At 26.2% G+C, this 70628-nt stretch overlaps 1 protein-coding gene across 1 annotated transcript; it reads right to left on the bottom strand.

Moving 5' to 3' along the window:
* Nucleotides 1-5665: 5665 nt before the first annotated feature.
* Nucleotides 5666-40745, bottom strand: LOC145837746 (E3 ubiquitin-protein ligase pellino homolog 1-like). Its single transcript, XM_082945183.1, has 11 exons — nt 40596-40745; nt 38583-38730; nt 34839-34937; nt 24399-24511; nt 18723-18816; nt 14634-14795; nt 12706-12804; nt 11467-11599; nt 10860-10990; nt 6936-7051; nt 5666-6322 (listed from the first exon to the last, which is right to left on the bottom strand). Exons 1-11 carry the CDS (start codon nt 40673-40675, stop codon nt 6196-6198), a joined length of 1302 nt encoding a protein of 433 aa, XP_082801309.1. The 5' UTR covers nt 40676-40745; the 3' UTR covers nt 5666-6195.
* Nucleotides 40746-70628: the final 29883 nt, after the last annotated feature.

The raw sequence follows: 70628 nt of genomic DNA on the forward strand, positions 1-70628 counted from the left end.
GATAACAATGTAGACTAAAAAATTAAATGGGAAATACTAAACAGGACAAAATTAAAATTCAATACTAAATTCGGCTGCAAACTTTGCAACTTACAAAAAATAGAATCTGTTAAACCAGACAAGAACATAACACTAAACAAGAAAAGCAAAAGACAAAACATATGCATTCATTACCAAAGATCTTTTTTCACAAAATTATAACTAACTAAATATTAAATCAAGGTAAAATTAAGCCGCGAACAGTTTTAAAACAGTTTGAAATATTTTTGATTATATTAATAAAACTAGTGCATGTATTAAAACGTATCCCGGTCGCGGTGAACAACCGCCTTTAAAAGTTTCCTAGCAATCAAAGCATGTTTAAGGAAACAACCTTATACTACCAGGAAGCTATAAGAGCGAGTGGATATGATCACGAGTTAGCCTGTAGCCAAAAAAACGAGAAAAGTAAGAACAAGAAAAGAAGGATAAGAGTTGTACTTTACTTTAATGTTCCATTCTGCAAAAGTGTAGCATTACGGGTAGAGAAACGCTTCCTAGAGATTGAGGATAAAAATTTTACTGACGACCATACATTTAGTAAAGTTTTTAACAAGAAGACACTAAAAGTTACACCCAAAACATGAGACATAATGGCATGAGAATAATGGCACACAATTGAAAGATATTAGACACGCAAGAGAAAGAGAAGCGAATCTGTGACTCTAGAAAGCAAGAACGTCCGGTTAATGGTAAATGTTAAACGCAAAATCTGATTTAAAACCGACCGTAAAAACTGAAAATTAAACCAAATTTTATATTGGCTAACGTTCAAAGATTGCTACACAAAACACAGGTACAGCTTACATGAAAAACATGGAAATGCGACAACTTTATCACAGTATATTTGGAAACTCAAAAATAACAGAGTTAATTTTAAAATTTACTGGGAAGTACTAACAAAAACCAAAACAAGTACACTTTAAAAGATGGATGTACATTATACAGCGCTAAAAAATAGAAATTTTAAACATTAAGAAATCAGAGTTTCTAAACAAAAGAAATGAGTTTCAAACTGGTTGTTTACATTACCGAAAAATATTTAGATAAATACTGTTTCATTAATGTTGTTCAAAGTGTACTAGTCATTTATGCTACTATTACGTGGCTACTACCTACATAACTTTGTTACTGTACTTAAAAGTTTGCCTTTAATTAAATAAGATACTTGGCTGAGGACGCGTGTTGAACGCAAAAACAGTTTTTCCAAGAAAAGCTTATTTTTGTGCAACTTTATTCATATATATATATAACTTACTAGGAAAATGCGACTTTAAAAACTCCAGAATAAAGACAACAAACAAAAAAGATTGCTGTACAATTTTCAACAAATACGTCATAATGTTTTTTTTTTGTATAACTTTTGCATCTTTGTTTACCACAGTGCTTTTTATTTTAAATTGAACCAGCTGAAGATTAGAGACAGCTTTTTTTTGTTGTCTTTATGAAATATATGTTCTGGAATTTATAAAATTGAATTTTACAAATAAATTGTTTAAAAGCCCTTTAAGTGGGCTATGTAGAAAGTTATTAAGTTTAAATAACTACCTTATTTTAAATATATATATGTATATATATATACGTATCTAAATGTTTAGACACTTTTTTAGCCTATATAACAAGTTTAGTTAATTTGGTATCCGACATTAAAAAAGTACTGCAATTAGTATACGAAAATGTTATAGATATGCTTATGTTAACTCATATGTTATTTTTTTCAAAACATTTATATGCCACTTCGTTTTGGTTCAACTTTAGTGTCTTTAGCTTTAAATCAAATTTAGACAAAACAATTAAAAAAAAAAATTCTAAATGCTAATACGTCTTTTTAGTGTAATGAAATTTAAAAACTTCAAACGCAAAAGAAACTAGAAATGTTCAAACTTTAGTCTGTAAAGACTAATTTATTTTGAAAAACTGTAATCTATATCTAAAATTAATTTCAGTAAGGCAACACTAGAGCGATAAAAAATTTCTAGTATTTTTCAATGCTATGCGTACTTGAAAAGCCAATTCAAGCAGTTGAAAGAAATGTAAAAGTTAGTTTCTTAGATGCATATTAGAAAATCATATTTACCAATTTTCATGGAATGCGTGTACAATTCTTTCCCAATTAAATCCAAAAACCGCTTACCGACCAAGGGTATGGGTTAGGGCCTTAGGGGTAACAGTATTCGTAAAAAAAGAAATAAGTAAAAATAAGGAATTAAAAAAAGTTTTGGATTGGAAGTGTACGCAGGTGGTATTTGTGAGATTCAAAAATAATATAACTTAAAAACATTATCAATAATAAAAAAAACATTTTTGTGATTGAAGTACAACGCTATGTTGTAGCATGTAGTTTCAAAAGAAATATAATGTAGTAAAGTAAAATATCAAGAGTACATTTAAGATTCTTTGTAAGGCTTTTAAGTTTTATAAAAGCTTAACTTTTTTATTATAAATAATTTCGAAGTGAAGAAAGATTTTTATTAACGTTGAAAATTGTAAAACAGTCAATAATAATAGTTTTCATACCTTTTGTAAAATAATTCTTTTCTACCCGCAGGTTATAAGCTTTTATTTTGTTTAAGTTTGGAAAGTTAACATATACTTTGTTTTTTCTACCCATTTTAATGCTTAGAAAATTGAAAAAAGAACAGTTACTGTTTTTAATATTTCTTAACTATAGTTGAATATAGTTATTTATAGCTCCTTTATAATAATGTAGCATTATAATGTATATAAATCTGTAAGTGATATGTATGTGTATAAACACTAATTATTTAAAATTAGATATAAACTATATTGTATTTTAAATGAGACATTCTAATTTACTAATCTAAAAACATATATTCTCTTTTATAGCTGACTAGTTTAACCTATCACAGTTTTGTTTGTTTATTAATAAAGTGTAGACATAAGATGTTTAATTATATTTTGATCATTTTTTCAGTACCCAACTAAGTTACAATTTTGTTTTTGTTAAACGTCTAACTAGAATTAAAGTACCGATGTAACAAGTATTTCAACTATGAAGTTTAATAGCTTTTATCAAAATAATATGAAATAGTTTACTAACAGATTGTTGATATAAAAATACAACCAAAAAATTATAAACAGTATTATTTTAAATCATCCTACACTTACAAAACAAAATTATTAGAAAAGTTTTAATTATATTCTAAGGGTATTTTTTTTTAATACTTTTTTCTTACTAATTGTGTGATAACGTTATAGTTACGTTGTGTTAAAATACAATATCATTTTAGTAAAATACTTATAATATAGTTGCAGCTTAATTTTATATAGAATAACTCAAAAGTGATTGAACAAAGTTTTAACAGTACAAACTATCAAATTACTTACATAGGATAAGTAGCAGTTTATATTTTGAATAATAAAATTACTACTAATAATATAACAAATAAACCTTAAAACTTAAAATAAAATTGGAAAAATTCTAAAATAGTGTGTCTACATATTGTATAACATTTATATTTGTGCAGTAAGTAGCAAGGGGGACTTGAATGTTTAGACTAAATAAAGTTAACTAAAACTTGAAAATTTTAAGTATGTATATAGATTTTCTTGTGATTTTTTACTAAATTTTAAAATAATCAATATTGAACTAGATTCTAGAAGTTGTCACCATCAGAAATCATTAGTTTTATGTTCTACTTGTGCCCTAGCAATCCAACTATTTTCATTTATAAATTAAGAATTCATTGTGACATCATATTAAGTTTATAATTTTTGTGTACCTAGTTATAATAGGAAACCTTTACTAATATGCATAACGTTTCAATAGAAAATGCCTGGCATAAGTAAATAAATCAATACGTGCACTGCTTTTCAACTAAAAACTACTTCAATTTAAACTACTAAGGTTCAACTATACTTAGGTACTTGTGAAGTATGAAGATGATAAATTTATGTGAAGTACACTTTTTTTTTAAATAGTTATTAAAAAAAAAGTTTTGTTAAAGCAAATTCCCACAAGTTTTAAAAGTTTTGAATCTTATATTTTATTTTGTTGTTTTATAAATAATCCTGGACAGATAAAATTAAGCACTGAGCGATAATAATTACTTTTTATTAGTATTTTTACAAATTGTAATTACGTAGTTTTAAAGTAAAATTAAAATCGTTTTTAGTGGTTATAGAAGTGACAAAAGTAATGATTTAATATCTGAATATTTATGCATTACTTTCTCTTTATTAGCATGTATTTTACTTCAGATTTGAATCAGAAATTTTGTAGTGTAGTAGTTTAACTTTTTATTTTGAAATTATTAAAGTATTAAAATTAAACAAAAAAACAAAAGTTAAAAAGTTTTTTAATTTTAAACTTATTATTTTTCTGTTTAAACAGTAAATTTATTTTTAGTGCTTAAAAACATTTAAACTAAACAATAAAGATTATTTAAATTACAGCGTTAATTTAAGTTTAATAAAGGAAGTTAGTTTTATTTTAGACATTAAAGCACATATAACAAATAGATTGCAAGAGTTTTTAAATAAATTATATGAAAGAACACTTATAAATTATTAAGCTTTACAATTTAATTGAAAAGTAGCTTCTTGTTATTCGTTAAGAGTTTTACACAAGAAAAAAAATAATATAAAACAGTAATCAGTACTTTTAAAACTGTTGAAAATGTTTTATATTGTAAACTTTAACAAATATTAACAGATTATTGTATTTTACAGGAATTAATTAGAGATATAAACACTTAAAGTTCTTAAATTTATATTGAAAGACTAAAAATAAATCATTTGAGGTTCGAATCTTAGATCTGGTATTTAAGGTCAGTAATAAGTTTAACTTATGAAATATGATTTTATTGTTATTTATCTACATTTAATTCTTGTAATTTCAGCCCGATGATTGAAACTTTACTTACTTCGGCCAAAAAGTTATTGTTTCTTGGCCTGGATAAGTTTACGTTTTTCAGATTTAATCTATAGTTGAAACATTAAAATATTTATAATGTTAATTTATTGCTGTCACTAAACTATTACAAAATATTTAGCTCTGATGTTTGTCTAAGTTAGAGCAAAAAAAATGTTTTGTTTCATATATTAATCGTTAAATTTTTCGGAATTATAGTTGATATTGCTTTCAAGATAATTTACTTAAGTTCGTTTCTACTCTTAAAATTTTTTTTTTTATGTTTGTAGCTAGACTTTATACATAGTTTTACTTTAAAGCTATATAAAACAAGAGTAGTTATTTTAAAAATATATAGAAAACATTTCTGTAAAAAAATATTAGTCTTTTAAATTTACTAAATTACCTAGTTTAATGTGCGAAAAGAACTTTGTGTATTTAATCAGTTAATTATTCAAAAGTCCGGCCGTATCCTAAATAAAAAATATCTTGGTCCTAATTTGTAAACTTAGTAGACTAGTTTTTTGTATTAAAGGTGTTATCTAAAAATATTTAGTTTTCTTATTGTTGTAATATTGTACAACAAAATTGATTTGCTAAAAACAAATAATTTACATGCACTTTCCAGAAGTAATAAATTCAAAAAAATTGCTGAGTTTAACTTCCTTCACAACATTAAAAAACTATCACTTTAATTAGAACTATATTAACTATTAGAATAAAAAAAACAAAAACAAAACTTTTGTTTTTTATACACTCTGTTCAAAAACACTATGATATATTCAAAGTTCGCAATAGAACTTCAACTCCGAGAAATGTGTATATGACATAGTTAGATATATTTGGGTCTTGTTAGAACTGAAAGAGGTAAATTGAAAAACAATAGGCAAAAAATATCAACAAAGTAAAAACAAAGCATGAAAAAACAACTCGAGCAAATAAAAATGCTTCTTTCGAATAGAAATAAAAATTAAAACATAACAATTTGAATATTATTATAAATTGTATTAAGCTTTCTTGTGATTTAACACGTATACTGTAGAAGTCTCCTTAAAGTCTTTAGCATGATTTCTGGTGTAAAAAATAAAAATTAGCAAATATATCATTGAAAATTTTCATTTAGGTAGATACATTAAAGGTACCATAAAAGTTTGATGACAAATCAACTCTGTTTAAAGATAAAACAAATTTAATAAAAAAAACGATATCCGAACACCGAGACGCCTCTCCTCTACCTCTATTGACTTGCTGATGTACTTCTCACAACAGGGAATTTCCCCGAATCAGTCCTTGAGTATCTGCCATATGAGTTTGATGTAGGGGAGCTTGCTGTCGAGCTTGGTGGCGCAGAAGGGACACATGCAGTTGTACGCCTGCGTGCCGTGCGGGAGGTAGGTGGATGACCAGTACCTGGAAAAAAAAAATAAATAATAAAATAAATATAATAACTATAAATAATTAGTACTGCGCGCAATAAGCATGTTGATGACCAGTACCTAAGAAAAAATAAATAAACAAGATTAAAATAAATAAACAAGATTAAAATAAATAAACAAGATTAAAATAAATAATTAATAAATAATTATTAATAATTAATTGAAACAAATGCGGGCGGTAAGCATGTTGAGTATCAAAAAAATGATATTTGAAATTAAATTATAATAAAATAAATTCGAATAGTACTTAATACTGCGTGCAGCAAATATGTTGGTAACCAATTTATTTTAATTTATGTTTGTTTACATTTGACTATGATTATATTAACTTAACTTTTGCTACCTCATAAACATAAGATAGTATTTATTTATCAGTAGCTTGGCAGCTTTTTTTTTTCCTTTTTTTTCTAATTCTTTATTTTCTATTTAATACAAACGGTTTACAACTTAGCAGTGGCTACAGATCAAACAATGTTATTTATCAAAGTTATTTTCAAACATATACTAACTTAGCGGTGGCCTCACTACATACATGTCCACAAGGGTTGAAACAGTTTTATTAATTTATTTATTATTTTCAAACTAACTTGGCAGTGGCCTCACTACATACATGTCCACAAGGATTGAAACAGTGTGTGGGCGGCTGGCAGTCTTTGAAGAATCCGGCTTCCTCTCCCATCCACAAAGGAACGTATTTTCCCACCTGTTAACAACAAAAATTTGTATCAAGTTGAAATTAACTGAGTCAACTTTCGCTGAACCTGAAGGGCTTCAATGATTTATTGAAAAATGTAGCAATAAACAGAACAGTTGTTTCAAGTAGACTGTTGCTACCATTATCCCGATACAGAGATGTTATTAAGGGGTAATAGTAAAGTATAGCACAGGGGTCGGCAGGCAGTTGGTGGTCGCGGGCCAAATTTTAAGTTTTCAAAGTCTTCGCGGGCCGCAGTTTTAGTTTTAGTGACATTTGAATAATCTCTTGGTTTTAGTTTTAGTCACACTAGAGAAAAGCCTTACATTTATTCACCTTATCATTTTAAATAACTTTTAGCTATACATAGAATGACTATTTAAATTAAATTAAATAAAATTATAATAAAATTTACATTGACTAATATAATTAAGTGTTAATAAACTATGTACTTTCATAAGCACCTACTAAGTTAAATTTAATACTTTTGTAATTTTACACACAATTTAACTCTCTATAAAAACCAAACTTGAAAGACAATTTATTAGTTACTTTTATATATTTGTTATATTATCAACCCCTTTTTTCATATTTCTAAGAATATTAACTTCAAAAAAACGTTTTTGCGTGTTAAATGGTTTACATTCATTAAAAAATTTAGTAATTAGTTAATTTAATAAAATTAATACCTATTTGTATTATAGAAAGCTAGAACAAATTCTTTAACATAATTTGTTCTCGAATACTTAAATAAAATATCTTATTACTAACTAGTCTTTTACATGGTTGTCACTTAAAAAGCAAAAATGTCTGACTTGTATCAAACTAGCCTAAGTTCATTAAAAGTTTAAAAAGCTAGTAAATCGTTGTAAATCAAGCTTAAGTACCTAGTAAAAATATCATCATCATTAAAAAGAACACAAAGTGTAAAAAAACAAGACAAAACTACAATTAGTAAACTACACTACAGTCATAACAACTATTCTGGGAATTCTAAGATTTATTTAAAATGTTTGAAATAAAAGTTTCAAACACATCTGAGTTTTTAAGCTTTTAAAATAGCCTGTTTGTGTAGCAACCCAGTTAAAACAAAGTTCACAACATAAAGAAATAACAAAACTTATTAACAGTAAACAAATTACATACCAAAAAAATATATTCAGCTGGAATGGACAATTAACTTTCTTAAACATTTTTAACAATGTATAAAACTTAATTGAGTCATTAGCGAATAGAAAAACCTCTTTTTTATTAAGCATTACAGCAATTCTTAATCTGCAATAAGAATTTAAAAATATTAGTTGTAAAATATAGGAAGAGCAACAAAAAAAAACGTTAGTTAGGAGTTATTGCGAGAAACGATAAAAAAACAAATCACCAAAGTCAGTTCCAACAAAGCACATGATTATCTTCAGTAACTACAGAATTATCAGAAAAAAAGTTGTTAAGGCAAGTTATAAAGTAGCAAAACTTATATTAATAATGAGATACCGTTTATAATTGAACACTTTTAAAAAAAATTTTTGTTGGCAGTAATGGAAAACTTTTGTTTATTTCTTCAATGACAACAAAAAGTCCAATTTAGGAAATGCATTAAGGTTATAAAGTCGCATAAATCAAATTATGACTTTAATCAATATGTTAAGATGAGAGCACTGATAGAAAAACTATTGCTCATCTGAGAATTTTTATTAGAGATGTTTTTTAACTTTGACACTTTAGTATAATTTCTTGGTTTAGTTCAAACACGAAGCATAACAATCGGTGAAATTTTACAAGTAAAGAAGCAATGCTTCAAAAGTTTTTGGAAGTACAATTCCTTCTTTTATTTTTAGTATAAAGTTTAATTAAAGTTTAAAAAGTGTCTTATAAAGTATATCAATATTAAAAAATACTGTTAAGCTACTTTAGTATATTTTTTAATAAAGAAATGTTTATTTGCTAAACTTTTTGTTTCAAATCGAAATTTCACTACTTTACATGTAAAAGTTGTTTGAAACTCCAGGCTTTTTCAAAAATTCTCAAATTCAAGTTTTTTTCGAAATTTTTAAGCATAAATTTTCAAGTTCAAAGCTTGAATTTGATATATTATAACATATATTATAACTGAAACTAACGATTTGGGTTGAGCAAAAATTACATCATAAGTTTAATTTGCCACTCTTTTAAGCAAAGAAGCCAGCCTAAATTAACAAAAACATTTCTGATATTTTTGTATACAAAAAACAATTCTAGCCAAAAACTTATAAAATGACTTAGTTGGCCTGAGATTTGAAGTCTTCAAATAGTGATAGTCTGAGTGTGTGTCAATGTTTATAAACTATCCCTAAGTCTAGTTTATATTAAATAGGTAGCTCCAAAAAACAGCAAATGTGTGTATTGATATGCAAAGCATAAAAGTTAACTTAGTTTGACAAAATCAATGTTTGAAAAATGAAAATGTATACCTAACAAAAACTATATTAGTTTATGTCATATATATGGTTTTAATTGTGTCTGTACAAATTTAGATTTTCCATGTAGAAAAAACAAACTTAGAAAATTATGCATAAACTACACTTAAACTAACTAAAGTATTTTATAAAAAGTGGTTTAAAATATGAGCATTTTTTTAAGTTGGTATGCATATAAATTAGTTCAAACGCAAAGAAAACTTCTAAAAAATTAAAATGTGTCAAAACAAAACTTAAATAAACCTGTTTTTTTTATTACTATGTTATTTTAACATTTACAAATAAAAAATATATAAAAGAAACTTAGGTATAAAAAATATTGGAAAGAATATCTAAACTATAAAGAAATGACACTTTAGTTAATTACTGTGCATTACTTTTGTACAAAATGGAAAACATTTGCATTTAGTTTATTTGATAAAAAGGTATAATATAACTATTTTATTAAATTCAAGTACTCTTTTTTCAGATAATTACTTGCTGTTGTAAAATAGAAGTTATTATGAAACTCAGAAAAATATCCTGTTAGAATGCTAATCTGTGTTTTTCACATTTTTAAATTAAAGTAGTAACTTCTTCTAATTTTTTTAAAATGTTATACAGAGACTTAAAACCAAACTAAACAAATTAAATCGAATTACCGAAAAAATTTTACTTGAATTATATTTTTGCTCAGCGGGCCACTTTTACATGCTCGCGGGCCACAAAATTTTCTTTCGCGGGCCGCATTCCATTCAAAAAAATAACGTGCTCGCGGGCCGCAGATTTACCCTTGGCGGGCCGCAGTTTGCCGACCCCTGGTATAGCAGGTTAATACAACAATTGAAACAAAAACTAATGTTTGTGTTTTCAACACTGGAAGCACGAAAACCGCGTAAAACAGTTTACAACATAAATTTATCGCGTGAATACCACCTTCCGTTGTTAAGACTCGAAATAGCATACACGTATGTACTTGTTTTGTAAACTCTTGTGGATAAAAGAGAGGCTCTCCAATTTACGTATAGGTGCCAACGATAAATTAAGTTACACAAGAATGAATTTTTGCCCGGAACAACCGTTGAAGCGTTCTAAACAAATTGAATAAAACTGTTGGCTGAGGAAATGTTTAGCAACAATTGTTTCGGGTAAAAGTTTACTTTTGTGTTACTAAAATTACACATATACATTTAACTTAAACAGTGTTTTTAAATGTCTTATTACTAACTCCTACACAGTTGACACATGTTTTTATTAGTATTTTATATTTTGTCATTTTAATACTTTATACTTACACTTCTACTATCTGAACAGTATTTTTTCATTCTAATTTTATTTTTATCAGACTTTCATTTTATTTTTCAAAACAAATACTTATTACTAACACTCCTGCAAAGTGGGCACATATTTTTATCGGTATTTTTTTCGTTGGAATTGTTGTTCATTCTTCCCCACTCTATCCTACCGTGAACATGGCCGCATTTCAAATAAACCCAAGGTTGACGTTTCTCCTCGCCTGAAAATAATAAATTTAACGTTTATTTAATTTGTCAACGAGCTTTTTTATTTATCACAGTTAAGCCTAGTTAGTGCCGGAAAGAAAAAATTATTATTTATTTTAGTTATCAACAAGCATTTTGTAGTAGCTAGCAGTTAAGTTAACAAACAATAAATACTTCTTGGATTTTTTTTTCCTTATGACTCAATATGTTAAAAATAACAAGTGTTTGCAGAATATACAATGATAAAAACTTTGTTTAATAACTAGAAAAAAATTGTAACAAGTATAAGTGCAAAACAAAAAAAACTATTGGAAGGTTAAAAAAAATACGAATTTTCTACTTATTTTTTATATATTTTTAAGTATTACTTGTTTGCACAATATTGAAAACGTCGCTTACATTTTGCTAACAAAAATGTGTGAACCAAAAATCTTTATAAGTTGTTGTTTTAATAACAGTTTAACTTTTTTTCTATCATTTTTAAACTTACTGTGCTCTAGGGACATCAAGTGGTTGTTGTGGTGTCGCCTTGACAACGGAAACGCCAAAGTTGACAATCCGACCGGACACTGGGGGTCGGTGTTGTTCAGGTTCATTATTAATTTGTCAATATCAACCAAGTTCTGTTAATATTTATTAATTATTTTAGATTCATAATAAGGTTATCAACTTTCACTAAAATAGAAGTTGATGCTTGTTTTTGTTTATTTAATCTTATTTTTCAGACTCATTTGTCATTTAGTTAATTTGTTGATGTCAATTAAACTGTTTTTGTATACATTTAATTTATATAAATTTTCTATTGTTGTTTTTTAGGTAATAACCACTAGATTCTTAATCGATTTAGAGTTCTTAAGTATTTACACGTTTGTCATTTTTGAAGATAAAAAGCTACTTCAGCTTCATTTTTTGCCATTTAAAAATTGACAATCTTAATTTATAATTACTTGTGGTAGTTGTTGGAATATTTGAAATAGTTTTATACGAGCAAAAAAAGTGAGTTAAAATACATACTATTTTCTAATCAGATTGAGTTAAACATTTTTTAATGGTAACCTGTATTTTACTTTTTTATTTGTTGCCTTTTTTGTTCGTTGTTCAAAAAAAAGTATGCTCACGGAGTACTCTTAGCCTTTTGAAAACAATTCAAAACATTTCAACAGAAAAAAATTATAACAAACACTTTAAAACTTGCGTCTAATCAAGTTTGACCAATAAACAAAAAAGAATGTTTTTTTAAACTTATTAATTTAAAATTTTTCGAACAACGCATACACACTCAACAAATATCCGCATGTGGGAGCCAAACATCACAAACTTGTTTTTCAGTTCACAGTATGCAAATGAGCGCTTGAAATATAACAAAAGAAAACAATATGTTCCACATTTAGGTTAAAGTTGCTCCTTTTTTGTATGTGGGTCATTTGTGCTTAAACAAACTTTAAGGCATCGATTTAACGAATTTTGTCTGTTTGCGCAACACAAACACATAAGTGACTTTAAGAGAACTTTATTGATTCATCAGTAAAAAAATTCTCTGAACATGAACTTTAATATGTAGAAAACACGTTATGATAGCAAACTTTATACTACTTGTGACTGGGCTTTTTTAACTTTTTTGAAAATTGTGTAAATTATTTTTAATTTGTTTTTTTTTTGTAATTACAGTCTGAGTACAGAAACAATAAAGAAATAAATTAGTTTAATTATTTTTATAGATAACACTTACAGGCATATCCTTAATATTTTGACCGCTCCTCCAAAGCAAAGTTGTTCCACACAAATCAATCAATGTTCCATCAGTTAATATATTATCAGAGTACTCCAGCTAAAAAAATTATATTAAATTTTTATAACTAATACTCATTAAATAAATTAGTGTTTCATCAGTTAATATATTATCTGAAAATTTAAGCTAAATGATATTTATTTTACTAGATTTATTACAACTAATATGTGTTACATTAATTAGTGTTTCATCAGTTACTATATTATCAGAATATTATACCTAATTGTTCAAGTTAAACATGTATTCTTCATTATTTTCATTTAGAGCTTAATTTAAACTACTATATACAAAAATAATAATTGAGTGCTCCATATTTTAAAATATGTGTTTGTATTCATGTGTAAAACTGTTTGTATTTAAACTAAATAAAAAATGGTGTAATTTAATTTTATTCTAATATTTACAATGACTTGCTTGCATTGAAATACTTTTTATTGTTTTACAAGATTTTTTATTTGTATTGTTGAAGCAGCTTTCAGCTTCTTTTTTTATATCTCTACTATATATATATGTACATAAATATATGTTATTGTTAATGACGTAACAGTTCTCATATTTTTACTCCTTACATTTATTGTTTATTCTTTCATAACATTGATGAGAAACTTTAAATCAAAAGTTTCTCAACAGTGTTTTCAAAACAAAAAATGCCATTAATCTATTTTCAAATTAATTCGTTTTCAAACAATTTTAACCGGATTGTAGCAACTGCTTACAAAGTTTTATCGGTTACAAACATTTACAAACAAGTGTCAGAATGAAATCAATTTCATTTTTAGATGCTAACGCTGTTGCTGTTTAACCGCTCGTCTGGAATTAAAGTAAAATAAAACTTATATGTTAAGCAGTTTGTTTATTTAAAACTTGTGAAATATATAGCAAAATGGCTTTTAAAGCTACGAAAAGGCACAGCACTTGTTTTTGTAAAACTTTCATTTTCTTTAAAACTGTCTTGCAGAACTAGAAAACAATTCAACATGAAGTTTACTTAAAATATAATAATCCTATATTTTCTCAAAATTTATATTGTAAAAAAGTTTTCGCTCAAAGATCTCGTGACTGAAAATAAATCTGAAAAAAAAGAATTCATGTATAAGACATTTACTTTTGGCTAAAACTTGGAACTGGATCCAATTGGAACAACAACTGAAAATCTAAAGTGTTGTTCTTTTTTTTAAGTTAAAAAAATAGAAACAGTATTGGTAGATATTTACTATTGGTTAAATTTTTAATACAAACCAAAATTGTATAAAGATTTGGAAGGTGTTAACTATTAGTCAAAACTTGAACACTCAACAAAATATATGTTTGAAGCAATAACTAAAAAACTTGTAGTTTTTAATTTTTATGTGTATGACTTTTATGGCATAAAACCGTTCTTGTCTAATAAGTTGTTTCGTTTTAGTTTAAAATTTTAGCGAAAATTAAACGTTTTCTAAGGCTGTCTTCTACATGACTTAATCGATTTTTATATTCATTTGTACTGAAAAGATCTTAAAGCGAAAACTTGATTATATAATAAATGTTTGAAAAAAAACAATCTGTACATATTTGCCTCTCCAAAGTTACAAACTCTAGTTGTTCAATTATCAAAAAGAACCATAATCTTATTCACAACTTATAAAGGAAAAAGTAAAACGCTAACTGTTCAAGTATAAACGAGCAGTTCTTCAAAAAAAAGAAAAAAAATTAATTTATTTTTTGATTTTTCCAAACTAATCAAGAAGTTTCAGACAAAAACTTTTAAAATAACCTGGATAAACAACAAAACGTAAACATGAATCAATATTTAACTTTTAATAAAAGTTACAAAATAACATAAATATGAACTGAACAGAAAATAATATAAAATAAAATAAACAACAAACCCTCTTTCCGGGCGATTGCGACGAGCGGGAATCCCTCAAATCGAAAATCCTCCCCCCAACGCTCACCTCCTTCCAGCAGTCGTCGTCATGGTTACGTATGAGCACCCCGTTCGTCGTCAGCCCGTCCGGCTTGAAATCCTCGCTCCATTTGGGGGCTTTCTCCTGAAAATTAAAAATAAATATATATTTTCTTTTGAACTAAAAAACTTATATTTATTAACAAATGTGTATATTTATTATTTTTTATTTTCTATTTTTTCAGATATGATTTTTTTTGCTCTGGGGGCTTTTAACTTCTTTTAACTTTGAAACTTTTATGAAAGTTAATATTTTTAATTTATTTAATTAATTTAAGTGTACTTTTAATTGATATAATGTTTGTATTTAAACACATACAATTTTTTTTTTGCAAGTCTAACTTTATTTAAGAGCTGTAATAAAAATAAAAACCCTTTTTAAAATGCTCATTTTTTTTCATTACAATAAAAGGTTTTCAGCTAAAAATACTTTTTAAAACTACTTAGTAAACTATTAAAGATCCATATAAAGTGTTTTTACTATTTTTTTTTTCAAATTAAACTATTAAGAACTTCAGTAGGCTGAAGAAGAATACCAAACTATTTCAGTATAATTTAAGACAAACTACCCAGAAAATGTTTTAAATTTTATCTAAAGGTTTAGATAACTGTTATTTATGTAAAAATAAGTTATTCAACCAAAAAATTTTGAGTAACCAACTTTATTTTAGAAATTAAAACATTACACTATTTTTTTTCATGTTTTATGCTTTCAAAAGTTTGCTTGCATAAACAGTCAAACAGAAAATTCAAAAAAGCATTTTTCAAACACAAAAAAAAGAGGCATATGATATTATTAAAGCTAACACAAGTTCATTTAATATTGATCGTAAAAAAAAACAAACAAAGAAATTATATGCAAATTTTGATGATCAGACAAAAACACCTATTAAAAATTCAACGAACTTAATTAAATAAACTTGTGTTATAAAAATCTTGTGTTACAAAGACTTGTATTACATAAACCTACTCCATATAAATATTAGATTACAGCAAAACTGTTTACATACAAAATATGTGAATTATACGCAAATTTGTTGTATGTAAAATATTGTTTTTCACTATAAATAACTTGTAAACTTTATACAGATTTTCGTAAATCAATTTACAATTTTTTTATAAGAGGAGCAAAAATTTTAAATTAGGCTTAATTATTTATACTTCTTGAAATACTAAATGTCTTGTAATAAAATATTTTTCAATAAACCTAAAATTTCGAAATATGGTTTAATTATTTATACTTATTTAAAAACTAAACGATCTGTTGAAATATACGCAAATTTATTGTTAAATTTTGTTTTTCACTGAAAATAAGTTGTGAACTTTACACGGCTTTTTGTACATCAAGTTACAATTCACACCTTTTTTATAAGAAATGTAAAAATTATAGAATATGATTTATTGTTCATACTTCTTGAAATACTAAATGTGTTATAATAAAACAAAATTATTAGAAATGTAAAAAATATAGAATAAGTTTAATTATTTATACTTCTTGAAATACTAAATTTGTTAAAATAAAACAAATTTCATAAAAAAAGTAAAATTTATCGAATAAGTTTAATTGTTCATACTTCTTGAAATACTAAATGTCTTATAATAAAACAAAATTTATAAGAATTGTGAAAACTATAGAATAAGTTTAATTTTTTATATTTCTTGAAATACTAAATGTCTTATAATAAAACAAAATATATAAGAATTATGAAAATATAGAACAAGTTTAATTGTTCATACTTCTTGAAATACTAATTGTGTTATAGTAAAACAAAATTTATAAGAATTATGATAATTATAAAATAAGTTTAATTGTTCATATTTCTTAAAATACTAAATTTGATATAATAAAACAAATATTAGACGAGACTATTACCACGTGAGCTTATAAAAAATTCAGTGGAACAAAAACCTTTTGTCTTAATAAAAAACAAAAGAATTATAAAGAAGTTTATAAATTTTCGCATTTATCAATCAAAATGTGTTGGTTTTACACACGATTGTTATGATAAAAAACAAGGAGCATTTCTGTGAAAACGTTTATACTAAAGAACTAAAGCTTGTATAACTTTTATTTCAAACATCTTGATGATTTGTGCATGTTAATTAAATAGTTTTAAAACTTTTAATTACCATTTATTCTTTTTAACAACTTAGATAGTTTATATAAGTATACTTACAATTTTCGTTATATTATTAGGAAGCAGAACTATGTTTCAAATAGCTAGTTCTTTAAAAACCAAACAAAAACTAAAACAAATTTTTGCTTTTCAACGAACAAACAAAATTAACCGATTACACTTTCAAAGGTTGTTTATTTAGTTGGGTTTTTGGTATTGACATGTAGAATGTATTGAAAGGAAGTATTATTAATCTTCAATAGGTTCTTTGAACACCGTTTGAAGTGTTTGTTTAGTTTTAATATAATGAATTTTTTAGATTTCCTAGAAACTAAAAACTGAACAAATAGCAAACATAATCTTAGCGTTCATAACGTATTTTCTCAAAATTTTTTCTCGGAAAAAAGTGAATATATGGGCTGATGTGTTGAAAACACATAAATTTTATCCTTTAAATTAAAAAGCGAACTAAAAAGCAAAGTTTAAACAGCAAAACCTTTATACTAAAATACCAACTAATGTAAGTCGGATAAAGTGTTGAAAGAAAATAGGTTAAAGAGAACACTGATGTAGTTACAAAAATTTGTATACAAGTAACCAAAACAAAAATTAAGGTTATTAGATTTTTTAAAGCTGTTTCTCGGAAAAAGTTTAGTTTGTATTTGAACAGTATTTTTATTCAAAAAATAAATAGATAAATGTTTTTTTTTTGTTAAAAAGCGAACTTTACCCCAGTTCAACTAGATCGGTTAAAGTTTAAACTTTTGTAGGTGGATACGAAACAGTTTAAAGAGAAAACTGATGTGAGTAGAAGAGTTTGTGTACAGATATTATGTTTCATCAAAATTCAAACCTCACAAAACTAAGAAAAAATAGTGACATCAAGTTTAGTATTATCTTATTTTTTGTTTAAACGCCAACTTTATACCACCTAACGAGACCATCTAAAACGTTGCAACGAAAATAGTTTGAACATGAAAATTATGTAAGTGGAAATTATGTAATCGATGATGATTTATCGTTAAAAGCACGAAACCAAACTTTCCACCACTGGCATGCGACCGCAAAGTGTATTATTTGTAATTTTTCATGAAAGGTGTCGTGCTTTTTGTTCGTGTTGTTGTCAGCAAAGGTCGCTTTGTAACAAGTTTTAAAATGTGAACTTTAAAATGTATTTAGAATCAGTAAAAGAAAAAACTACTTGAGAGAAAATTTAATACTTGACTATACTTGATAAGTTGCACAAACATTTTTTTTTGACTTAAATATTCTAATCACCAGTTTATAACAAATTAAGTTCTGTACTCAACACAATGTCAAATTAGACGCACGACTGAGTTAAAATTAAAGGATTTAACTAATGACATTTTGCTCGCTAGTCAAAACAAGAAATGTGTGGAAAAGTACAATGTGCTAATTTGCAATAAATAAATACTTCACAAGTAAAAACAAAATGTATTGAAAGCGGGCAAAACTCAAGTTGGTATTGAAAATTTTATTTTTCAAGAATTAAAACTCCAAATGATTGATTATAACACTGTACAAACTAACACATATAAATCCACAATTGTGGTTCAAAGCACTCGATGCTAGCAAAGCAGAACAAAGCGTAATTTTACACTCGAGTGTGAAACGTGCGGACAAAACTGCAGTTGGCAGTAAAATTTTATCTTTTTCACTGAAAACAACTAAACTTTCAAACACTAAATATAACTCGAATGTGTTTATAGTTTTTGTATTGAACAATACCGTTTTTGTTTTGTGCTTTTATGCTACTAGATTTTTATAGCAGCTAAATATGTTAAATATGAACAAACGCAATTTTTTTTTTAATTTGTTTGCAATTATTTCAGCTCATGAATTCTCGATAATTAAGTAATAAAAACAAAACTCACCCCGAGAGAAATGTTCATTCTGCTGTCGAAACCGGCGGCGTATATTCTACAGTGGTGCGGCGGGTTTCTGTCGCACAATATCCTGCACGCGAACCTGAAATAAATATATTCTACAATGGTGAATTTAAAAATATTCCTGTTTGAATTGAAACTGATAGCTACATAAGCTTTTAATTACTACAGCACTTAATATTCTGCATATGGTGGATAATAGTTACTAAAACAAAACTAGAAATTTTTTAGGTGTGTCAAATGTTTAATTTTGTACAAAAATCCTGTCGGACGAGTTTTTGCGGTTAGTTACGATTCAGCGACGGAAAGTTTGTAAGAAATTCTGATCGTAACAATGTTCATAAAAACTCGTTAAATATGTTGACTGTGCCACAGAAAGTTAGAACTGTCTCGGTTATTTTTTTCTTATACAATTCATTTGCAAAACTTACAACCTTTGCAGACCTGATGGAATGTAGCAAAGCCGAGAAAATCTTGAAACAAACAACACTCAAAGTTTAACATCAAATTTTAAATTTCTACACATAGAGTGTGGAGAAACTAAAAGCTGTTTGAATGTTTGGCACTTAAAAGAATTCTAACGTGATACAATGAAATTTTTTTTTGTTGTACAAAAGTCAGCTATATGAAGGTTTGCCACGTATCATTCAAGCTTTCTTTGTTGAACTTTGTACGCGCTTTCTATTTTTCTCTGTATGTTTTTTTCAACAACCATTAGTCATTTCCCAACAGTTCCAACTAAAACAATTCCAACTTGATGTTTTTGTTTTCAAGGAACTGCTTCTTGGAAATGCGCTCTTTTTCCGGTAAATATTTGAGTTTATAAAAGATCATCTGTTGCTTAGAGCAATTTCAATTCAGTGAAAATTTAAACTGGACTGTTTGTATTCTAATAAGTAAAACTAGAATATAAATAACTCTCAATACAGATTTATTACCATATGTGTAATTCATTACCAAATAAACTAAAGCCTTTTAGCCATACTTCTGTATCCAAATTATAACAACGAGAAAAATTGAGTACAGGTAATTGATTTATGGAATAAAAAAAATATATAATCAAATAATAGTATGGGTTTTAGAGAAAAATTGTTCATGTGTTGTATTTTTCTTATAAAAATTTCTTTTAGCTAAGTGGTTTAATTTAATTAACTGTGAACCTTACTAGTGTTTTTCGTGAAGCTATCTTTTAATTAATGATTTTTAAAACTATGTGAGAATATCCAAACCTACCATTTGCCTTAATCTTTGATAAAAATAAACTTTTTAGTTTTCATCTAAGAAAAAAGTCCTAAAGAAGTTAATTTTCAAGCTTTCAAAACATCCTGAAAGTTTGCAAGAGCTCCACTAAATTGTGCAATTCAGCCACAAACAAAATTAGCATTTAGAATATAATTTAATATATATTTGCTGCATGCAAAAAACTATTTTGGTTCGAACTTGCGTCATACAAAGCGTTTTTGACAAAGAAATCAAATTGTCAAGCGCCTATCAACTGCTTATTAAGTCTATTTGTGGAAGTGTTATTTATTGATGCGATGTTATATTCTAAATTATATTAACCTAGCATGGCACTTACATTAAAAAAAAAAGTAACTCTTACACCAAACAACTGCATTTCTTAATTAAGTTACTCACACTCCAATCTAGAAAAAGTCTTGAAATAATTTTTACATATTCAATATAGTTTGGCAAACTGCATGAGAAACTTATTATCCAAATAAGTTATAAAAACTAACAAACTAGATTAACCACTAAAAAACAATTACGTATAGGAAGTAAAATTTTAAGTCAGTAATTATTATTGATTATAGTCTGCTAGAACACGAAATACAAAATTATTTTGAAATATATATATTGTAACAGCCTTAACTGTTTTTATTTAAAAATTAAACATTAATCAACTTTCAGCTTTTTTTCAAGTTTTATCAATTTAACTTATGATTAACCGAAGCGTATGTAATTTAAAGTATTTTCTGTTATAAACCATAATTTTACTACTGTTTTACCATTCAGAAAAGTATAAGTTCCACCTTTGCACAAAGCAAATTTAAAATCATAATAGTTCTACAAAAATATTACAAATTTGCATTCTATTTTTCAATCTATTACAACAACTTAATACGTTGAACACCAAACAGCAAAAGCGTGTTGGAGCACAAAACGCACAATAATGAAACTATTTTAAGAACTGGTGACTGTCGTGTTCCAAGAAGCAGCAATTAACAGGTGGAATTGATGTCAAACGCGTAAAAGTATTACCGACTACATTATTGTTTGTTGTTTTTCGACACTGATGTGTAAAAGAAAAACCAGCAGTTTTTTACAGACCGTACGTAAAGTGGACTAAAATAAAATAATTGTGATGCGAATTCATTTTTACTAAAAACGAGGAAGATTTATTCTAATAGTTGTTGTTGTGCGTGTGTGCAGAGTATAAAAAATAAATAAAAGAAAAATTATTCATTAAAAAAAAAACGAAAAACATTTAATGAAAATTAAATTTACAGGCCTCTCTGCAATACGAGCTTTGTCAACAAAACATCTCTGATGTGTTTTGAATCCAACTGTTAGTACTAAAAACTGGTAAATATAAACATGACTGTTGTTTTCGTGCGTAGGTGAAATATAAAAAATAAACAAAACATATGTACTTTATTGGTAGAAAATATAGTAAGTGTAACTGAAATAAAATATGGTAAGCATTTAATAGCAACCTGCAGCCTTTGATATATTGCAAATTTTATTAGCAGTGTAAGTACTTATAAATTGTAACTTAGTTATTGTTTTTGTGCGTAGATAAAATAAATAAAATTAACAAAAAATATGTACTTTATTGGTAGAAAATACAGTGAGAAGTGGAACTTAAATAAAAATACCAAAAATACCAAAATAATTTCGCAAATCATGTGAAATATTTGTGAAGAATAAATTAATTATATTTTGCAACAAAATTTTGTAAACAAAAAACATCTGTACGTTATCTTTAATACTAATGTGTATTAAATTCGATCAAACAACTTGAGAAAACCCTACAAAATTAAATAAACTAACTGTAATTACATCAGCAGAAACTGCCTGAACATTAAGTGACAAATTTAACGTTTTTGTCGTCTTTCAACATATTGTTATTTAATTAGCTTGAAGAACATTTTATAAACTATTATTATTAACCATTGTTAAAAAAAAGTTTAAAACTTTCCCACACATTAAAGTTAAACAAATTACAAAAAACAAAAACAGCACATGTGGCAAGCTTTAATTATTTTTGCAAACAAAAATAAATTGTTCAAAATACTTATGGTGCCCCGGATGTTAATTTGATTGAGAATCAATATTAAAAATTTACATGCAATATGCAAATTGCACATTGAGAGTGAAAATGTACATGGTTAATAAAAAATTATAATACAGGTGAGTTTAACATATAACCAAAGTTTAAAAACATTTAACGTACACGTAAATAGATTTTTTCAAAGACTTCCTATTTCTTAAAAGTAAAGCAAAATCTAAAATTTCAATTTTATTTGTTTCAAAGTATACAGTGAATTTATGCTAATGAGAAAATGAAACTGCCTTTCCAAACTTTGTCACTTAATTGAAATGTTGTTGAAGTATTGCTTATTAGAGTGAGGAGAGTTCAAAATACTGTCTAAGTTTGTATAAAAGAATCTAAACTGCAATTATATTTAAACTTGAGGTTAAAATACAATTTCTCTTCGAAGTTTAATTACGATGTGTATGTAAATCAGTATTGTACAAAAAAGTACCTTTCAAATCATATACTTTTTCAAAATGTTTAGTTTGAAAATGAATGAAATTTAAAAGTGAAACTGATAAAAAGCATTTAAATGCAAACCAACGAAGCGAAAGTCCTTCCAAGTTGACGCAAAACCAGTTTTTTATTTATTTCATCTACGCACAATAACAATAATTAGGTTTAGATTTACCAGTTTTTAGTACAGGGTTGCCACAAGGTCAGGAAATCAGGAAAAGTCAGGAAAAAACTAAAAGATTGACAAAAGTCAGGAAAAAATGGGCGTTTTTGAAAATAGGTCAGGAAAAGTCAGGAAGTTTAACAAAATTAAAAAAAAAGATAGATATTGGCAGTTCAAATTTACAAAATTCTTTACTTTCCAAAGCATTCAAATGGTAAAAATTAATATAAAATTCTTGTGTCAGACTAAAATTGCAAAAAAATTCCTAGAAGTTTACAAAACTACTTAATTTCCAATGCCTTCATCTGGTAAAGATTAATAAAATATCCTATAAAAAACTGCGAAATGAAATTTTGAAAACACGTTCAAAATTCAAACACAAGGTACGGTACAGTTTGATAGAAATCCCTTTTAAACTTACACAACTTATTTTGTTGAAATAAATAAATAAATCAGTAGAGTCCTGTAACCCAACACAGTTTTAAACTTAATTTTCGTAATACTAACTCAAAATTGAGTAACTTGTTTTGTGTATTTGGGTAACTTTGAAACATTAAAGTTATGTCAAAGTGTTTAAACCAGTTCATAATTACTCAACTGCTTTAGAAAGAACAAAAGTCTTAAACTTCTAATTAAAAAAAATTAAATTTTTACTCAACAAGTGAGTTTTTTGACAAAATTTGATAAAGTACATTGTAGCCGCATCGTAATAAAAAAAATAAATTTAGACAAATAAGATATGTTTTAAAACTGATCGCTTAAACAATATGTCAAAACGTAAACAACTGACAGATTCTAAACCTCTATACAGAGTTCATTTTCAAGGTAGAACTTTACAAAGAAAATTAAAACCGACTTAACGTAGTTTTGATTTTAAATTTCTACTGACCAAAAGACTAAACACTTCTTATACATTACCAAATTGCTGAGGTACAATAAAACTGGTTGTGTATTTTATAACTTTTTATCATTTTATGTTACAAAAACTTGATGCAGTAAATCATAGAAAACATCAGCGAAAGTCTACAGAAGCCTAGACTAATTTATTCCGCAAGAACAGCTCAAGTCAACATAAAGGTTTGATCATACTGCTTCGATTATCAGACCACAAGCTTTCGGTAGCTGGTTTTTCATCGTAAAAGATGATAAATCCGATTGTAGATAGACGACTGCAAGTTTTTGGTTGCGACTTACTGACGAGTTTTAATAAGAACGAAACCCGGGTCTCAGTCTACCGAAAGCTTGTGGTCTGATGATCAAAGTAAAATGATGAAACCTTTATGTTGACTCAGTAGACTTGAAAGTAAAAATATTGTAAATACTCAATTCCTTCATAACAAACCTGGCTTAGACTGTTGGGATACAACAAAACTATTTGTACTTTTCTTCTTTTTTTTAGAAAAAAATCTTACTTAGATATAGTAGGTTGATGAGGAACAATATTGTTTATATTTATATTTGTATTATACTGTTAACAAATCTGGACATATTTGATTCTTAAGGTACAGTATTCTTTAAATACTTTTTTATTTAACATTAAAACCTGGATATAGTAGATTTTGAGGTACGATATTTTATATATATTTGTATTTTATTTACTTTAACTAAAATCGTAGATTGCTGAGGAACATTATTTCTTTATGTTTCCATTTTATTTTTAACAAACCAAGACGTAGTAGTTTAACAGTTTATAATGTTATTTTATTGTTTGCATTTTATATCTAACCTTGATATAGTGGACTGCTGGGGAACAATGTTGTTTATATTTGTCGGTATTGACGACCCGGGCGTTATATCGACGACCACGAAATCTATCTGTTGTTCCGAAGACCTTCCTAGCTGTTGGTATGATAAAAATTAGGTGAAAAATATAATTGAGTAGATATTTCAAAATTATGGAAATCTGATTATATTTGCTTTAACTATAAAAAAATTGTTTAGTCAAAACATTATGTGAGTGTAAAGAAAATAACTTTTATAAGCTGTTCATGTTTATATAAATAAAGTTTTGCATGGTTAGTATTAAGAGATTTTCCAAAAACAAATGTATCAATGACTGTAAATGCCAAAACAAACAAAAAGTATTTTTTAGTCTCATAATTATGTCACTTTGCTTGACACATTTTGAATAACATATCAATATAATTCTAGTTTAACATATTCTAATTACATTGTGATTGGTCTTTTTAATTTATAACTTTAAATGCTGAACTAATTCTAAATTTTAACCGTTTATAAAAATTAAAAACAATTAATTTAATTTATAAATGTACAATTAAAAACTTGACTTATCCGCTTTAAACAAAACTTAAATTAACTTAATTGAAAATAACCAATTTTTTTTAAATCATAAGACAATCGATTGAGTACTTGTAAAAAATAAAAAAAATTCAACTGCACTTTAACTAAATAAACTTTAGCACAAAAAATGCATGGTTTTATTATATTCTTGAAATTAAAAAAAAACCATTTTTATGTGTGAGAATTTAATTCAAGCTACGTTTGCCCAGGCGAGTGAGAGAACACTCTCGACATATTGTAAAACTAGTTGCAACATTACACTTTATTGCCACATTTATATTTACTTTTAAAACTGTTAATGTAATTATTCACATTGTTTTTTTTAATGGTTGTAGTTGTGCCTACTAATCCATAATAAGTAAATATTCAATGTTTACCATCTTCTACAATTTAAAAAAAATTAGCTACAAAACTTTTTTCAGAACAAGTTTTATTTGTACAAGTATTGAACTAGCTATATATTTAAACTATAGTTGTATATAAACTACTATTTAATTATCTTTACTTTTATAAGTTGTTTATTTCATCAACAGACTTTTAATCGTTTTCAATTTTAATAAGCTATAATCCAAAGAAAAACATAATACTTGTTTTGTTTTTACAAGTCTAATTTCAGCAGTAAAACAAGTAACACAGTTAGCCTAATTGTTAATATGGTATTCAACTTTTTTTTTGAGTTAATTGTTGATGATGTTACTAGTTTTTATTTTCTACTAACTTTTGAAGAAAAAGTTTCTAACTGAAATGCTGCTTCCTTTAGGCAAGAAGCATTTCAGTCAAAAATTTCTGAAAAATTTTTTTTACAATAGATAAAAATTGAACACCAACCGTCAAAATCATTCGAAAAAACTGCCAAGAAAGCTAAGAAACCCTTATCTTGCCCGAGCAAAACAGCATTTCAGATGAAGACTTCTACCTTCAAAGTATCTTGCTCAGCTGATAGAAAAATATGTCACATAGTGTCTGGATGAGGGTTTGATTGGTTCGTGCAGTTTGAAAAGTGTGTTTGAACATTCAGTAAAAAGATAATACAAAAGATATCGGGCTATGAGACGGCTAGACGCTGTTTGACCGTAGAATACGTGCAAAACTTGAAAAAGAAAATAGTTCGAAAGAAACAGAAACGCCATCTTCAACTTCATATCAACAATAAGCTAAGCATATAAAAATGCAATAAAAAAAAATTACACTGCTTTCATAACAAAAGCGCAAAAGCAAAGCAGGGTTTAACATCAAGTGTTTGAAGAAATTGAAAAACAAACAGAAATCAATAAACAACAGTTGTCTTCGAGCAAACGTGAGTTCGACCTGAACGATCTCACAGCACGGACTGGGTGCACAAGGCAAGTTAAACTGATAAGACTGGTGCGTGTTTACACTTTGACACAAATCAGATAAGATGGCACGTTTGGCAATCAGTATGCAAACGAGGTGAAGACTGCAGTTCCCACTTGTGCGGTTTGAAGTGCAGCTTGCACAGTGCAAAGGAAATAAAAAATCACGACTTTTTCAATTATTAATTTTTTTCAACGAAATGTTTTATGTTTTTGTTTGTTGAAAGCTTGCGAGAGGCCAGCAGCTGAATTTATTGTTAACTTCAACAACTGATTTCGCGGTTTTAAATTCTTTTCAAACAATAAATTCTTATCCTGTTTAAAAAAAAATTTAAAAAGGAAGTTAGAAACGTCTGAATGTTTTTGTTTTGTTGAAAGGCTCACGTGCTTACTGGCATGTGATTCACTGTGAAAAATATTCACAAAAATATTCAATTCATTTAAGGTTGAAAGATGACAAAATGTGAACAAAAAGAGTTATAGTGAGTTTGAAGCTGCTTGCAAAACAGTCGGAATTTGAAAATCAACATTTCAAGTTTTGAGAATATTGATTAAAGCTGGACATAGAGTTTGAACTCGCAGCAAAATTTTTAATTTTTTTGTTGAGCGTTAGGTGTGAGCTGTTGACAAGTGTTTGTATTTCAACGGGCACACTTCTTTTTCCAGGTTTAAAAGTTGGAAAAACATATTTTTCAAAAGGATCGTAACAGCAATGAAAAATTGTTCCAAGCTAAATTTCAATAAATTTCAAAGCTCGACAATTTTTTGAAAACAGTTGGATTTGTAAAAATTTCAGTAAAAATTTGTAAAAACTCAAATTTTTATTGGCTAATTATATAAAACACATTTTCTAGATGTGATGAACAAAAAATGCTGCTCGTTCACTTTATGTTTACAGATACTCTATATAGTATGTACTATACTTATTTTTTATTTATATTTTTTATTATTCAACTTGCTTGCTGACGATAGTTTTGAATGTACACACAAGCAATATAATGAGTGAAAAGTAACAATTTAGTCAACTTTTTTGGACTATAGTAGTTATTATATACAGTATTAAGATAAAGACAAAATTTACAAAGAACAAATTACATGCCTAAGGACGTTTGAAAATTTTAAATTTTACAATATTGTTACTGTTCACAGATTTGAAAATGATACGCTTACGAGTATGTTGTGTAAATTTGCACATGAAAGAAAATGTCGATTGAAAGCTGATGAGCTCAAACAGCTGCAAGTTTGAATCATGCTGAGTGTTCGAAACAAGCAGTAGAATTATTCAACTTCTATTGTGAATCAAGTAGAATCGTTTCTTTAAAAATTCACAAAAAATATACATTTTCACTTTACAAGCAGTTTGCAGATGTTCATGTCAGCGACTATATTTTTTACAAATTGGATTTATCAAGTTTATCAATCGCTTTTTTTACACGCTTAACTTGTTTTTTAAAACAAATAGAATTCGTTTTAAAAAGATAAAAAAGTCGAAGTTTGACAAATTCATGCCATTTAAACTGAACTACTAAGATGACAAGTTAATTGTTACAATTGATACAAAAACTTGTTTATCGTATATAAATCTTATCAACTTTACCCAACGTCTATCACAATAAATTATATTTATTGAAAACGGAACTAATTTCAGTTGATGACAACTGGTAATAAACATTTAAAAGCAATTAATCAAATAAAGCTTGACAGAATTGCTTTCAGATTTTTACAACTGAGCAAATGAAAATTTACTCCAGATAGTTTTAATGAAGTTATAATTTAGGGAACAGTCAGTTTTTCTATAACATTTCAAATTTCTTTATATTACGTAGAAAAACATAAAAAGTTAAACTGAACGTCTATTTTTATAAATTCACTTTCATCAAAGCTCACTCGCAAACACTCGACATTTTAACAGCTTGTACAAGACAATGGCTCTTTGAAAAACGTGAAATTTACATTAACACGCAAAGTTAACTGTTGATAATTATTTTTTTGTAAAATGTTTTTTATTTAAACGTTTCTATTTATAAACTGTATAATGCGTCTTCGCCATTCAAATGTGTAATTAAATACGGCACGCCTTTAACTGCTATTGAATTTGAGTTTTTATCGTGAACTTTGAAAGAACTACACATAAAAAATTATCTCAGTTGCAAAATTCATACCCATTTACTAAATTATGTTGATTGAATAAAAAACAGTTTTTTTTTTGGTTTTTGTCAAATTATGCAAACTTATAACTTCATACTTATAGTTGATTTTGTTGTTAAACTTAAAATAGGTTCAAGTTATAAACTTTGGTCATTATTAAACGAACAGCTATTAATTTTTTTATTAATATCAAGTTAAGTATTTGAATTAAGTATTTTAGAAAACTGTTTCAATTTAACAACCAATCTCACATGCTTTAGTTTATTCTAGCTACTTTTAAAATTAATTAAAAAAAATTAATAGTTTTGATTTTTTAAAACACAGCCATCATACAACGATACAATTTTAAACTGAAAAAAAAATTGAAAGCTGACTTTAATTAATAAGTAGCGCTGTAAGTTGTCAATTATTAGTTAATAATTAATAATAATAATTCACTTTAATACAAATGGTTTTTATTTTGTTGACTAGTTGAAAATTTCAACCACGAAGAAAAATTATCAAAAAGACAAAAGACCGTTTCAAAAACACTTTTTGGCGAAACTAAAAAGCAAGTGGGTTGCGAAGCCGCTCATACTTGCCAGCACATCGAAAAATCCCTGATTGAATTTACAATTCTCTTATCTGTGCGCAGTTTGAAACTCTAATCCTCATCCAAACACTAAATCGATAGCAAGTTCGGTTTCGACAAGCATTTGGTAAACGTTAAGCATTTTTCGGGAATATATTATCAAAAGCGACGCGTGTACACATTCTGATGAAGTTTGTTTACTGAATACTCGACTGCCGATGAATGGTTTTCCATCGGTCTTTTGAGAAACTTCTTCTCGGAAAGCTTCCAAGTTTTTTCCATTGCTGACAGCTTGGAAATTGCTTTGAGAAATCAAAAGCTTTCAAATTTCAATTTTACCGAGAAAAACCAAAAGGAAGGTTTTCCGCGGCTTATGTCGCAGACAACTTGGATACTTTGGTTTGAATATAAAAAGTAAAAGCTTTTAAAACTATATATTCACCAAAATAAGGAAAAATTTGCCAAAATACTTGTTGCAAACAACTAGGAAGTTGTGAGCATAAGTCAAAAAAAAAACTTTAACTTTAAAACAAGGAGAAAATTTTTCACAGTTTTCATTGCAAACAATTCGGTTACTTTTCACACAGTGAAGCTTTGTGACGTAACAAAAGTGTGACGCAAGACAATGGAGCTGACTGTGTGGCAAAAGTCAATTGATGGAAACTCGCTTCTCTAGTTTGCACAAAATGTTTGCAGTTTGTAAATTTTTCAATTTCAAACAAAACTTTCCACACAGTGTGCAAAAAAGGTGCATTCTACAGAGGGGGCTGCTTTTCATTTGAGCGCTTGTTTCAAACTAAATTTGATCGACAACTAATAAAGCTTCGTATACCGCGTACTTTAAAAAGATTTTCATTAAAATTATAAACATATATATACATAACTACTTAACTTTGATAAATTTATACAATCTCCACACCATACTCCGCACCTGTACTCAAGGTAATCTGTTTGCGATCGGAACAACTTGACACTAAAACAGGAAATCGTTATAATTTATATTTTATAAAAAAATAGATTTAAGCACACGTAAAAACTTGCAGCTTTTCGGCAGCTGCATGCGGAAGGTGAAAGCAGGTCGGAAGCAAAGTCTTGGGCAGTGCGAGCAACGGACTTCTACTTTAACAACGTGGCTTGCCAGCACGGAGGGACAAGAGCCTGGTTTTTATTAAACATTAAATAATGCTTAATGGATGCGTGTTCTTTTAAATTTTTTATTAAATATTAAATAATGCTTAATGGGTGCGTGTTCTTTTAAAATATTTTATAAAATATTAAATAATGCATAACGGATTAGTGTTTTGATAAAACGCAAATTGAAAGTAGTGTTTTCAGAAAGACAGACTGAGTGATTGCAACACTCACCTGCACTCATTCGAAAGTTCGGTTTTGATTATTAAGAATTTCAAATTGATAAAACAGAACGCACGTCTACCGAGTCCGGATTTGAAGCTGCTTGAATTTTCCAAGTTTTTCCGTCGAAACTCAATTTAAAGTGGTAGATTGATGATGTAATTTTGATCACACGTGTAATCAATTTTAATTGGAAGCCAAGGTCAAGCGCTCGGTCAACACTCGCTGAAGAGTTTGCTTTCCGCGGTTTCATAAAGAAACTGTGTTTTTAACGCAAAATAAACAAATTCGGCTGCTCGGTTGCTAGTTGTAGATAATTTTAATTCTTTTTTTTTTCACTTATCACCGAATCTGCAGTCTCGCCCGTCGAAAATCTCGAGGTGAAGAGTTTTTCTATTTGAAATCGATTTAAATTTCTGAAACGTATCTATCAGTAAAGGAAGCAGTCCGCAAGAAGCTTTTAATAAAATTTGCACGAAAGTTCAGTTTTCCCGATTAATTTGGTAAAGATTATATTTTTAAAGACGTTTGAGACAAGAAAAAGTCCGAAGCAAATTATTTGTTCCAAAAAGCAAGCTTTTACGTGTCAGCCAAGTTTTATTGAAACGGCGCTGAATTTTAAGATGTAAAAACATATTGATCTAAAGTTAATCCAAAGCAAGGCGAGAACTTATATACTGACGTTGAGGTTACACAAAGTCAAATGATTGCTTGCTGGAGAAAAATTTCATAAACAAGCTTTCAAATTCTGAGCAGGGTTGATGAGCTCGACTTTATGTGGATAGGAATTAACATTTCAAAGTGGAAAAATACAGCGAGCGAAAAAAATTGATCATAAAAATTAATTAAAAGCAACACAACACTCTGAACAAAACCTTCAGACGGCTCGGCACAGTTTTCAACTTTTTTTTCACTAATCACTAGATCTCTTTTTTATTTGAAAAGCTTGGTGAAGAGCTGGGTTTTTCTATTTGAAATCGATTTAAATTTCAACGTGTGCTGAATTCAATGCGAGCTGGTTGTTTTAAAAGCCGCGTGAGAAGCACCATGCTTTTACTTGATCGAGAGCCCGGTTCTCACCGATTTTATCTGGATAAGGGTTGCTTCTCAATATAACAGACAAGATAATCTAATTATAAATCTATATGATTTTTTATTGTAGATGCAAGTTATGTTTTGAATTTCAGACAAGTTGTGTATTAAATTTTAAACAAAATAAATCTATCACGAACAACACGGAAGCTTTCACGCGCGGAAGCAAAAGTGACGTCACACAAACTTTATTTGAACGACTCGGAATTCTAGATGTAAAAAAGATGGTGTTCTCTTAGGTTTATTCAAATTGTAATTAAACGATTTATTTCATCGACGTTGAAAAAGACTAGAACCAACGGAGCTTCAACGCTTAATTGCAGAATAAAGCGTAATTTGAATGTGGGTAAGATCAGCGTTGCCAAGGTGATGAATTGTATTTCAAAATGGAAAAAATTGAAAACGGTTTGAACGTAAAACTTTGTAACAAACGAACGCAAGTTTCAAATGATTCAGCGGGTGCGTGTGGTGTCCGGAATTAATGAATTATTCATTCGACTTTCGCCACAAAACTTTCCACCTTTGCAAAAGTTTCAACGTTTTTTGCAAAAGTTTCAACAAAATTTACATACAATCTCCTGTTTGCTGAAACGTTGCATTTTTCAAAAAGAATTTCCGCTTAAAATATTTCAGGAGACTTTAAAATTTATTAATGCATTTTTGCAACTTTGTTAAAAGACACTCATGTTTTTTACGCCATATTAAATACGAAATTAGATTAAAGTAATTATATAAAATTAAGAAAAATATTCTTAACTACAACTTCGGCGTCCTGAATATAAGTTTAGAAATAAAATTACATCATTTTTGTTTATTTTCTTAATGCGTTCAAATACAAGACTTTTAGAAAAATATCGCATATCTAAGTCAGCTTTATTTTTATAAATTTTTTTACAAGATTAAAGTTTTGTTGTGTGACAAAAAACAAACACAACAAATTTTTTGAAAAAAAAGAAAACCTTTGTTTTCATTGTAGTTCTTCTAAACTTTTATTTTAACAAAACACAAGACTTTTCTCGAAATAATGTGTTTTTTTATAAAAAGGAAGTAAAACTTAAACAAAGTTTTTGACGTAGAAAACAAAACTTTTGTATTTTTGTAATTCGTTTTCAATCTAATTCATTTCTTCTAAAAGTATTTATTTAACAAAACAAAAGACATTGTTTTAAATAATGTGTTTTTTTCATGACGAAAGTGAAAACCAGAACAAAGTTTTTGACGTCGAAAACAGAACTTTTTTTCTAAATTTTTTTACATTAATTTAATATTACATACACCAAAGTCGGCTTTTTTTTTTTGCAACAGTACTCTTTGGCAACTAATGTATTTAAAACTGTAAAACAGTTTAAAGGAAATTTGGAGAAAGATCCAAGTATGCAGCGGAAATAAAGACTTTTTGCTCGCTATTTATTTTAATTTTTACATTTTCAGTTATCAAATGTCGTTTCTTGTATTCATAGCCTAAATTCGAGTGTAAAGAAAATGTTTTTACTATGAGACTAAATTTAATGATTGCTTCCGGACTAAGATCTAAAATGAAGGAAACACTTGCAAAACTTATTTTAAAACAAGCTTCTGTCTTATTAAAAACTCATGTATGCTTAAAGCACTCCATTTAATTTCGAATTTTAGGCTTATAGCTTGAAATATTTGTTTTGCAAAAACGTATGAATTTAAAATTATAAACGTTCTTCTTTTCAACTGATACCCAAAATAAGAAGTACAATGTTGGAGCAAATAAAAATTCTAAACAAATTTACTAATGTTAAAAACTTTGCGCTTCATATCTTCAAACAAACGGTTATACTTTGGATATTAATTAATGAAGTTCTTATCATGTGGCATATCATACGTTTTTTCCTGCAAAAAATAACATGTAAATGTGCAATCAAAAGTAAAACGGAGTATTTTCAGACCATAAAACTAAAAACCGCAATTAATGTATTTAAAAATTTAAATTTTATTACAGTTATTTTTACTATTTGAAATGATATTACAATTTAACATCCAAAATAAGAAAATAATCGTTTGAAATCTTGACGGTTAAAAGGGTTTTCGTCGCCTATTAAAGTAATCTTTTTATAAATTTGCATACACTTTAGAAACTCAATTTTAATTCCAAATTTATTACTTGTATCAATTCTTTTTGTAAGCAGAAACGTATAAATTAACATTTATTTAAAAAAATTATCTGACTGACATGTAAAATAAGAAACAAAAATGAATTTAAAAAAGATAAAAACTTCAGAGAAAGCTTTAGAAGGTGCCAAAATACTTTTTGCTCATCTGGTCACTCGTATCCTTGAAGCGCTTAATTTTATTTATTTAATTTAAAACGGTTTAACTTGCAATAAAAAGGCAGCTTAGCACTTTTATTTGCATCATAATGTTTCATCACGCTTCGAACTGCTTGAACGGCGTATTTTTGGAAGCAAAGAACATTTTCAGCACGACCTGAATTATTTATAGAAAGCGAAAGTATTTCAGTTGCGCCGTGTCAAAATGACCTTCTGCGCAAAAGTTTCAAGCTTTGTTAAAAGTTTTGTTATTGTTTGAGTTTTACTTAGTTTACGACTTGAATATGCTAAAACTAAACTTTAAAAATAAACTTTAGTACATTAATTTTATTTCTCACATAAAGTTTATTATGTTGTAAACTCATTTTATTATAAATGCTATTATTAATTCTAAGTTATGCGTGCAAACTATAACTAACACTTTATTGTGTTAATAAAACCGCCGTTATCAATTACAGTGTGAAACCTTATACCTTTATACAAAATAAACTTTGTAATAAAATATTTATTTTTACTGCTGAATACGACTCGTAAAAAATTGCATAAAATTCGGCGCCTCGTCAAATTACCCGCAAAAAAAAGGTGAAAAGCGAAACAAAAGTATTCATTTCACTGAGCCCCGTGGGACCTCAACATACTGATAAAGGTTTTAAGATGTTTTAATGCTTGCCCACATTATAAGTTTTTAAAATGCGGGCAAGCTGAGACGCTTGGAAGCTTTGTCAGTATATATTAAACTTTCACAATGAAATCTCGCGGGAGTTTCACACTCGGACAATGATTTTCAATTTGGTTGAATCTAAAACTCTAATTGAATAAAAACTGATTTATTACGTCACAACTCATTTTAATCACGGACTTAACAGCGTATAAAGTTCATTAGGTGGCCTCACTCGAAAATTATTAAGCAGTAAAACAAAAGTATGACTGTCTGACATCAGCTTACAAAGTAGTTTTGTATGTATCAACAATATAACATTTTGTAAGTAATTGTACACTTTGTAAGTCTTTCAATCCTGATTGGAGCAAAATATTAGTATATTTAGTTACAATTTCATTTGGTAACTAACTTGAAACATGTCCGTGGTGTCGTCTGCCTCATAAGGAACAATTATTGTTTTCTTTTTCATTGTGTAGCTGATCGAGTGAAGATTTCTGTTGGTGTATCTCTGTCGACAAAAAGCATTTTAAACAAACTTTATTAATTTTTGCAAGCTCTTTTGTTTCATCTCTGTTGTTAAATGAAACAGGCTATTTTAACTTTAAATATTGTTTATGTGAAGTAATGGATGTAAAATTAAATCTTATTATATGCACAACATTTAAAAAATATTTATCAACCTTTACAGGTGTTTTAGTTTTGTTTTTGTTAAGTTGTTACTAGTTAAATTATTAATCTTTCAAAAGAAATGTTTTGTTATCTCTAAGATAGTTTTATAAATCTTCATTAAATCAATATTAGTTTGTTATTCGTGCTATTTAAATTCTATCCGGGTATAATATACCTTGTTTTTAGAATTAATTATATGGTAGAAGCTGTAATACAAATGAAATCTGTTTTAAGTTGTGTTAAAAACTAAACAACAATTAGTTATAATGCCATTATTAACTAAGACTTACATTTTTTCGTTTTATTCAACTAAAAAAAAAAAAATTTCTATTGTACGCATGCATAAACTAAACTTCTTGAATACTTTTTTTTATAAAAAATCAGTTGAAGTGTACTAAATGGAGTTGTTATATAAAAAGGTAGACGTTAATGTCTCACAAATTGAATAACTAATTAATTTATATATTTAAGTTAAGATATTTTCATAATAATAAAGTCTATAAAAAAATATTTTTCAATTTTATTCAGTTTTCCTAAAACACATTTTTTAAACAAAGAACCACGTTTATATAAACACATAAGAAAAATAAAACCACAAGCTAGTTAGCATATAATTCAAAAAACTTCTTTTGCATATTGTAATGTCTTAAAATATAGCTTTAACCTTTAAATTGGCTTAAATTTTTTTTTTTAAGATATAACTTCAAAATGTTCATTTTTAAACTATTCGTTACAAGCTTACAAATATTCTATTCCAAAATCTTATTATAAAAACAAAACTAAACTCTTATAGTAAAAAATTTAGAAAAATATCAAACTTAAATATGAATATTGAAAGGAAAACTGTAAATTGTTGGTAAAAAAAAATATTATTTAAAGCGATATTGTTAAATTGTTATATATGTTAAGGTTATAAAAAATAATTTATTTTACCAAAATAGAGTAATTTTATAAAATTTAACTTGTATGTAGAATGAGTTTTATACTTTTAAACGTTTAACTGTTCTTTTCACTTTTAGACAGTATCATATAAAAATAAACATCTGAACTCTATTTATAATTCTATTTTGATTTCTTAAACATGACGCACCAGTTATCATTACAGGCTTTAAGAAGCTACCTATAAATATATCTAATTAAACTAGTTAGCTATTTAAGTAATTAAAAAAATTGGTAAGTTAAAAAGTATACAAATTAAACATAATTAGTGTAAATGTAAAATGTGGTCAGAAACATTTCTTTAAATTAAAACACACAACATAGTTGCTTTATGTTTGTTTATTTAAATCTACTAATTACGCTACATAGTAAAGCTTTGAACATTTATTTTTCTGATTATGATCAAACTTAAACAAAAAACAAAATGTTGTGATTATTAACTTTTTGCTATACTGTGTCGACTCTATAGGATAAAATGCTTTGAAACAACTAACAAGTATCAACTGTTTTAAACATCACTTACGATATACTAACAAGTAGCAAACTTCTCAAAACACAAGAAAGCTTTATTGCAAATAAAAAACCTTGTGCTTTACACCGACTTACACATGTAATAGCAACAGCATAATATTATCAAAAACGGAACTTTTTTTAAATATTCGGTTTTTTATGGTCAAAATGATTTATTTGATTAATCAGAAAACAGGATTTAGTTATTTTCAGAAGCATTGAGTTGCATTTTTATTTTGAAAAATTCTGAATTGTCTGTAAAAAAAACAGTTTGCTCAAAAAAATTATTAAATAAAAAAGTCTTAAAAAACGTCTACAAACAGTAAAACTATAATACAATTTTCTAACAATTTTTAATAAGACTTTAATTAAGCCTGAATTGTAAAAAAAAAACTTTATAAATTAGTTTTAAATCTGCCAATTTTCAAATTAACTGGAGCTAGCCTGAGGGAATTGAAATATTTTATAATAGAGCAAGTACAGACTCCTACAGTTTCTTCGAACAAATCATTTTAATGTTAGTGAGACAATATCAAAAAAAGTTTTAAGTTTACAAATGTAAAAATGTTCATGAAGTACATAAAATAAGTTATATTTTAAAAATTATGGAAAATACTCTATAAAGTATTGCAGCAAGGTATAATGTATTTACAAAAATATAATATAAAAAATAATTTTTATAAGCATTAAAACAAAATTTAAAAACTGTTCAAACAATGCACGAAAATCAATATCAAAATTTCTATCATCATAAGCATGACATCAGAATTACCATGAGTTAAACGTAAAATTTACAATATGTAAAATTAAATAATACTATAGAATTATCAATGTGTATAATCAGTTCAACATATTTAGACTTTTTATTTTAATTTTAGTTTATTGCTAATACTACTTTTGAAGTTATATTATCATAACTGTAACCATGAGCTATATAAACTAAATCAATACCAATTAAAATTTGAAATTGGTGTTTATAGTAGTAAATGTTTACATATAAAATTTAATAATACTTATAGTACTATCTTAAGTATGTTAAAAACGTCAAAAACATTTTTAATTATGGAAATGAAACTTAATATTATGTTATTTATGCTTTTTAACACTATTTAAAATAATATTATTACAAAAAACAGACTATCACAGTTATGGCTACTAGGGTTAATATTAATATTACAAACAGCATAACCAGACAGGTAGATTCTGAACTTATTCACAAGTTATAATTAAATTAATTTACAACACTAAATTGCAACAGTCAAAACCATAACCAGACAGTTTATCAAGAAAACACAAATTTAAAGTAAATTATTAATCTTGGTTACAAATCTATCAACTTAAGTGTAAAAACATAACTTCTACTAAGCTGGAATTAACAAATCAACGTCATAATCAGACAGTTAATCATACTAACAAATTTCTAATAACATTATGTATATACAAACATTTCTTTTTAGACATTTAAAAAGTTATATTTTGAAACATTTTATTGAACTGCTATCATCATAATCAGACTTATCAATTACTGACAAACATCTAAACTGTCACAGCAAACACCACAAATGGATAGTTTAAAATCTTAAATCTAGTTTTTATCAGTTTATTTGGTTGCGAAACAATTCGCATAAGCGAGAAACATTTGTTAAGCAATAAACTCAATAAAATTTTTGTTTTAACCGTATCTAAAATCTAAAAACAGACTTTATTTATACAACTTATACTGTGTATAGAAGTAAATTGTTACTAGTAGATCTAAGTAAAACTTGATACTATTGCTAAAATGCAGTAAAATAAAATAAAACAACCATCATCATAATTTGTTAATTCATCCCCACTTAAAATATACATAAACTTGCAACAACTTACAAAATTACAACAATCATAAGCTAAATTTAAACAACTGACATCATACAATAACAATAACATACAATAACCTGTTAGTTTGTCCCCACTTGAAATATACATAAACTTGAAACAACTTACAAAAATTACAACAATCATAAGCTAACTTAAAGTGAGTTATAAAACAACCAACATCGTAATCTGTTAGTTTGTCCCCGCTCATAATCTCATGGTGACTGTGCACTGACGCCGGTCTCACCCCGTTCGCTTGCTTTCTCTTGTACAATTTGTAACACGACTTCTTCTTGTTCTTGTTGCCCCCTGGCAGCACTCCGTTTGTTCTGTGGTGAAAATTATTTATATTGCAATCAGTTTCTGCATCATCAGGGTTGCCACAGTTTGAGTAACTAAAAGCTATCCTGAGCTAGCCTAAGTTTGTAAAAAAGCAAAAAAAAACTATCATTTGAGTTTTAATACCTAATAAGACCTAAATAATAGCAACAGAATAAAAATATTATAATATTATAAAAACTAGCCTGAGATTTATGGAAACATTCAAACAAGCCTTAGTTTGAAAAATCAATTAAGCCTGAGTTATCTTTAGTAGCCTGTCTAATTGGCAATCCTATTTTATTTGGACATTACAATTGTTTTATCTTAACTATTCTTAATACTTATAAACTAGCTTTTGTTGCAAATTTACTTGAAATTATTTTGAAATTTGTTTTAAAACAGGACAAGTAATTTTATTTAAGTTTATTCTATGATTTCACAATACTGTTTTCTATGAGTTCACAATAATGTTGGATATCTAAATGTGATAAATAAAATTATAAAAAGAGTGACTCCACAAAACTATTTGCTAAAATCTAATTTTGTTTTATTTTAATTGATTAAAAAAAAAATCATTTAGAACTTTAAGAACTACTTAATTAAAAATTGTAAACAATTTTTGTGACTACCATATTTGGAAACACTTAAATTATGACCATAGATAAATTACATTTCACAAAAAATAACATTTAAAAAATAACAAGAACTACTTATTGTATTTCTATAAAACAAAAATTATAGAACTAGAAATATAATAAATTTTGAGATAGAGTTAATTTCTATTTGAATGAGATTTTATTCAACTGATGATCTCGTTTGAATAGGTTCAAGCAAGTTAAAAATTGTGTTGTTAATAAAGTTAAAAATTTTGAATTGATCATTCTCCTTATACTTAAGTCAAAAACTTTTATGGTTATCTATAAAGTAAAAAGTACACAATATAGTTAATCTTGTAAAAAGTTAGTAATACAAAAAGATTAGAAAAACTCATGACCTTTTTTTGTCAGAAAAACATTTCAACTTACTGAAAATATTTCTCCTTTTACCTTTTCAAAGCAAATTAATTATCTTTTTAAAAAAACATTAAAACAACCTGGATGCGGATTTTTATAAAAAAATATTTTATGACCAAAACTTTTTTTTTGAAAAAAATAATATTTTTAATTAAAAATTTAAATATCTGTTTTCTACAAATAGTTTAAAAGTAATATAAAATTAGACTAAAAAAGTTTTAAAACTATTGCTCAAAAACTGTAAAAGTAAATAAACTTTTAGTAAATAGTAATTTGTGTTGTTTTTTTAGTTGTTACCTTCCATAAGTAACCTATTTTAACCTAACTCGATTTATGTCTTTATGAATACTACTCAAAAGCTACTTGGAACTTAAAAATACACTACAAAACAATTTCTTAGTTATTTTGTAAAAAAAAGACTAAATTTAAACATATTTACCCTGCCCCCTTTTGCCTTAATAGTATTATATAAACCTGATATTAGTTTAAATACAAAACATATCATCCTAGAATAACTTAACTTTTAGCAAAAGTTTAGTAAAATCTTAAATTGTTTTTTCTTAGTAATAAAAGAACGAATAAACAGTATAAAACAAACACAGATGAATATTTTAAAATGTTCAAAGCGTTTACTATTGAAACAGTGGGTAACTTTATATTTATAATTTAAAAATTTACCTTACAGACAATTCTAATTATTAACATTTGTAATGATGCAGCAATAAGTTCACAATAAAATTAAAGAAAAAAATGAATACTAAATTCTTTAAGACTTACTCTACTAGACTTACCTATAACCATTTGTATTAGTAGTGGTACAAATACAAGTTATTATTTAAACTTTAAAACAGAAAACTCACCCTAGTACAACCAGCATCCCATACAACTGTTGGTAATCGTCAACAAAGTTGTTTTCAAATTCTTGAAGCACACTGCTCATTCTTTACTTTAGGTTTAATTAATTTTTGATAGGTACTAAAGAAAAATTTGTTTGACTAAAAAAGCATACTGTACTTCTGGAAAACATTTATTAATCAAATAGTTTTCTGTTTGCACATGAGTAGTGTGATTTTCTACTAGTTGAGACTCAACCCTTAGCAGTTCAACAACGAAGCAAGAATAACTATGAATCTGGCTAACTAGCATGAATCAAAATGCACCATGTACTAAAAACTTAAAAGTTACTAGAAATCATAGCCTTGATAAGCACTAACTGTCACACAAGTTTCATTACTTTAAAGGCAAAAGTATAAAACTAATAAAGTGTCAAAAAAGCTGTAAAAATCTTCATAAAAATGACTACTGTTCATTTTATTTTTTGATAACTTAAAAGCTATGTTAAAACACTTAACTAAAGTAGTTTTATTAATTTTAAAAAAGTATACAAAAAATGTTAGCAATGTAAAGCTGGAAAAGCATGGTTTTTTTTCACAAATAGTAAAATAATAACTTCTTAACAGCCTAGCAATAAATATCTTTATTCTACAGCAATAAATTTCAAGCTTATATCATAATTTTTTTATGTTACACTCAATGTTACCTGTCTTCAAGTCAAAAAACTATCCTCAGTCAACAACTGTTTGTTTCAAAATACTTTTTTTTTTGTTTTTCCACAAAATTAACCTACACCTTTTATAGTGTTACATTTTGTTAAAAAATAATTAAGAGCATGACTGTAAATGCATACTTGTAAACAACATATTTTGAAAACACTATAAAATAGGAGTAGGCAACCTAAGGACTGCTAACAAACTAAGAATTAAATTTATACAAGTTCTAAATAATACTTGGAAAAATTTTCAAAACTACTTGTGCAGTAATATTGGCAACAATAAAGTTGTTACTTAGAACTTCTCTCTCTACCATCCTCTAATAAGAAGTGTATCTTGTTTTTATTGATTTTAAGCAAAAAATGTCAATTACTGTATGGTTAGGTAACACTACATGAGAGGAGAATATTCTTTTGCTTTCCTTTGTAAAACATTTATTCTCACAAGAACAGAGACAAGTTACTATTTTTTAAGATTTAATTTAACCCTAGTAAAATCAGGGTTTCAACTGGTTTTTGAGAAATTTCTTCCAGGTTTTTTAAATACATGTTTTTGTGTCTATTTTCAGTTTAAACTTAAGTTTAAGGTTAAAAACTGTGTAAAATAGTATAACAACATTGAAAAGATACTGTTAAGCTACTTTAAATATGTTTTTTAATAAAAAAATTTGATGATGACAAAAATGTTTTATCTATATAATAGATTTTTTGTGTCAAATCAATATTTTACTACTTAACATGTAAAAATAGTTTGAAACTCCAGGTTTTTCATGGTTTTTTAATGATTTTTGTTCAAAATTCCAGTTTTTCTAAGTTTTTTAGCCTAAATTGTCAAATTCCAGGTTTTTCCAGGATCCCAGGTTTTGTGGAAACTCTGTAAAATACAGTTTTATCAATGTTGTTAAAATAGAAATTATCAAATGCTTTCAATAAACATCATATATATGCGAAGTTTGTAATTACAGGGTGTGCATCGGTTGCCCCTTTAAAGTGAAAATTTTTGAGTAGAGCTTAGTTTATGTTTTATATAATACATGTAGGAATGTTCACAAAAACACATTCTACACGTTTTCAGACAATTTGAAGAAAGTTTCTTGGAGGAAATTTTTGATTATCACAAAAAAACTCAAAATTAACAAAAAGAAATAAAAAGTACAAAAAATCAAAATATTTCTCCATAATTTTTTTTCCAAACCATGTGTAGAATGCAATTTTGTGATAATTCCTTCATGTATTTTCAGCCAAAACCTTTACGGTGGAATTTTTAAGGCCCCATACATTTTACATAGGGGTTATTTTCAGATAAATGTAAATAGAACTACAGGGGTTAAAGCTAGGAAAATAAATTTATTGTGGGGTTTTTTATGAAATTTGCAATGTACAAAAAGTTAAATTAAGCTTAACTCTAAGGACAGGAAACAGATGTGCCATAGTAACTACTGGTTTTTCAAAAATTTCCTCAAGACTTTTTGATTTTCTTCTAGATTTTTGAATTACAACCTACTAGATCATTTTCAGTATAATATTAAATTTAAGATAAATACTAGAATAAAGTAAGTCATTGAAAAGATATTATAATGCTATATTAAGTATGTTTTACAATAAACAAAATTACAAAGATTACAAAAATATATATTGTATATAGTATGATTTGAAATTGTTTAAATTTAATTGTTTTACATGTAAAATCTCAGGTTTTTTGATGAATTTTGATCAAAATTATAGGTTTTTTTCAGGTTTTTTTTCAAAATAAATTTAGGTTTCTTTATGAAATTTTTTCCTTAACTTTTAATTTTCAAGTCTTTTTAGGATTCCAAGTTAAAAAGATACTTTTATTTTTTTTTTTTTTGAGGTAGAAAATAATTTGTTGACAAAGATACGTCAACTAAATGTAAAAAAAAAACAATTAATGCTAACTTTAAAAGCTATATTTGATTTTAATCTGCTTAATAATTTAAGTTTAAACCTAAAAAAGCAATTTTTTAATTATTTTGAAAAATTTACAAATAATATAATATTTATATTTATTCTTTCAAAAATTTATTTTAAAAATTTATTTTGCAAACTAATAGTAAGTAGTTACTATTAGTAAGTAGTAGTTTGCAATTTATTTTGCAAACTAAAAGAATAAATATATTACTTCTCCTCCAGCAGTTGAGATCTCTCTATTTGTTTTCTTAAAACCAAAACATATAGTATAATATAATATTTTGTAACAACACTTTGTCAATTAGAAATATTTAAACAATAACCAACCAGCCATTACTACGGTTTTCAAGTTAAACAAATATAATTTTGGTTAAAAGTGTATAAACAATAAATAAAAAACCAACTGCTTGTAAAAAGATGTTGTTTATTTATCTTGAAAACCATAGTTATGGCTTGTAAGTTTCTACTCAGCACATTTGCTTGTCTGGTTCAATTACATTGATGATCAAACTCTCAATTTGCATACTACACGCTCTCTAGCGATTTTAGTGGTTAAAGAAATTACAGGAAGTAAATCTTTACGAACAAGAAGGCTTGGCTAGAAAACAAATAAAATTGTTTTTAGAGACAAAAAAAATTTACCTATAGAAATTACAATTAATTATTTTCAATAAAAGTTTTAATATATTTTCACTGCAACTGATCAGCAACTTACTGCAGACATTTGAATTAGAACAATAGTTTTTTTAACTAAAAACAATAAACTTTAGAAAACTAATTAAGTGATTAATTATATTACTGTAAAAACCAATCAACAAAAAATCAATTAGTGTAAAATGGTAACTAACGCAAATTAAATACTTCAAATTACAAAACAGAATGTTTGAAACAAACAAAGACACTTTTGAGTAAATAAAATTAACAAGGAAACTTTTAAGTAAATTAACCAAAGACACTTTTAAATAAATAAAGAAACCCTTTAGTAAAATTCTTTCTGCTTGCATAGTTCAGGTTTGTTTAAAATTGTTGAGATTACCTATAGTTTTACCAAATCAATGGAACTTGTACAATTGTTAATAACCTTAAATCTTAATAAATCATAATTCATTGCACAATATACGTTGTTAATCAGATATTCTGCTATCGAAGATCTTTTTGCCGTATTTATAACGGCTTTCGTCTTACTGACAGTCTTTTCTTTTTTATAATTTAATGCATACTTAGGTAACTGTTCATTCACTCTCGTTTTTAATGTTTGTCCAAAATAAATTCATTCGTAGAAGCAATTAAATTTGTAAATAGTACAACTTTAATCAAGGTAGAATATTTGGTCTTTCAGTTCCAATCTAAGAACTGATTTATAGAAACAAGCCTAAGGTATGTCTTTAAAAGTTGTATTCATTAGAATAAAACTTGTCAGCTTTAAAAAAATTACTAAAAGTAATCAACAAAATAAATTCTAATAAACTTAGTTCAAAAAACACTAAAATATAACAAAGAATACTGTGAAACTTCAGTTAACTACCATTTACAAAAAAAAACTACAAAATAAATTTTTAAACTACAGTTTAGAAAATAAATAGCATTATAAACTATTTTATCTCTATTTAAAATACTTTTTTGTTTGAATAAAACAAAAAAACATATATAGAGTTTTTTAATTTACGCATCACTTAAAATGTTGTGTTGTAATGTAACAAATAGCTTATTAGGTTTGCATGAAATAAAAACTTTTGTTTTTAACTTATCATACCGGTTTTTACTATTTATAGACTAATAAATTTTATCAGGTATTTTAGGCTTTACTATGCTATGTAAGTATAAATTAGTACTTCTTTAAGTTAGGATGTAATAATTTCATTTTACTGTTAGGATGTATACTTTATTCCAATTACAGTAAATTTCTACTAAACACTTGCTAACATTTTTGTGTTAGTTACTGTATAAGTTATTTAAATTGTTTTAACTTTTAAAGTTTAAGGAAAACATAAATATATATAAAGTTTTATAAGTTTTTAGAATACCTCAATTACATTTTAATTTTCAAGTTTTTGAACTTTTGAATTCTGCCGGTTAATGACAATTTTACGTCTATTAGTTAAAACATTTGTTAAACATACTTAAACTTTTAACATTGTATTGAAAACATTGTTAAAAAAACTGCAAACACAGTAACAATATCTCCTTAGATATAATTTTTTTTTTTTTTTATTAATCAAAAAACTATTACCTACCTAAACTTAAATCAATTAAGTTCAAAAGACGCTAAAATATTAGTTAGCTACCGGCTTTTCAACATTTACAAAATTTATATAAAATAATAAATTGGGAATTATAGTTTAAAAAATTATTAATTAACATATAAATACTGTTGTACTTTTGTTTACTAAACATTTTTAGTTAAATAAAAGTGAAAGAGTACACACAGAGTGTTTAAGTATATATTTTACTTAAATTTTGTATTTTAATATAACAAGTAACTTGTTCGGTTTTTACGAAATAGATACTATTAGTTTTAATTGATCAAACCAGCTTACACATAACTAATGTTACCAGATGCAGTTGTAAGTCGGCCAGGTTGGCCAGTTCGTGACCAGCCCCGTTTTTTTTGGTAAGCCTTTATACATGGGTGACACCTATAACTTTTTGTAGTGTAAGTGTGTTTTATTTTTAACATTGTTATATACTTTATATAATATAGTATATTTCAGTCGTATTTGCTACTTTATTGATCCATAGCAAAGTTGTTCAGGTTAGAAAATGTAATTGCTAGATGATTTATGCCAGCAAATATTTCCATAAAGTTTCGCCAAATTTGTAAACTATTAGCTAGTATTGCTTTTTTGAAACATCAGATAAATACGCTTTCAGAATCTACAAAGTTAATGTTGTAGTCGATATTAAAGCCATATCTTTTAAAAACTAAACACGTCAATTGTGCTATGTAGTATTGTGTTTTTTTTTCTGAAACAAAACAAAAGTTTTGTTTATACATCTAAATAAATAAATTTATCAATTAAAGTAAAAAATGAAGCTTTGGGTTGTAAGTTAAGTAGTTGAACAAAATATTTTACACAAAAAAAAACATTTTCAATGAGTTTTTTATTAAAAAAGTAAATAGTTTTGTTTTAGATAAAACGTAAAATAGTTTTTAGACATGTCAATACTTTAAACCTATATATTTTTTGCATTTAAAAGTTAATTTGCACATTTGAATGTTCAAAAATGTTCTTTTTTAATATTTTTACTTAGAATTTGCTTTTTTATAACTTTGAAATAATGTTTATCTTAATATAGACTAAAATATTGTACAAAATAATAAGTTTATAAAGCATAACAAGCTTAAGTTTAACTGACTTATGTTCTCTAATCTTTTTTGTAATCATTAACTTTTGTATTAATTTGTCATAATATATTAAAATTTTAATAACTGTTTTAATATGAAGATACAACTTCTTAGAAAGTTTATGAAAATAAGTTAATTGTTTCGAAAACTCTATATAAGGTTGTACAATGTTTTTTTACGTCAGCTTTCAAATTCTCTAAGCCTGTGAACGTAATATCACTCATTTCCTTAGGTAATAATTACGCAAATAACGAAAACATGAACAAAGTCTTATTTTTGTTAGAGTTAAAAAACAAAAAGAACATTTTAAAGTTTATACTATTTAAATAAATATCATACTTGAATACTTAAATGCACAATTTTCGGCATTTTTAATTTGCGCCATTTTAGCTACTTTCTGAGACTTTACTAGAAGCCTTATGTAAGTATGTATATAAAACTATAAAGCGGTTAAAAAAACAAACGAAAAATTAAAACTAAGTAATTTATCAAATACTAGTCATAATCACTTATTAGAGTCTACTTAGTTAAAATCAATTGCTAACATGTTTAATACCACCCTGATCAGTTGAATAAAAGAAGCACTAACTCTGAAAAAGAGATAATAAGTAAGAAGTTATTAGTAACCTGATACTTACTTATAAGAAAATGCTTTTTTTTTTTGATTCATAGAAGCCGGTGCTAATTGTTGATGTTAATATAATTAACATCTACAAACTTATTGTTTATAAAAACGCTTTTACCTATCAAAAAATTAAACTTATGTTAGCTAAACATCTTATAAAAGCGAGCAATAGTAGCAAAATTATTAGAATCTGGACTTTAATCGGCAAAAATTTCAACTTTTAATAAGTTTACATAAACAATAAATTCTACGTGGGACTAGTGATCGAAAAATAGTAAAAATATAAAAAAAACTTTCAGTTTGAAAAAAAAAATATTTTGAAAGAAAAAAGTTTGGTCCACGAGCTTTTTACCCAAAACAAATCCTTTCGGTTATCGAGTCACACACAACTGATACAGTTTAATGAACTGTCTCAGACACATTCGCGTAGTACCACTGCACACATTTAAAAGTTACCATTATAAGAACAATTTTAAAACTAAAAATTCTTACCTAAAACATATTAAAAATATATTTGTTGAACAAATTTTAACCTAAATGTAACATTAATATTTATATAACAAAACAGCAAAAGCGGAAATGAAATAAAGATGCGTGAGGTATGTTAATGATGACGTATGTTAATGATGACGTATTCGAATTTTGTTTAAATACTCGATTGCAATCGTATCAAATCATATTCAAGTTGCTGTTTTGAAGAAATAGTTCAAAAACTAACAAAAACAATAATGGACGTTTGTGGATGTAAAAGTAAGTTTTTATCAACTTTTATTAACTTTAACTTTATTATTATTGTTTAGTTTCTAACTTTTTATAGTACGAAGTTATTTATGATACAATAAGATTTAAGCAATATCATTTAAAACAGTTCGCCTGTACTTTTGAAAATCTTTTATAAACTTTTAAAGTTTCCAATAATTACTTCGTTTTTTTAGCTTTCATTATTTGAAGCTTTTAATATAATGGTTTTTTTTAAGTAACTTTGGAAACTGAGCAAATGTTTAAAATATTTTTTTTTTGTATTATCACAAAGATTACTTTGTTACTTTTTTCTGACTACCAACTAGATAAACTAGAACTTAATTGTAAATATAAATAGCGTAGAGTTTTTAATAAGTGATTAATCATAGCTGTTTTTTGCATGACTTTTATAAAACGTTTCTAATAAAAATAGTACACAAATTAAAAAAAAACATACTAAAAAATCTAAGATCGTAAAAAATAACAATATTCTAACAAACTTTGGTTTTTAGTTTCAACACTGTGATAAAATAATTTAATTCTTTAAATATGTATTAGTATTTATATTTATTTTTTACAGCTCAAGGAAAAGTTTGTTCATGTGTGGAATGCAAATGCTGTTCGAAACAATAAAAATATGAATAACATTTCGTAATATGTTTATTGTAACTTTATGAGTTGTTAATAAACTGTTAAAAACTTATTCAAGAGCTGTTTTTTTTCAAGATAGCAATAAAAAATATCTAGCAATATAAATAGTGTTAAAAAAGTAAGGACAATTTTTTTTGTAGGTTACTATTTTTGATACAAATAAAAAAAAATAACTTCGATGAATGCTTAGGTTTTAAAATGTTACCAAATAAAATAATAAACAGATAATTTTACTTCGTCTATGCGTATAACTGTTCTAAATACATCTAAAAAGTTATATTTTGTGCCTTGAATTGTAAAAACTAGTTTGTTTTGATTAGCTGAAGTTTATAGATTGTTTAAGTTTATTTACAAAGTTAAACAACTGTTGCCTTCTAATCATCGTTTTAATACAATGTGCGAAATTATATAAGAAATAATTAAAAACACATCTTAAAAATTAAAACAAACAAAGCTAAGCAAAAATCCTAATAAAAAAAACTAAATTTATGTTTTTTAAATATTTTCCTGTTACTAAACGATATCCAAGATTTTAATCACTAATATATTTAAATTATTTTTCTGTTCACAAATTGAAAAATCATAATTGTTTGTGACATTAACATTAAAATGTTTAACAATTCAAAATTATAAAAAAGTAGTAACAAACTATTAAAAAGTTGTTTAAAAACAAAAAATCAATTTAATTTTAGCGATTCATCAAATTTACAAAATTGAAGTTTGAAAAGTGTTTAAAAAGAGTTAAAAGTACAACAGAATTTTACAATATTAAATATTGTTGTAAGTTGATAGACTAATTTTATGACCTGTTGTAGTTATGAAACAGGTTATAAACATTAATTATTTTTTGTCAAACATAAATATCTTGCTTTACTTTTTGTTTAGATGAATGTAAAAATTAGGGTATAAAATCAGTAAAACAACAATTTTTGTGAGCAAACTAGCTTGTTTTATTTTGATTAATGCTTTTTTACCGAAAATGCAAACATAAAAAGACTGAAAAGAAATATAATTGGGAACTTTTATATTTATGAGTGCAGTTGTAATGTTTTAAAGTAACTGTTTTTAAAGTTAAAAAAGCTTAAGTCAATAAGTCTCGTTGCTATAAAACTATATAAAACATCATCATGAAATATAACTTATGTAGTTATAAGTTTTAAACTAAATTCTAAGACAGTATATAGCTAAAAAATTAAATATAAATTTTTCTTTCTTAAATCCTAGTCAGTCAACAAAATTAATAGCATATTTTTTATGTTAAATTTACTTTTCCAATTTTATTTGTACAATTAAAAATTTACATAATCAAAGTCTTTCTAATGTTCTAAAGCTCATTACTTTTAAGTATATTTTATTACCGTGGTTTGTGTAGTATCTATAAGTTTCATATATTTCGAAATATTGTTTTAATAATTTACACAACTTAATTCTATTGGTGGTGGTTGTTAGCTAGCTGCTTAAGTAATGTAACGATCATAAATGTAAGAACAACTACTACTCATATTTAGAATTAAAATTTTTTATTTAAGGGACATAGTTTCTGATAGTTTGTTTTTATAAATCAATGAAAAATGGTCCGTTAAAACTTGGATTTTTTTAAAATTATCGGGTAATCAACTACTTTTGGAAATCCTGGTTTAAACTATTATAAATTATTCTGGTCATGTGTAAATAATTTAGGGTCTACTAGTTGTAAAGTTCTTAAATCATCAATTATTTTCTCTCGTTTGGTTTTTCAAAGTTGTTTGTATTGAACAATTGTTTACCAATTCGTTTTCTCGTTTTCTTCTTTCTGTCGTATTTCGATCCTAAAGTGTAAGCTTTCATACAACGTTTTTTTTAAATTATTAGGTGTTTTTGACATTCTGAAAAGAACTAGTGCAAATTAATTTAGTTTTTATGTTTTATACTTCAATAAACTTTATAGCTTTCTACTTTTAATGATTTTTTTATTGTACAATAAGTAAATATGTTTGTTGTAGATCAATATAGTCTATTTCAAAGTTCAACAGTAATTCGTATCAGTTCAAGCTCTGAGTTTCAGTAAAGCCAACCGCAAAAAATTACTTGAGATTCTGAGAGACTGTTCCAATTTGACAGTGCCTTTCAAAGTTGTAAAACAAGTAGGATTTTAATTTGCCCACGACCTACTCAGCTCTTTTGGTTAGTTTTAGTTATGATATTTACTTTTTTTTAATAACTCATTAGTGTTGGTGGTTTTTACGCATTTTACTTTTAGACCATCTTACCTAGATAAAAGTATAATTTGGTGTTATAGACAGTTTAAATTAGAAGTATTATTTAGTTTTCGAAAATTCCTTAAAGTTTCCAGTTATTTGTAGTATGATTCCAAATGTTTTATTACTCATTTTTTATTTTTATTATAATCATTATTTTTTATTTTGTGATAGTATTATATAGTATGGATTTTCAAATAAATTAAAACTTATTTTTGTTTTTTTTAACAACATAATTTAACTAAGCAACAGTTTTTTTACAAACAAATTAGTATTATTTTGTTTTAAACCGACAATGTTAACTAATTTAAAAACCAGCTAAAATTTACTTAAAAAGATATTAGTAAAACATGCTACAAAGAATTAAAAACAAATTATAATGTTGTTCTAATGAAATAGTCTAAGAAAGTAGTAAAATTTATTTCACTTAATCATTTCGTTTAACCAAAGCTTGTTAAATCACTAAAACAATAATTCTATAAATTAATTATGTTTAATTGGAATTTAGTTCAGTTACATTTATAGTACACAATCATTTATTTGCAGAGAAAGCCAAATTTTTACTTTTCTTATTTTTCCTCATTTCAGAATGGTATACCTTTCTTATTATTACTGTTATAACAGTAAATTTTGTTATGTTTAACACAAAGTTTCTTTGAATTTTAAACAAAGTTAAATTACGAATGTTTTGGGGTTTTGTCTTAACAAAGAGCCTCTTTGAAAAAATGGTCATTTTAACTTTTTTTATTGTTTGTAAAAATAGTTCAAAACAAAAAAAAAAATTAAATTGAAGTTATTTAATTTATCTCTTAGTTTTATAAAAAAATAATTTTTTACTTCAGATTTGATATCTGGACATAAGCAAGAATTCTTCTTTTGGCAGTATTTTTGACAAAACTACTTGATTTGCCAAATTATGACTCAAATATCAAATTTTTGATTAGGTTATTTATTTGTCATCTACTTATAGATCAAGTCATTTTCAAATTTAATGTAAGTTGTTATATACGTCCCTTAAAGTCAAATTTTTTTGTTTATACCACCTTTTCATCCATAATTTAAAACTATTAATATTTTTTTTTGTCGACAAACTGTCATTAGCTAAATGTATAGTTACACTTTAAAATTTTAAATTAAATCAAATACTATGAAGGTACAATATAACATGAAAAATTATTTTTAACCCCGTGACCACCCTGAAGATAATGATTAAAAATCACGTAATAAAGTTTAAGTGAGTAGAGTTTGAGACTTTATTTTGATTAAAAACACTGGTCCATTACTTTAGTTTTTATCAAATATAATTTTTTAGACACTGTCATTTTTGTAAAATTGTTCAAGTTCATTTGTATAGACAGCAATACTTTCAATTTTGATTTACTTTTAATTTTTTTAATTTGTTAAGGCCATAGGAAAAGGGAGAGGTAAACATTTTTTTACAACTGGATCTTAATTTGTAGAGTTTTAAGTAAGCTACTATTAACGCATCACAATATAACTCAGACTGCTGATTGTTATACAACATTGATTTCTATCGAAAACAATGTTTAAACACCAGTATTTTGTTTTTTCACAAAGGTCTAAGTTTTCATTAAACTTAAAACTCAATATGTCTTTGATATGAGTCAAAGTTATAAAAAATATTTTAAATTTCCAAATTATGTATCCTCTGATTTTATTCTATTTGGTTTTCATAAGTTTAGTCTTAACAAAACACAAAAAAAAACTTAAAGCTATTAGCTTTAATGAACTCTGCTTACAACGGTTTTGCTTTGAAAAAAATTTATAGGACATTTTATCCAAACGACTTAGTTTTAATATTTCAGTTTGTTCAAAAAAAAAGTATTAAAAAATGTTTTATTATTTATTTTAAGCACTAGAAAACACGGAAGAAATTAAGTGCAGTCGTCCCTGCAAATATGGCAGCTGAAGGCCGATGCCGAATTCATGTTTCGAATGTCGAACATTTGCTCCGTGCAAGCTCTGCAGCAGAAGTGGTTGCAAGGGAACCTGCAAACTTCCTGGCCCTTTTCGTATTCTTCCATGCACACCGCGCAGGAAACACCATCGCTCAAAGCTTTGCCGGGTCCTTTGTAAACGAAGGACATCTCGTTGATGCGTGCGGCGGACACCACTGATCTCTTGTAGTCCTCAGTTCTTCTTTTTACGTGGGAAGAGAGCTGGCCGTAGTTGGAAAACTTGGTCTTAAGGACGGTGCCGGGCACCAGTAAGTTAGTTTCAAAAAACGTTTGGACATCTTTGTCAGTGATGCAATACTTTTTCAAAAATTTATTTATTCTGGTTTCGATCCTACCAACTCTCCATGTAATATTAAAAGTTGTGTAGAAAGTCTTGCCCTGAACAATTTTCTTATCTGCCTTATTTCTTTTATAATGTTTTAAGAAGTTTTCAAACTTTAAAAACTGCTCACACCTGCCAGAATAGTTAAAATTTAGTGGACAAATGATTGGATTGGTCCATAGTTTAGACTGGCAATGACAGTAATAGACAGTGAAATATTTTCTGTGCCTAACCAAAAAATCATACAGCTCTTTCTTAACTGATTCATACTTTCTCCTGTTGCGAGCTTCATCGCTTTTACTGATAATCTCTTTGCATACAGCGCGGAGAAACTGTAAATAACTATCAAGTACTTTAGTAAATGGTACGCTGTAATCAATGTCCATAGCCAAGTCTCTGAGTTGTTTTTTCGAATTTAATACCGTTGAAACTCTCTGTAAAAATAAGTTTGTAAGGATATCGTACAATGTTGTTTAGTATAATCTATCAATTGTTTTCAAAAATTTAAAGTTTGACAGTTATTTTCAAAGCAAAATCATTTTGTTCTACTCTTTAAAAATCTTATATGTATAACATGCTTTTCCTAAACTACTTTTTACAAAAGCTCTTGGCAGAACTTTAAATATTTATCGTCCCATTTATTTTAAATCGTCTCCTTACTAGTAAACTACCAATTAACGCAGCTTTACTGAAGCGGCAAAAATTTCTAAAGGGACGACATTACCTGCTTTGAAAACCCTGCTCTATATCAAATAAAGAAAAAAAAGTTATAGTTACCTGCCGACTAGGTAAGCATTTGCTAGGTACTAACTGCCGGTATGGTTTTCATATCTTTTTTTTTCCGAAAAATGCAAAAGCAAATTTCATTTAGTTTGAAATCAAAAATAAAACTCAAATTCAGTAATATAAAAGCACTATATTTAAAACAAGTTGTACTGTAATAAATTAAAATAATTTTAAACTAAAGGAACCAGAAAATAAGTTATGAACCTATGAAATGTAAATCAAATCTAAAATTTGAAACAAATCTGTTAAATCTTATTTATCTGAAGAAAAGGACGAACCGTGCAAATTAAACTTGCTTACCATATGACAATAGATTTTAAACAAAGATACTTAAAAACTCATATCGAATTTAGTTAAACGAAAACAATGAACAGTGAAATTAACGTACTCATACTCATTCATTGTATCATAAATTTTAAACCGTATAAAGAATCAATAATAATGAAAAAAATAACATAGAAATTAATATTTATTTAGAACTAGACGGTTTTGAAAACATTTCTGTTAGTGAAGCTTTTTCTTTGAGTCTAGCAGACATTTTTTGTTGCTTTTTTAACAAATTTACAACCCTAGACTAGCGTTTTAAATAAACACAATTAAATAAAGCATGATCAATGTTTTTAAAAACATTTATTTATATTAAAGTAGTAATTACATAGTTATGTGTACTATGTAAATTCTAAATGTAAAAAGAAGTACGAGACATTAAAAAAAATTGTGGGTTGAATATAAATATAAACAAAAATAAACACTTCTATATAAACACTAGCGACTTTTAATAAACTTTCAATATATATTTTTTGTTTATGATAAAAGTTTCTGTTTTTTCGGATTCTGCTTTCAATTATAAACTAAAGTGGCTTTTACCATGTTTTTATTGGGCTCAATGTAGCTAATTAATGACCAAAATTTACTAGGTAAGCACTGCCGGTTGGGTACTTTGTGATGTTTATATATTGCGTACAAAGTTGACAGCTTACCGTAGTCATGTACAATTTAAAATATCAAAACAAATCCAGCAGCGGACAAAGTTTATTACAATAATAAAAACAAGTTTGAAGTGCTAAAAACTGAAAAAAGTACTGAGTACTTTACAAAATTATGAAAATTTTTTATAAATTTAGAAAATAGATATAATATTTAAAAAAAGGATTAAAGATTTTTTTGTCACAAAAATTTTATGAGATTTTTATAAAACCTAAAAAAGAAGATTTTTTCATAAAAACAGCAACCTTAAGTTTACTAATATTTTTAATATTTCAAGAGTTTACCATGAAATACTCATACTCAATTTCTATCTTACATGTACATTGCAAGAAAATTTCATTCCTTTCAGTTTTTTGAAAACTTTAAGGCAAAACACTAAACTGGTAAAACAAAAAGTATTATTCAAAATATTTGAAAGTTTAATCCATATTTGAGACATGAATTTTTTATTTTTTAAATGGGTGTGATACAATAAGTTTTTAAAGGAGAAATTCATTACTGTTACACTGAACATTTAAATCAAACACAGAATTTAAAATCATCAGTACTGTTTAAATTAACATGTTTACATTCTTATTTAAGATCTTTCGCTTTACTTTATTTAAAAAACAAAACTTATAGTTTTACTACTAGGCCGCTACCTTTAAGTGTCTTAACTACAAATGATTAATAGAAAGGTGCTGAAATACAGATTCAATTTCAAGATATTTCCGATCAAAATTTACTAATTAGTAGAAATTAGTTGTTTATAACAACTAATACAACTAGGTGAACTCGGTAAGGTTTTTATAGTGTTACATGAATACTTTATTTCTTTGCTAAAAAAATTAAAAGCCTGTTTTTGTATCAAGTGTTAACAAACGAATATAATATACTAAGAAAGCTTAAATACTAAAGTAAAATATTTAAGAAAAAAGTTATTTAAACCAGCATAAGATTTAGCTAAATATTTAACATAACCTAAGTTTTCCAATAAATTACAAAAAATCTTTTAAAAATGACAAGTATTGGTCTGTAAAGTTTTAAATTATGTCCAACGCATTCAGAAATAACCACATTTAGAAATGTTAATATTTGCTGTTGAAGGATTTTAGTACATTTTTTAGCAGAATACATCTAAAAAAAGGCCATTATTATATTTTTATAAATTTTATACAATTCTAAATTAAATTAACTTGTAAAAATATCTATTTTTTTATTAGTTTTACAGATGAACTAATGTTTAACAATTAAATCCATAACTACAACTATTTAGAACCTAGAACTATATTTGATAAGCAAGTTAAATATGTTATATTAAGTCATTTTCGGATCCTGAGATGTTAGCCCTGGCTTTCTTAGTTACAACTGAGTTTATTAAATGACCTATGCTAAATTAGTTTTAATTTAAGCTAAATCCTGATAAAATTCTTACCATTCTTAGTCCCGAGTCACGTAAACTGTCTTGATTATGTATCCTTGTTTTTTACCTTTCAAAGTCAATAAAATCGTGTTCTTTAACAAAATAGGTTGTAATACAACAAAATATTAATACTGAATTAAGTAAATCTTGTTCAAAATCAGTACAAAACTGGCTTAACATTATTAGAAATATTAAAAATATTAAAAATAATTGGAGTTTATTAAAAAAAACTGGCCAAAGTCATCCTGACTTTTTTTTTAAACCAACCTCACTTATCCTGAATCATTCTAAGATTATCAAAATTTTCAAACTTACCTTAGTTGTCCGGAGTGTGTAGGATATCTGTAATCAGTTCTAAATAAAAAATATTCGAAAGTATCTAATAATTTTTAGTGTTTTTACAATGGTTTATCATCCCACGTTATCAAAACTATTATTCTTTGAATATTAAAAAGAAGTCTGAGTCAGCCTGTGCTTTGCTCAAGCTTATGTAGTAATAAGGTTTAGTAAACAACAGTGCTATATTTACTCAAGTGTGAAATTTCAGGGTATTCAATGTGATACTCTTAACTTATTAGTACAGTAACCTCTCGCTTATTTACGCACATTGTGTCCACAGAAAAAATACGTTAAGATACGAGAGGTATTAAATATACTTACTTTAATGGCTGTTTTTGATATTGCTATTACTTAAAAACAGATAAGGACCATCCCACTTTTAACAATTTGTTTACTTTATTTATAAATATGAAAACAAAAGATAAAACTATAGATATAATTGAAAAAATGGATTTAAATTTATACAAAATAATAATACTTGTAGAAAAATTTTACAAATTTTAATAACAAGTATATTTTATCTTTATATATATGTGACTTATTTGATACTTAACATAAATATTCTATTCTCTTTAGCAAATTCAATTTATATTTAAGCATTTTTAAAAATTAAGAAATGGTGTGGTGTTTATATTAAAATTATAAAATATGTTTACTACAAAATCAATTGAGATTTATGTTAATTATCTGTATTTGTTAAGTATCACTGCTACTTTTTGCTAAAAAGTTTCATTAGATTTCTCATTTAGATGTTTATTCATATATAGGGCAAGAGTGCTGAATATATTTGTGTTTTAAACTCTAACTATTTCCTTATACATTCATTATTTAACACAGTCAATTTTTCTTTCAGAATTTTAATTAAATCTGTTATTGTGAACAAAATTTCTTATATACTGAGGTATAAATAAATGTTTATCAATTAGTAAAGGAACTTAAGTTTACAAAGTATAAAGATACAGAGAGGTGAGTTAGCATTTAAAAACATATTTTAAATTAAAAATATACTATAAATCTAATTTGTACAATATTAAAAAAAAATATTTTATATACCCATCACAATTAAATTCTACCTTATATAATACCTATCTTATAAATATTAGATTATGTTTGAGACTACCCTATATAAATTAGACAAGACAGTTTGGGTGTTGTATGCATTATACAAAAGATCCACAAAATACTGTTTCAAGAATGTAAGTTACTTTTATAAGTAATTTGGAATAAAGAAAACTTAAAAACAATTTCAGTTAAAGAGAAAAATACTTTAAACAATGTTAACTATAGATATTTAAAGAACTTTTAAAAATTTAAGTATTGTTAAATAAAATCTCTTAAGACTGAAAAACAAACATACAAAAAAAAAACATGAAGTTCTTAAAACAATCTAATAATAAATTGTAGCAATATCTAAATTCAAACAATATCTAATTATAACACAAGTTTAAAAATCTTTAATGAATTCGTGCAATTACACGCTTCGTTAGTTGAGCTTAGTTTGTGAAACTCAATCTTCAATATCTAGACAATTAATATTAAAACAGTGGAAGAGCATATGGAAGATGCATTCTATTAAAAAACTATTAACTTAAAACAAATAAAAGCTTTTAAGCTTTAGTGCTCAACAGGTACGAAAACTTTTAGCTTATTGGTTTGCTTAAATATATGTAGTTACTATAAGAAAATTTTTACTGTTTAATACGCTTGAGTACTAAAAAAATATAAACTAAACCAAACAAAAGGATCTTATTTCTAAATGGAGAATAATTATAAGTTCTAAATGGTTTTTAAAACTTTGTATCAAAAAGAAAGATATACTTAGATAAGTAGCTCAGCAGTATGCAGCTAAAATGTTTGAAAGGTGGTTTTTTGAGCAAAAACGAAAAAATTGCTCAAAAATTGATCTGGATACACAAAAAGACCTTTCGGTCATCGAGTTGCATACATAAAAAGTAAAACCTAGCTCAAAAAAGAAGCTTACTTTATTGTTTTGCTTATAATACTTGCTATATGAAAAAAAAATTGTTTAAGAAACAAACTTGTTTTCTTTTAATAAAATGAAAAATATTTTTGATCAACTAATTCTTATTTTTTATGAATTATTTTTTAATAAAAGACTTGAACTAAATTTTCAAACTTTAAAATTTTGTTTAAACCTTAAAAAAATTAAATTAGCAAGGTTATTCAAATTTTATCTAACCAAATACTATTAATTTTATTTTTGTAATCAAACTGAAAAAAGATTAAATACTTAGTTTAAAACTTTATTGAAATTCAAAAACAATTTTATTAATGCATAGAAAATTAAATTAAGTTTCTCAGCTTAAAAGTATAACTAGATCTCTTTACGAAAATGTTAATGTTCATAATGCAAATTTGTGCTTATATGTATTGTGAAGTAAAGTATAATAAAAGTATTCGTTAAAATTTAGAAATCAAAAGATATAATACTCATTGAAATAGTATAACAAAATATATTAGTGCTTGTTAGAAATTTTTGTAATGAAATATGTTTGCAAATAAAGTCTATTATTTATTTTTACTGCTTTAATACAAAAGTTCATTTCTTACATATTATTTTAACTTATTTATTTTTCGTTGTTATTACTGTTGTTTGTTGACAAACTCACCTTTTTGTACCTTTTTACTTAAATATTTTTATTAATAATTTAACGTCAATCTAAATACTTTTGATAAAATTTATGCATTTTGACAAATTTAGTAAAATTGGATTATATAACAAAATATTTTAAATTTGTTAATTAGCAAGTTTTAACAAAAATTAACAACACCTTTTTAATTTCTATACTTGAAATTTTTGTTCCTGATGATATTTTCTAAACTTAAATTATAATTTATATAATTTATATTTTTGTCCTGAAAAAAAAGTTTGAAACTATTAGTTATATTGTAACCAAAATTTATATTTTGTTGTTTTTAAATGACCGCCAGGGGGCGTTAGACGATTGTTTATCAAATCAACACACAATAAAACTTAAAAAATGTCGGTTATTTTGCTCAGTTAAGCCATAAGACCGTGCGAGAGGCACAAAATTGATTATAAGAACTTGTTTTATTTTTTTTTATAAAATCTTAGTGTTTATTTGCATTATCGTATTATATTGTGCTTAGTTTAGCCATCGTTGTACATGAAGCACTATATATATTAAGACTCTGTATTATTAGTAGTATTTTTAGTAAGACCTATTTTGTGTTTAAGATTGTGACAATCAGACACTTTAAGAACATTATTAAGACATTTTAATTTGTAGCATTTGGTGTTTACTTGTTGTGTTTATATTCGCAGCTATATTCTACTGATAAATTGGCTGCTTTATCATTTCTACTTCCAAATTTTCACATTATCATCACGTTTTCCATAAACTCACTTCATTAAAGAAATTATACATATTAAGTTTGTTACATACTTATTAATTACTAAGTTAAACCTAATGAGTAAGATAAATTCAGTAAAAGCCTTAAGAGCTAAACGCGCTAAAACGTTTAGCTCTTGAAAAAGGGGACTTCCCCAATTAAAGGTAGTTCCTACCCCAGGCCTTGGAGGACTACAATATAAGGGGATTCTAGGAAAAGCTTTAACATGGTTCACTTTTCAAATATTAATTTTGAATATTAGCAAATATGTTTGCTGATCTTTTTCATTCAAAATAGATAAACTTTTCTTAAATCAATTGAATTCAATATTGTAATAATTTTGAATAATTAAAAGAACATAATTACTTGAAGTAGATAACTGACTGACAGTGAGTATGAATGAGTTCCAATGTTTTTCTACCTTAAAAAAAGAAAAAAAGCACTCAAAATAATTTGGTACCTACTACCTAGTGTACATAAATACCTTTTGGGGTTGTTGAAAATTTTGTATAAACATTTTTGTGCGGAAAAATCTTTTAATTGGAAGTTATTGTTATATATATTTATTAGTTGTAATAATGTTTAAAGGTTGACTTGTACTTTTTTTTTGTATGTGTGTACAAATTTTAGGCTAAGTCGGACCACTTTTAAATCTTGTTTAAGTTATAATAACTTTTTATTTATTTAATATTTATTCTATAGCTAGACAAAAGGTCCTTTTGTTTGGATTAATTTATGTACTATTAGTACTCAAGCGTATTAAACAGTAGAAATTTTCTTATAGTAAAAACATAAGTTTAAGCAAACCAACTAGCTAATAGTTTTCATGGCTGTTGAGCACTAAAGCGTAAAAGCTTTTATTTGTTTTAAATTAAAATTAATTAAATTAAAAGTTTTTTAATAGAATGCACCTTCTTTATGCTCTTCCACTGTTTTAATATTAATTGTCTAGATATTGAAGATTGAGTTTCACAAACTAAGCTCAAACCAATGAACCGTGTAATTGCACAAAAATATTACAAAGACTTTTTGACTTGTGTTATCAATAGATATAGTTTGAAATTAAAATATTGCTAAAATTTATTATTAGACCTTTTTTAGAACTGCATGTTAGTTAATTTTTTATGTTTATTATTCAAATGTTAAGAGATTTTATTTAACAATACTTAATACTTATTTAGAATTTTTAAAACATTTATAGTTCCCATTATTTAAAATTCTAAATGATTTTTCATTTAGACTTAAACTGTTTTCAAGTTTTATTCCAAGTTAGTTTTGAAAATAACTAACATTTTTGAAGCAGTCTTGTTATAATAGTGTTCTGAGGTTCTTTTGTATAATTCATTCAACGCCCAAACTGTCTTGTCTAATTTATATAAATTAGTCTCAAACATAATCTAATATTTATAAGATAGCTGTTATATATAAGGTAGAATTTAATTATGATGGGTAGTACTAATAAGGTAAGGGTACCACATTCAACACCCTACAATTATAATATAACACTGCTTTTCACTAAACCTTATTACTACATAATTTTAAGCAAAGCACAGGCTGACTCAGACTGCATTTTAATATTTAATGAATGATAATTTTGATGAGTGGGATAATAAACCATTGTAAAAACACTAAAAACTATTAAATACTTTAAAACATTTATTAATTGGAACTAATTACAGATATCCTACACATTCAGGGTAACTAAGGTAAGTTTGAAAATTTTTAAAATCTTAGAATGACTCAGGATAAGTGAGGTTGGTTTGAAAGAAAAGTCAGGATGACTTTGGCCAGTTTTTTTTGATAAACTCAAATTATTTTTATCATTTCTAATAATCTTAAGCCATTTTGTACATATTTTGAACAATATTTACTTAGTTTAATTATTTTGTTATATAAGAACCAATTTTGTTAAAAAACACGATTTTATTGACTTTGAAAGGTAAAAAACAAGGATAACTAATCAAGACAGTTTAACGTGACTAAGGACTAAGAATGGTAAGATTTTTATCAGGATTCAGCTGAAATTAAAACTATAATTTAGCATAGGTCATTTAATAAACTCAGTTGTAACTAAGAAAGCCAAGGATAACATCTCAGGATCCGAAAATAACTTAATGTAAAATATTTATTTTATTAAAAAAGCATAATTCTAGGTTCTAAAAACCTTGTAATGACAGATTTAATTGTTAACCATTAGTTTATCTGTAAACTTATAAAAAAAACAGATATTTTCACAAGTTAATTTAGTTTTGAATTGTAGTAAATTTAAAAAATATAATAATGGCCTGTTTTTAGATGTATTTTTGCTCAAAAATATACTAAAATGTTTAAACAGAAATATTCACATTTCAAAATGTGGTTAATTCTGAATGCGTTTGACATAATTTAAAACTTTAAAGACCAATACTTGTCATTTTAAATAGATTGATTGTATTTAGTGGAAAACTTAGGTTATGTTAAAAATTTAGCTAAATCTTATGCTGGTTTAAATAACTTTTTTTCTTAAATATTTTTCTTTTGTATTTAAGCTTAGTTAAGGTATTTTATTCATTTGTTATAACTTGTTACAAAAAAAAGGCTTTTTACTTTTTTAGCAAAGAATTGAAGTATCATGTAACACTATGAAAACCTTACCGAGTTTACCAAGTTGTATCAGTTGTTATAAACAACTAATTGCTACTAATTAGTAAATTTTAATCGGAAATATTTTGAAATTGAATCTGTATTTTAGCACCACTCTATTAATTAGTTGTAGTTAAGACACTTTAAGGTAGCGGCCTAGTAGTAAAACTATAAGTTTTGTCTTTTTTAATAAAGTAAACTTAAGATTTTAGATAAGTTTTGAAATATGTAAAGTTAAACAGTACTGATATTTACAAATGCTGTGTTTGATTTAAATGTTCAGTGTTGCAGTAATGAAATTCTCTTATAACAATTTATTTAAAAAACACTTTATCACACCCATTTTAAAAATAAAAAAAGTATGTCTAAAATATGGAGTAGACCTTAAAATACTTTAAATAATACTTTCTTTTTTAAGTAAATCCAGTTAAGTGTTTTGCCTTAAAAATGATTTGTTTTGATATTTTAAATTGTACATGACTACGGTAAGCTGTCAACTTTGTACGCAATATATAAACATCACAAAGTACCCAACCGGCAGTGCTTACCTAGTAAATTTTGGTCATTAATTAGCTACATTGAGCCCAATAAAAACATGGTAAAAGCCACTTTAGTTTATAATTGAAAGCAGAATCCGAAAAAACAGAAACTTTTATCATAAACAAAAAATATATATTGAAAGTTTATTAAAAGTCGCTAGTGTTTATATAGAAGTGTTTATTTTTGTTTATATTTATATTCAACCCACAATTTTTTTTAATGTCTCGTACTTCTTTTTACATTTAGAATTCACATAGAACTTATATTTATGTAATTATTACTTTAATATAAATGAATATTTATAAAAATATTGATTATGCTTTTATTTAATTGTGTTTATTTAAAACGCTAGTTTAAGATTGTAAATTTAAAAAAAAAAAGCAACAAAAAATGTCTGCTAAACTCAAACAAAAAGCTTCACTAACAAAAATGTTTTAAAAGCGTCTAGTTCTAAATAAATACTAATTTCAATAATATTTTTTATTATTATTGATTCTTTATACGATTAAAATTTTATGATACAATGATTAGGGATGATTACGTTAATGTCACTGTTCATTATTTTCGTTTAACTAAATTCTATATGAGTTTTTAAGTATCTTTTTTTAAAAACTATAATCATTTGATATGCAAGTTTTTATTTGCATGGTTCGTTATTTTATTCAAATAAATAAGTTGTAACAGATTTGTTTCAAATTTTAGATTTGATTTATGTTTCATAGGTTTTATAACTTAATTTCTGGTAGCTTTAGTTTGATGTTATTTTAATTTATTACAGTACAACTTGTTTTAAATATAGTGCTTTTATAATACTGAATTTGAGTTTTTTTTTGATTTCAAACTAAATGAAATTTGCATTTTTAACATAGCATTTTTCGGAAAAAATTTATATGAAAACAACACCGGCAGTTCGTATTGGGCAAGTGCGTACCTAGTCGGCAGGTAACTGCAATTGTTTTTTTTTGGTTGATATAGAGCAGGCTTTTCAAAGCGGTAATGTTGTCCCTTTAGAAATTTTTGCTGCGTCAGTAAAGTTGCGTTAATTGGTAGTTTACTAGTAAAGGGACGATTTAGAATAAATTGGGCGATAAATTTTTAAAGTTCTGCCAAGGGGATTTTGTAAAAATTAGTTTAAGAAAAGCATGTTATACATATAAGATTTTTAAAGAGTAGTAAAAAATGTTTTTGCTTTGAAAATAACTGACAAACTTTAAATTTTTGAAAATAATTGATAGATTATACTAAACAACACTGTACGTTAACAAAACTAATCTTTACAGAGAGTTTCAACGGTATTAAATTCGAAAAATCGACTCAGAGACTTGGCTATGGACATTAATTACAGCGTACCATTTACTAAAGTGCTTGATAGTTATTTACAGTTTCTCCGCGCTGTATGTAAAGAGATTATCAGTAAAAGCGATGAAGCTCGCAATAGGAGAAAGTATGAGTCAGTTAAGAAAGAGCTGTATGATTTTTTGGTTAGGCACAAAAAATATTTCACTGTCTATTACTGTCATTGCGAGTCTAAACTATGGACCAATCCAATCATTTGTCCACTAAATTTTAACTACTCTGGCAGGTGTGAGCAGTTCTTAAAGTTTGAAAACTTCTTAAAACATTATAAAAGAAATAAAGCAGATAATAAAATTGTTCAGGGCAAGATTTTCTACACTACTTTTGATCTTACATCGAAAGTTGGTAGGATCGAAACCAGAATAAACAAATTTTTGAAAAAGTATCGCATCACTGACAAAGATGTCCAAACGTTTTTTGAAACTAACTTACTGGTGCCCGGCACCGTCCTGAAGACCAAGTTTTCCAACTACGGCCAGCTCTCTTCACACGTAAAAAGAAGAACTGAGGACTACAAGAGATCAGTGGTGTCCGCCGCACGCATCAACGAGATGTCCTTCGTTTACAAAGGACCCGGCAAAGCTTTGAGTGATGGCGGTTCCTGCGCGGTGTGCATGGAAGAATACGAAAAGGGCCAGGAAGTTTGCAGGTTCCCTTGCAACCACTTCTGCTGCAGAGCTTGCACGGAGCAAATGTTCGACATTCGAAACATGAATTCGGCATCGGCCTTCAGCTGCCATATTTGCAGGGACGACTGCACTTAATTTCTTCCGTGTTTTCTAGTGCTTAAAATAAATAGTAAAACATTTTTTAATACTTGTTTTTTGAACAAACTGAAATATTAAAACTAAGTCGTTTGGATAAAATGTCCAAGCAATTTTTTTTCAAAGCAAAACCGTTGTGAGCATAGTTTATTATAGCTAAGATGCTTTAAGTTTATTTTTTGTGTTTTGTCAAGACTAAACATATGAAAACCAAATAGAATAAAATCAGAGGATTTATAATTTAGAAATTAAAAATATTGTTTACAACTTAAAATTCATATCAACAACGTATACTTTTTTTATTCAATCCAACCTTTTAGAACGTAAAGTTTTGTTATAAGCACTTGTAAGATTGTATTACTACTATTATATTATTTATTGTGCAGTGTTGACTCAGGCATCAAAACCTGAGCCACTTAAACAAGACACAAGATATAAAAAATTTATAATAGTTTAAATTTATTTTAAACAAAACATAGAAAAAATAAATATAAAACAAAGTTAAAAGTACAAAAAAAAATTAATTAATAAGTTTTAATTAATTTTCTTGATATAAAAGGCGATAACTTAGTACAAACAAACACATTTATACAAAATTGATAAGTCTATATTTATATTATTATATGTAATCAATGAAATTATAGTTTATTAGGGGGAGCCGTACAGAAATAAATAATAATTATTATTACAAAAAGAAAAATAGAGAAATTAGTAGCTATTTTAATAAGATAAATACTACAACTTGTTTATTTATTTTCGTCTATTGTTTATAGTGAAAAGTTACTGAATTTTACTGATATTTTTAGTCTTTTTAGTTTTAAACACAAATTTTCCATCCTCTCACACGACACCACAACCTGTGGTAATTTGTTCCACATAGTCTTTCGTCTGTTAAAAAGTAAACCTTGTCACTGACTGATGTTAAAATTTGTTATATGAACATTTTATCTTATTTGCTGTTAAATGGCATTTATATAGGAAAAAGTAAAAAATTGACTTAAAAAACTTCATACTTGCTATTACATATACTAAAAAACTATATGAAGTACAGTGCTCTAAATACAAAGCTTAATTATTAAGTATAATTTATTCAACGAATGTCAGTTCAAGTTAACGCCGTTTCACCTATTTAAGGTTTAATATTTCCTATTAATAATTTCATAAATAAATCAAATTCCCATATTTAATATTATAACAATTTCAATCCAAGTATAACCGATCTATCATTATATTTGTATTGGATATGTTACAACGACTGCGTATAAAACAGGTAACATTTTTTTTGCTCTTATTTAATTTTATTGATTTTTTTTTAGATAGGATGACGAAGTTTGGGTATTATACTCAAGCTTAAAACGAACGTATATTTTAAATAGTTTTGTCAGAATATAGCTGAACTAGTTTTAAAACATTTTGATATTTAATAGGATGAAATCTGTGCAACTTTATATAAACAATTTATATGTTCATTCTTTTTAATTTTTCCTAGAAATGTATTCCTAAATTATTAAAAACTAGTGTTGGTATCTTAGTGTTATTGATTAATAGATCAATCGGTTTGTTTTTATTAATTGTTAGAATTTAATATTTGTAAGGATTTAAATAGAGTTTTCTTGTTTTTAGTCATTTTTAGATATCATCTATAGTAGATTGTAAAAAGGTATTTGACTCACTAAAACTTTTTGTATTATCTGCTAATAAACTCATATCACTTTTATTATCAATGTTTGAATTAATATCGTTAATGTAAATTAAAATAAAAGGGACCAACTATACTTCTCCACTGTAAACTGTATTAAAGGGTCTAACAGCGTATCATTAATGACCACTCTATGTGATCTCTCAATCTAAAAATTACTAAACCACTTCACTAAGTATTCATGTAATCAATACTGCCTTAATAATTTAATAATCGTTTGTGTGATACTGAAGAGTTTTTGAGTATCAGTGTAAACAACTTCGATATATATATGTATATATATATATATATATAATTTATTGAAATGACAATTTCAAAAATGCTGGAACATATGTTTCATAAAGACAAAAAAGATTGTCTCCAATCTTCAGCCAGTTCAAATTTAAAATTTGATACTAATTTGATTTTAAATTTCAACTGGCTGAAGATTAGAGACAATCTTTTTTGTCTTTATGAAACATATGTTCCAGCACTTTTTAAATTGTCATTTCAGTAAATTATTTAAAAGTCCTTCAAGTGGGCTCAGTAAAAGACGTTCAAGTTTGAATATTAACCTTACTATATATATATATATATATATATATATAAACAGGTATATATATATATATATATAATTTATTCAAATGGCGATTTTAAAAATTCTGGAACATATGTTTCACAAAGCTTTAATTTTTCATAAAGCTTTGATCATCAGCCAGTTAAATTCAAAATACAAAGCACTGTACTAAACAAAGATACAAAAGTTATGCAAAAAAACAAAAAACAGTATGACGTAATATTGTACATTACAAATATTAAGTACAAAAATCGATCTTCCTTCTAACTAATTAAACAACTAAAATTAACGAAAACAACAGTTAATTGACTATAAAATGCTTCAAAATTTGTTGTGTTTTAAAAGAAGCTTTTTTATATGTCGACAAGACGATATAAATTCGCTTCGCTTATTTAAACAACCTTCCTTTTTTAACGCATACATAACGGCTGTTGATTCTTTTTAGCACAGCCTACAAACAGGGTTGTTACCATCTGCTAATGGCTGTGCTCTTTTTATCACCTCCCAAGTTAATTTAAAATCAATGTTTTTGCGCTTAAGGCCGCAAACATACTTCGAAAGCTCAGTTTCATTTTCGTAAGTGGGCTCAGTTGAAAGTGTTTACGTTTAAACATTAACCTTATTTTATATATATATGTATTCGTTTTGGAGATAAGGAACTTACCATGAATGTAACCATGTAAACAGTTAAATGATTGACGAGTGGTTAGGAACAAAACCAAGTTGTTTATTACATAGTAAATTATAGTCAAAAGTTGATTTGGGTTTTAAATTCGTTTAAAAATTCGAGAAAATCTAGTACTTAAATATAATGGCTTATAGTTTAACGCGTTGTGTTTGTTACTTTTTTAGGACTTATATGATAAAAGATAGTTTTTATTTTTTGGTACTTCACCTACTTTTATAGAGCAATTGAAAATCAATGAAAGACAACTATTGATGGAATTGTATAATTAATGATATAGGGCGGAACACTTTCTTGGGTTCTATTTATTTTTAGGTCAGCGGTCGGCAGGCAGTGGGTGCTCGCGGGCCAAATTTCAAGTTTCAAAATTCTTCGAGGGCCGCTGTTTTAGTGTCAGTAAATAATCTAGCAGTCTTACTTTTAGTCCCAAAAATAAAAAACTTTTGTTTATTTTATTGTGTTAAATGACTTTTAGCTATACATAAAATGACTATTAAGGTTATACATATTTAATGGAATAAAATTTACATAGACTAATATACTTAATTTTTACTAAACTATTTACTATGTTGAACACTTAATAAGTTTAACTTAATATTTTTGTTATTTTATTTACAAACTAATATCTATAAGCCGCGTTTATAAATATTTTACATTATTAACCATTTTTCATGTTAAAAAAAAACAAATTGTTAAAAACATTCTATGCGTTTTAAATAAACTTCCCTTTCAAAAAAATTTAGTAACTCATTAACAAAATAAATTTTTGACCTAAATTAAACAAAATTTTTAAACATAATTAGTGCGTGAATGTTTTAATAAAATACCCTGTTAATAAATAATTAGTGTTTTACATGGTTGACACTTTAAAAGCAAAAATATCTCAGTTACATCATACCAGCCTAAGTTAATTAAAAGTTTGAAAGCCAAAAACTTGCTTAAAAAAAAGCTTAAACATCTAACTAAAATATCATAATTATTAAAAGAAATAGAATGTTAAAAGACTAGTAAAAATTACAATTTGTAATCTATCTTACAGTCATAAAAACTGTTCTAAGATTTATTTAAAATATTTGAAATAAAATTTGACACACACTTAAATTTTTATACAGGTTTAACCTAGTGTGAATTTTTCAAATTTTCAAACTAGGTTATTTATTTGGCAAATCTGTTTTTTATAAAGTTCACCAAATAAAGAAATAACAAAGTTTATCAACAGTGAACTAAATATATGCAGCAAAAAAGTTATTATTATATGTCAGGTTAAATGGATAGTTAAGTTTAATAAGTATGTTTAACAAAAGTAAAAACAAAATATTTAGCCGTTATGGAAATAAAAAATTATTTTTTATTGGGCATTGTAGCAATTATCTATTGCTTTATGTGAAAAATATTGCAATTAATAAATTAATGTGAAATAAAAGACAAACTACAAGAATTTTAAAACATTGGTCAGGAGTTATTGCTAGAAAAAAGAAAAACAAAGCGCTAAGTCAGTTTACAACAAAGCAAATGATTATCTTCTAGAAAAAATTGTTAAGGCAAATTATAAATTAGCAAAAATAATTAATAAAAAGGAGACAAAGTTTAGAACTGAAAACTTATTTAAATAATTATTTTGGCGGTAGTAAAAAAAATTGTTTATCAATTCAAATGACAATAAAAAGTCGTGTTTAGGAAATGTCTGAAGATTTAAAAGTCGCATAAATCGAAAAAGACTTTAATCTATCTGTTAAGATGAGAGCACTGATACAACAAATGCTGCTTATCGGAAAATATTTATAAGAGGTGTTTTTAGCACCTCTATACATTGGTACACATAGGGATTAATTTAAAGTACAGAGAAAACTTCTGTATCAATAATTTTTTTCTAAATCGAAATGAATAAACCTTATTTATTATTATTAAGTTATTTCAAGTGTTTTTGTGTACAATTAGATATAACATATAATGGTAAAACATCTATAAAAGAAACTTAGATATAAACCACATGTTTTAAAAATACCTAAATTGTAATTAAATGACATTTTAGTTAATTACTGTGCATTAAAATATTGACTCTAACAGTTTCTGTATAAGGTTTTAAATACAGTAAAAGAACATTATACTGCAAAAATATAACTTGATTACCTACAAGGGATCTTAAAGATAAAGTTAAGTAGTTGGTCATTTTATTCAAAACTACTATTATTACATACCTTCTAAAAACTTATTTTTTCCTGTGTTGTATAAAACTACATTTGTTCTAATAATAATCCCTAAAAAGAATGTATACAGTTCCAGGGTTGCCATGGTTATAAAAAAATTTCTTCAAGGTTTTTGAAAATACAAGTTTTTGGTCTAATTTTAGTATAAAATTAAGTTTAAGGAAGCACTGTCTAAAATCGTATAGCAACAACAAAA

The sequence above is a fragment of the Thalia democratica genome, chromosome 6 (assembly GCF_965202585.1).
Source record: "Thalia democratica chromosome 6, ktThaDemo2.hap1.1, whole genome shotgun sequence".
Classification (NCBI taxonomy): domain Eukaryota; kingdom Metazoa; phylum Chordata; class Thaliacea; order Salpida; family Salpidae; genus Thalia; species Thalia democratica.

Coding starts and splice junctions, on each gene's coding strand:
- LOC145837746 (XM_082945183.1), bottom strand. CDS start 40,675: ATGAGCAGTGTGCTTCAAGAATTTGAAAACAACTTTGTTGACGATTAC. Junction 38,731..40,595: donor GGGATGCTGGTTGTACTAGG/GTGAGTTTTCTG, acceptor TTTTCACCACAG/AACAAACGGAGTGCTGCCAG. Junction 18,817..24,398: donor CAGCAGTCCACTATATCAAG/GTTAGATATAAA, acceptor TATTTATTTCAG/GTTCGCGTGCAGGATATTGT.